Below are 52,466 nucleotides of genomic sequence, written 5' to 3' on the forward strand. Positions count from 1 at the left end.
GATGGAAATGCAAGCCTTGTAAAAAATAATAACGCCTGAACCTCTGGGCTAAAATCTGCAGACACCAGAAAAGTACCAAATCAGATCAGTAGATCAGATCTTAACTGAGAAACAGAAATGCAGCCAAAAAAAAAAAAATCTAAGCCCAGGCTCTGTTTTGAGATGCACAGGAGGGGTGCTTGCACGCTGATACTCATCTCTCAAGACTAAAGGCTGAGAAAGAAGGACCTTCATGCACTGTACAGGAGAAAAATCCAAGTTAGCCAAATCTATTTTTGTTAATTATAATATTGATGAGTCTTCAACAGCCACAAGACACGGTATATGGCACACAAGCAGGAATTGGCCTCTATTACTGTTGTATCTATGGCATAGGACTCCTACCATGGCCATCAAAGGGCAAGACGTGTTCTTCCCAGGAGGAAGCCCACACAGGGTACTCACCAGTGAGCTTTTACTGCCAGCATTCATAATCAGCACCAACAACTGCAGACTCCTTGTCTGCTGCCATTAGTCACTAAGGATTGAGAGCAAATATGTAAGGAGAATACAATTAAATAGCTGCAAGTGGAAAGTGGGATAAAATGCAACAGGACTTTGCCAAAGGTATATTTTGTGAAGCAAACCCAGAACCCTCTGTGAGCAGAGAAAGGTTCCTGAATAAGGAGAAGGCAGGAGATTCAGCATGACAAGACCTCAGTCAGCATTTGGTACAGGATTTCACAGAAAGCTGTTACAGGGCTTGGTGAGACACTGCAGCATGGGTAAGAAGTTGGTTAAAAAGAGATGCCACAGAGGAAATGCTCCCTCATGGAAGGAAGCTCCAGAAGGATCAGGCATCATACCTATCTAAAATGTAACAGGTCCATCCATGCCCTAAATTATGGACTGTACGGGTGACATTTCTTGATGGTGTGGCTGGGAGGAACGGCCAGAAGGATCAGGATAGCCTGAAAAAGGGTTTGCCTGAACTTGAGGACTGGAATAATGACACAAGTTCAAGCACCAAGCAAAAAGAATATGTATTTTTAGAATAAACAATAAGCATATCCAGTTTTGAGGTGCATAGATGTGATTTACAGGGTAGGACCAAGTGGTGCATACTTGTGGGTCACCAAATGAGCCTAACATAGTGAGAAGACTGGAGGAAGTGACCTTAAGGTGAGACAGGGGAGATTCAGATTAGATAACAGAAAAAGATTTTTCACTGTTAGGGTGGTCAGGCACTGCATGGCTGCCCGGGGAGGCAGTGGAGTCACCATCCCTCGAGAAGCGCCTGGTTGTGCCGCTGGGTGATGTGGTTCAGGGTTACATTGGCAGTACCATGTGGACGGCCGGACTGGGTGATCTCAAATCGCGGCAATTCCATGACAGCCTTGGTGAGACAGTGAGACCCAAGGTGGCGGCTTTCACCTCTGACTTATCATTACTATTTCTTCTGCTCACTTCTTAGGTATATAAAGGACTTGGTGTTCCCTACAATCGAAAACTGACCTAAGGACGACTCAAGAGGGGCTTTTGGTCTCCAGACCCGCAGCTGGGAACGTCACTCAGCTTCTCCGCAAGTCCTTTTTCCCCTGCCGCTTCTCCGAACAAGCCTGCGGGCGGGCAGGCGAGGCAGGACAGGAGAGGCCGGGCCGGGCCGGGCCGTGTCGGCGGGGCCCTGACGGACGCGCAGCCCACACCGAGCCCTGCGCGCCCCGGGCGGCCGCCCCGCGCCGCGCGGGGGAGGCGGGCCCGCCCGCCGCGCCGCCCCATTGGCTCCGCGCGGGACTCTCCGCGCTCCCCGGCCTCCCATTGGCCGAGACGCCCCCTGCCCCGCGCCGATTGGCGGAGCGGGCCGGGATCCCCTCCGGTGGGGGGGCGGCGCTCGGGCGGGGGCGGCCGCTCGGTCACCTGCGGCCGGGGCGGCCCCGCTCCGCTCCGCCGGCCCCGCCGGGGCGGCCGCGGCGTCACCGGGAACGGCCGGGAAAAGCCGGAGAAACAAAGAACATGGCGAGGGGAGGAGGAGCTTACGCCGCCTCAACCGCTGGGAAGGGCGCTCCGGGGGCGTACAATGCCCGCCGCGGGGCGGGTTCGCTTCCCTCCGCCCCCTTTCCCCGCCCTTGTGGCCGGGCTGGCGGGGGGCTGGGGCGGAACGGCACGGGACGGGCTGGGCTGAACTGGACTGGACTGGACTGGACTGGAGGTGGCCGTCGGGAGTGGGTCCGCTGTCTGCCGCAAGTTTCGCCCAGAGTGGGAAAGTTGGGCGGGATCCGTCCAGGTAAGGAGCGGGCGGGGGTCCTGGGACACCTGCGGGCCGGGCCGCGCTCCCGCTCCGCCCGCATCTCCCGGGGCTGCGGCCGGGGCCGCAGGTGCGGCAGGACGGGGCGGCCGTGCCCGGCGGGCCCCGCGGAGCCGGTGGGGGTCAGGCAGCCCCCGCGTCTGGAAACTTTTTAGGAACTTGGAAGGTTGTCCGCCCTGGTTGTCTCCCTGTCTGGGAAGAGCCGTCGCTGTGCGCTAACAAGCGGCACCTGGCCCAAAACCTGGCGGGACTGTCAGGGCCAGAGCGGGAACCTCCGAAAAAACTCTTGCTAAAATTGCGTGGAGTTACAATCTTACCTGTGGAGAGGTACCGGGACCGCTGCCCTTGTGAAAAGAAAACTCTCCAGCCCATTTTCTTCTGGCGTCTGCACAGAGTACGGCTCTCTGCTGGTTTTTCTCAACTCTCAAATTATTCTTTAGCTCTGGTCTTGAATAAATATTGCTCATGTCAGAATGATTACGGTACTGTTGAGAGGCCTTGGTCGGGATTTTGATCATTTTAGTTTGTACTGAGATGGAGACATGGAGACTTTGTTGTTTTTTCTTTTTTCTTTTTCTTTTCTTTTTTTTTAAACTTTTAAACTAACTAATGATTTGAGCATCCGGTTTGAGGGGTAGCTTAAATGAATCATACTAAGCGTTCAGCTTTTCGGCGTTTGTTTTAAGATGTCTTGAGCTAGTTAGCTGAAGTTTGAATTTTCAGAAATGTTTAGACATGAAGAGATAAATCACTGGGCTGCCTAAAGTCATGATTAATGCGTTCATAATTAATTCAGTTACGGTCTCGTCCCCCCATCCTCCCCCAGATTCACATCGAGGCAGCTCAATTGCATATCAAAAGCCTCTTCTCATTTTCATTTAGTAAGTTACTAGACTTTCAAACTGTTCTTGCTCCTTTTCGTCTCACTTTGCTCACACCCTCAACAATTGAAATGAAATTTTGGGACAAGTGTCTCTGTATACTTGCTTAGACACAAGTAATAAAGACAGCTTAGCGATAGAAAAGCCAGGGCCGTAAATAGCCATTATTTTCTATCAAAGGTTAATTAGTTATCATTTTTATATCTGTACATGTAAGTATAAGATGGATAAAATTTTAAGATGAAAGTGCACAGCAGCTCTGGAAGGTACTGTTACACATTGTCCCAGCTTAAGAAGAATATCTCTTTAAAATGTGTTGACATTTAATTGACCTTTGAAAGTTCATTCTGTTAATCATACTCAAAGCACTAAAGCTATGGTTGACTGATCTGGTGCTCGTACATTCAGCCGTGATCAGCATATAAATTCTGCAGCATAATTGCTACTTATTGAGCAAGAGTTTCTTTTCTTCTCTGAAAATGAGAAAGTTTTGCTTCGCCTCCGGCTGGGTGCTACGGGTAGAGTTGTGAATCCAAATGCTTTCCTGCCATCAGTTGTTGTGGCGGGTGTGGCCTCCAGCCAGGCAAGAAATTCCTTTGCTGAAACTGTGGTTTTTTCCTTCCTGAGGCCGCACATAGGGCAAGGTAACCTTGAAGGTTACTTCTGTATCTACTTTGAGTCAAAACATAGTAGGTCACTTTGCTTTTTGTGTTTTAAGCTCTTCTATATGCCAGCTGTTTGAGTGGAGAAGGCTGAGTTTAAAAAGGTTGATTGCAGAAGATAACTCCTCTCTCCCGCTCAAGAACTTGGCTCTTAAAGTCAAACCTAATATACCCGTGTTAATATGCATGCTACCTTTTTATGGCTGTTGTCCATAGCTTTGTTGTAACTCAAACTCATACAGATACGGGGAATGGAAGCATTACTTATGAGCTCACTGTCAAAAGATCTGGATAAATATTAATTTTTACTGGGTTCACTTTCTGGATAGATTTCCCAATGAGGCTAATACAGTTGGTAATAGTTTTTGTGTGTTGAGACCTCTTGTGTCATATCATGAATTTGTAAGTCTGACTGTTGCCTCGTGAGAAATGAGGGAAATACTAAATGTTAAATGCAGTGTCAGTGATTCCTAATACATCATTAGCTCTTTGCTGTTACCATTGAAAACTAATTAATAGCTCTTAGTCATAAATCTACTTACAAAGTTAGAGACCTGGCATTGCTGTTGTAGTTTTCTAAGCTGTTTTGTCAATGCTGCTTTTGTACTAGAATCCCCTTCCCCGAACTGTGAAGACAGATGTGATGTTCAAGGTGCATTTGCAGTCACATAACTGCCCTGACATTGTGTTGTTAGGAGCTGTTAAAGCCCACAGAGGGAGGGGTTGTCATCTGAGCAAGTATTTTTGTCAGGGCTGTGTCCACCAGTGCACAAGTGCTTTGAATACTAAAAAGTGATCCTGTGGTTGAGTTTTGTTTATTTTAGTAGACTAGATACAAGTACCACACGTGATTCATTTCACTGATTCTTTAGAAAGCTGAGTGAAGATAAATGTGTCAAGAGCATGTCTGTACTTTCTGTACAGTTGACAAAAGGAGGAGGAAAAATATCCAGGGTAGCTTAGGGGCTGGAGTGTGCAGATGCCTGACCTGCAGTTGCCCTGATGCCCATAGCCCAGAGTTGGCACCCACTTCGTCTGTGGTACTTGCAGGAAAAGGCCCTGCAAGGTGTCCTCTGTCACCTCAGAGGACGATGATCGGAGCCTCAGGGACCACGGGAGGTGTAGAGAGAGATCTGCTCTGCAGCTTAGCTTTTATAGAGGCTTAAGTCTTGGGTCTAGCTAGGTGGAGGTGTCAATCCATTTGTTATTTGCAGTTGCAAACACTGCCCTGGAATGAGATGCCTGAGCAAGGTCCCCTTTTGTAAAGGGGTCGTCTCACTGATTTGCGGGAGTGTTTTGAATGTGGTGGCTCTCCTGGGTGGCAGAAGCTCCTGGACTGAGCTTCTCCTGTTGAAAGCAGTTGTCAAAGCATGGATGGCATCACCACATGGGCACAGGCATTCAGATTGGGGAGTGAGCTGAGACAGGCCTAGAGGGGGATTTAAACCTGAACTCTTCTTGTCCTAATGTTTGTATTGTATAAAAAGATTACTGGTGCAGCTGGTGTATTCCCAAACTCCTTATATTATTGTTGGGCTAAAGGACGGATCTGGAAGTTGCACATTCTTGCACTTCAGCAGTAGAGAAGCAACAGGGTGAGCAGGGGATTTGAGAGCCACGTGGTGGTTTGGACGTGCAGTATTAGTTCAATTACTGTTGGTACAAGTACCCACTGGCAGGAAGCTGTGTGGTCGGAGGGCAGTAGCAGCCAAGAACGGATGTTTAAAGTTTTAATGATATCTAAAAATTCATCGGGCACCCTTGAGGGTTAAGAGGGATGTTGTTATGAAGGTGATGGTTGATCTTTCTATCTGCATTCCTAGATTACTCTGAGGAGGATAATGTGAAATCATTCTCTGAAGATTATGGCATTGCGTGAAAGGAATGTAGCACTGGGCCATAAATTAACAGGAATAGAAAAAGCTCATTCTCAACTCCAGTTTATTAACTCAGCCATTTGCATATGTAATCCTTTGTACCAAAAACTTGTACTGTATAAATATATCTTTTACAATAACAGCCTACCACAGCAAATAGATTTTTGTGCAGGAAAGTTTCCCCTTCTCTTTTTTATTCAGGTGTGTAGAAAATAAGTTTTACATTATTCTGTAAGACTGCTTCTGTCTATGACACTTCATGTTGAAAAAAAAACACATGATATGTTCTTGATCAGTATTAGATCCACAGATGCCTTTCCTCTGTAACCATTTGAAATTTTAGAGCCATGTGTTAGAGTGCATACATAGACAGGTTCAGTTGCATTTTAACATACTCACTGGTCAAGGTGAGCACAAGCCATCCTAATGTGACATGTCTGACATAATCCCAAGGGGATTAGTTGTTAAGACATTTGAAAAATAGTCAGGTCTTGCTTCAGTGTTTTTCCTTAGTGACATATGTTCTAAATTAAAGCTTTTGCAGCAAGTTCATTATAAACTTTCTCTGAGTCTAAGCAACTGAGAGATGTTCTTGGAGCTGTCAAAATATGTATAGCTCGAATTTTTCGCTGACTACTAAATCTATTTTTTTTTTTTTTGGTTGGTTTTTTTTGTTTTTTTTTTTGTTTTTTTTTTTGTTTTGTTTTGTTTTTTTTTAATAGAAAAAGGTTTCATATATGTCCTGTTTCTTTTTCTGTAATCTCTGGGCAGTTATTTCTGCTATCAGGAGTAAAATGCAGCTATATGAACTGTTTGTATCTGTGGAAAGCTGTGTGGGGACAGCATTTAGAGTAACTGTGACTTATACTGAAAACTTTGGGGTGAAGGTGAGGAAGAAGGATAATTCTAAGTTCCCAATGCCTGAAGTTAATCAGTAGGGGTTTTTTCGTACTTTGTGCCCTCTTCCCACCTGTCATTTCTCACAGCTATTTTAGCTGTTTCAGAAGGGCTCACTGCCTTCTCTTCTTGCAGAACTTTGTAGTGTATGCATTTTTTGGTATGTCAGTGTTGATGGCTGTGTAGTAGTTTCTTGAGCACTTTGGAGCTTCCCCAGTGTTTTAGCTAGGGTGTTTATGCTGGTAAGCCCTCTCTTCTCGTGCTTCACTGGTCAGTCTAATGCTTTCTCCTTGCTTGGTAGGACTGAATTGTGCCTCTCTTTTAACTTGGTGGGTGTTTTTTTTTTGTCATGTGCTTATTAGTCTCTTGTAACTTCTGCTTCTGAAAAGCTGGGAGGAAAGACCTTTTCACTGTGATGAGGATACAGGTTAACATTAACAAGATTCAGGTTCATGGCCCTGTCAGTATGATGTCAGCATTTTATCTGATAGGTCAGAATGTTTAATTTCAAACTGTGGGAACAAGCAAGTGTTTAACTACTTATGTTCAGCCCCATTCTGTTCCCTCATTTCATAAGCCTGGTCACACCCAAGAAAAGGGAAGCTAATGGAAATAAATGAAGAATGGGACTTGAGGAGGTGCATTGCCCCAGTCGGTGTGTGTGCAAAGCTTAGTGCATTTGCTGCCCATGAACTCTAGTTTTGTTCTTTAAATGTTGCTGTCATGTTTTTCTTGGTGTTCTTAATACAGTTGCTTTCTGCACCCTTTTAATGGATGTTTTGCTTCTTGTACTACCCAGTAGTTCTCTTTCATCTAGACCTAATTTCTGGTAATGTTCAAGTACCTTTGGGCTGAGAGTAATCAATGCATTGCACAACCTTACACTTTGATTCATATGGCACATCCAGAATGGGTTCAAGTACAGGTCTCAGGAGTGCAAATTGATAAATGATATGCTTTCAGTATATACATTTCAGTTAATAAGTGCCATGTCCTGCACTTCTTTTGCTTTTGTTGTCTGCTCATAACTTAGGTTTCAGAACGGTCACGTGTGTATTCTCCCTCTACTTTAGGTTGGTTTACTTTGGTTCTCCTTATTTTGTTTTTTCTATGCTTGTCTCAGTTTCTGTTTCTTTTTGGTTTTGCTTAATATTGTAGTTCTGTTTTGTTTATCTGTTTGCTCATCTATCTTCACGGAAGTGCTCTATGTCCTTCTTCCTCTAGAATGATTGTGTGAATAAGTTCTTCATCGTAAAGGCTCTGGGGATTTTGCTTTTCTGAAATCATGTTAAGTCTGAGATTGAGTATGTGGTTGGTTTTGGTTGTGTAATCTGTACATTTCTTAATATAATAAACGAGAAGTCATTATGCCATTTCTGGTGAGAAATTTAAATTCTTCAGAGTTGTTTCTGAATACTTACACTGCCTTAGCAGTTAACCTTTATCTACACAAATTGAGAGACAGCTGCATTCAGCAGTAATGTGTCACTTTAAACACATTCTAAGTTTTAAATGACAGTACCAGAAAAGGACACAGTTGTAATAATGGTTGTTAGAAGCTATCTGACTTCTTGCAGACAGTCCTAATAATGAGAACTATGCGATCTGAACTGCTGAACTTCTGGAATTACAATAACTCCTGTTCGTGTATGTGGTACAGATTCCTGGAAATCTGAGGAGCAGACTTTGGTGGACGAAGAATGTAATTCTCCCCGGAGGTGTGGATATCTCTTATGAAGGGGACTGAAGTAGGATCAGCTGATATCCAAAAAGTAAGTTCTTGGGCTTTTTTCCTCAGGTATAATGCAAGTGAGGTACACTGTAGCATTCATTCACTTGATTGGATTAGAAGCTGATTAAAGTCTTTAATGATTAGACATTGAGGAGAGAATTTTGGGAAGAGGCTCAAGAAAGCTAGGTGCTACATTGTTGTTCACGATTTTACCAAGAGTTTTGACATCTCCTTCCCAAATGTTTGGATGTTTTGTGTCTCATTTGGTGTGTAAGTTCAACTGCTTGTCTGCAACTGCCTTCTTAGTGCAGGGGGAGCCTGCTGCTTCAGGCATTTTAGAGCTCAAATGCAGTTGGGAGAATTGGATTCATCTGCAACAGTTGGAGATACTCATGCTGTATCATAACAGCTGTGAACTTGAGTTCATATAAGTAATGTGTGCTTAATCTTCCTGTGCTGTCAGTGACAGGAAGAGGAGGAATTATATTTTCCCATGTTTAATGATGATCTTAAAGTTTTTGCCAAGCAAATTTGAAAATGTAAACTATAAATCAGCTTAGGAAATAATTGCCACGAGTTAAGTTTTTGCAAATTCTATGTAGCTTTTAATTTGCATTTTCATTTGTTGATATTCCGGTGTTAATCTGATAGGATTACAAACTAATTTACCTGTTTGAGTTACCCTATCACCTTGTCTATATGGAAGGTAACAGAAAAGGTAGAGGCCCTGTTTTTGAATTCTAGGAGCACTTGGCAAGTTTTGGTTTAGCTGCTTTGTTTGTTTGTTTGTTTTTATAGTTCTTTCTTTGCACCAATAATCCATTCATCTGACTTAGAAATTTCTGGGGAATGAGAGAAAAGCAGTGGAAAGCTTTTTTATTCACAGAAACAGGCCTTAAGTGCTACCAGTTTGCCCCTTTCTCCTTCTGGGACATGAGCTATAAATTCATGAAGACATTGAAATGTTTGAATTTTGTTCCTTTTGTCTTACCTGTATTCTACCTGTTCAGGTTTGTTTCACCTTATCAAAATCAGCATGTATCAAGTCCTGTTGATGATTACTATTTGAGTCTTGGGCACTTTCTAGCTAAACATCTCTGTAAGAATACTTTACAAATTAAACATCAGAGTGGTAAAGACAATTCATTGCCTTCTTCTGCATTACAGTCCATACTGTGTGATAAAGTGCCTCACAGTTTTAGATTGACCATCTTTTGACTTTGATACAGATATAATCTGTTTGTGTTTTTAAAATAGAAAGGTCTCCATATATGGAGTGGAATTGCATATGATTGCTCATATAATGTCCTTCATCTAATTAATTCAATTCTATAGCTTTCCTACATGTTCCCCTTTAAGGTGTGTATATTAGGCCAGTGTATTTACAAATTAAGTGGTAATTTTAGTGTCATGAGTGGGTGTAATTTGGCTGAAATACTTCCATTCTGCAATCAATATTGTGCATTTGAGGGTTTTTTTTTTTTTTTTGGTTTGGTTTGGTTTTTTGGGGTTTTTTTTGTTACTATCTATGCATATTGTTTTACAAGGTGATTTAAGTGTATTTCTTAGCTGGCTTGTGATAAATGAGACTTGCCAAGAGAGAGGAACTCTTTTCCTTTTTTCCCAAAGTATTGTTTTAGTAAATATATTTTCTTACGTCCTGTTCTTCAGTAGATCTCACACAGGAAAGGCCAGTGCCTCCTCATATTGCCAGTTTTATGTAAAGTTGGGGACCTTACTGAGAGTTTCATAGCTTGTTATGATTGCTCTCCTAAGGAGATGATGAGTGGATCCTGTGGCTCTGGTGTGGTATATAGATGCCAAGTGCTAGGAATTCCTGGAATGTAGAGTTGTGCAGCACTGATAAAGTTTGCTTTGTTTCCTTAGTGACTTGGCCCATTGAGAAAATGTGATTCCCTAGGAAGCTTTAGTAGCTCGAAGTTTATACTGAATAAAGGGAAAGGCCCTAGCATAATTCTGCTTGTTTTCACCTGCTGCCTGAAAGATTAATTTTTTTAACCTTAGTATAGAAAATATAACCCTGAGTTTTGAAAGTGATTTATAGAGATCCTTCACACTTATCAGTTTGAGTAAATACACCACAGGCTTCTGCGTTCCAGCTACAGTCTTTTCATAACCTATTCAGTTTACAGTGTGGTAATTTCATTTGGGGGTAAGAAAGTTTCAAGGAAAAACACCTTCTAATTAGAGTGATATAATCACTCTGCTTGCCTGCTGTGGTTTCATATGACTTCAGAAAAATAGTTGAGTGATTACTCTTTAATTTTCCCCATCATTAACTTAATAAGGAAATAGGAGATAGAACAAAAAAACAAACAGCAGAACTGTACAACTGAGATGCTGTAATGCCAAATCTTTTTGGCTTTTTCATTTGGTGAAAAATGCCATTCTGCCAATTCCATGTGAAGTGTAGCAGCAACTGGTTAGCTCAGATAATTTGTAGAAATCTTAAACTTTATTGAAGTCTTTGCAGAGCTTGCTATACCACTTCTTCCTTCTTCCCCACAGTCCCCTGTGGGCTGGGTGGTGCATTTTTTTTCCATAGTTTTATTTAGAAGTAAATATTGTATAAGCTAACTTCTAATATCATATCATTTCCTTGCACCCACTTTTCTGAGGGGAAGGAAGCCATCTGAGACACTTAAGTGAAATACCCTTAGGAAGGATTTGATTCTATTTTGGTACCAGTTACTATCTTTAGTTGCTGTGCTGATAAGTGAACTTTGTTGTAGAGTAGTGTGGTTTTTATATGAATGTGACAGGATTGGTCAAGTCTCTTGGAGAACAAAAACAAATCCAACAGTGGAAGCAAGTTGCTCTTTTTGTACATCTTTATTTAATTTTTACTGGGTGTAAAACAGGCAACATAATACTAGAAGTGTAATGCTTGAGTAGAAAATAATGCCTGGCTGTTTGTAAATGTTCCTCTGGAAGTTATACTTTATTTCATTAGTAAATGCTATAAAAACAGTCCGGTGTACATCTGTGGGCAGCATCACAGCAACAGAAGTAGATCTTAACTAACCTGCTTGGAGGCTTCTGCATGTTAATAATATAAAATAAACAGCCAAGGAATGTGTATTGCTGTTGACAGTGAGCGACTGTAAACATCCTCGACTGGAAGCTGTGAAGCAGCAGATGGGGCTTTCAGTCGGATGTTTGCAGCTGCCAACTGCCACAGACGTCAAGAATGTTTGACACCTAAAACATAGCTGTCTGTTTAAAACTTTTATTTCATTTATCACAGGCATATGAATTAGGCCAAACTTCTCTAGATACTGCTTAATCTTTCTTGGGATGTCTGTGTCTTAATATCTATAAATCATCCAATCTCTGTTAGGAAGAATCAAAAATGGAATCAGGTTTTATTTTTAACTGCAAACTCGGTTTTAAGTTTTCAGAGTTTCTTGTTTGTACAGATTGCTTGGCTTTGATTTTAGACTCCTCTAGAAAGTTTTCACAAGATTATTTCACATCTTTATCTTCTCTCCAATGGTTCACTTAGAATTTGAAATGCTAAGCCGTGTAGGAAATAATCACTTAAAGGACTTCTGGAAACTAGAAATTCACCAGTAAGCAAAAATGGGGGGGGGGGGGGGGTGGAGGAGGGGAAGTATGAAAAATTTATTTTTCCTGGAAGAGGCTCAACCCTGACAAATGATGGGGAGTTCAGGGAGATTTCATCTGTCCAGGTTTACCTCTGATGTATCATAGCATCTCAGCTGTTTGAGGTTCAGTGATCTTCCCCTTCACTCTCCCTTGCAAGGAAAAAAAAAAAAAAAGGAGGAAATGCTAAAAGTTGATTCATACTTTTCATACTTTTCTCTAAGTCAATTGAGGCAATTTCAAGATTCCAGTCTTGCCAGTTAATTATATGTGTGGGTGTACACTGTTGCTAAAATAACGACCATAAGAGATAGAGAACAATTTATGTGACTGGGACACTACTTAAGGGTGATGACAGGAAAAGAGCAGTGAGGTTGTAGCACATAACTGACTAAAGTTGATAATAAAAGCACTAGTGAATTCCTTCTTGAGAGAACACACAGAACATATGCATCTGCTTGGTACATGTGCTTAAATATCTATGCTTTTGGTAAAGTGAGTTGTGTTGTTAATTTTTCTTTTTCTTGTTGTCAGTATCCTTTTTTCTCAAATGTGTTTGTGTGCACATTTCTATAAAAGCATGAGAGGACATAATCTAAACATTACTCTGTCCCTTTACATTTCACATAAGATACAGGTACCCTAAGACTTTCTAGACTTTGTGACTTTTTTGTAAAGGAGTTACTGTCCTGGTCAGAGTTCTTACAAAGCATTGTTGTCATGTAGGTACGTAAAACAGTATCTGCAATATCCCCATATTTTATGTTTGAGAAACTTCACTGATCTGTGTTTTGCAAATAGCATTCAGTGAAGCTTTGTATACTTGGCAGGTTCAAATTATATTGTATTTCAGTAATGCTTGAAAATCCTTTTAGGATTAGCACTGTACATCATCTTGCACACTTCTTGTTCATAGTAAGGTATGAGGTCTCCCAAAAAGGATTTACAGTCTGATTCAAGACCAGTGGTATCAAAGTGGAATTTAGATGATGTGAGCAGGGGTTACATGGAGAGACTGAGAGGAGGAGGGCAGAGGGATGGGCATTTTTAGTGGCTTTGAGTTGCCTGCTAATTAAAATGTAGGAAGACAGAAGACATGTCTTCTTAGCCAGTTATTTATTTGGCTGTAAATATCTTGAAAGATGATGGTTTAGTTGGATAGTATATGGATTTGAAATTAGGACAGACACTGATGAAGCTGTGATTTTAGGTTGATGATCTTTTTTCTCTGCAGATGGAGCAGGTGAAATGGGCTGAGATTTCCAAAAGCCTTTTCTTGCAGATCTAAGTGACTCTGAAAAGCTTGTAGTAAACTCAGAAAAAGAAAATTCAACAAATACAGCATTTGATTTAAAATAATTGCAAATTTAATTCAGGGCCAAGGTAGTTGCTCAGCGTATGGCTTACATGGGTTGTAGAAGTAGCTGAATTTTTGGTGTTTATGGTGGTAGAAAAATGGGAATTATGAGGCAACAGTCAGATTACATTTGTGAATGATAGAGGTGGGTGTTACTGCTGCCAAAGTAGAACAGTAATGAACAGAGTTGTGGTTTAACAAATAACAAGTGCTGAGAGGAGTTTTTCTGGGCCTAAAACTGGCTTTATTGAAAACCATGAGAACTTTTTAAGTGAACTTGTAATGAAATTTATGAGACTTGGATGCACTTGAGAAATGCCATCTAGGCAGAGGATTCTTGACATAATCGCCTCGTCTGGAAAGCTTCACAGTAGTTTTGAAGAGGATTGAGCAATAGGAAAAGACTTGCATAGACAGAGTATTTAATATCAAAAGCATTAAGTACCTCCTGTGAAGATTTACATATTGATAATATTTGTGCTTTGGCAGGAAATTCTTTCAATACCCATTCTATTACTCTTCTTCCTGAATTACGTACTGTCTCAAAGTTCAGCATGTTTCCTCTTGGAAAATGTAGTAATATGTTGGGACTGTTTTCTTCAGCCTCTCTAATCACACTACATGCACATGAGTTTTCTTTGTAAAAAGCAGCTTCAGACACGTAACCTGCTCTTGTGCCAACTACCTCTTAAAAACTGCTAGGGCTAAACTTCAGAAGAATTTATGGTGGTTTGACCCTGTCTGGATGCCAGGCACCCATGAAAGCCACTCTATCACTGCCTTCCACCACTGGACAGGGAAAGAAAACAAAAAACAAAAAGGATCATGAGCTGAAATAAGGATAGAAGGAGATCACTTGCCAAATATTGTCACGGGCAAAACAGAGTTGACTTGGGGATATTAACTGAATTTATTACTATTTAAAATTAGAGCAGAATAATGAGAAGTAAAACAAAGCTTAAAGGCACCTTTTCCCCACTCCTCCGTCCTTCCCAGGGTCTACCTCCTCCCCCACAGTGGCAAAGGGAGATGGAGAATGGTGGCTGTGATCAGTTCATCCCAGGTTGTTCCTGATGGTGCTCAGGGAGTCTTTCCCCTGCTCAAGCGTGGGATCCCTCCCATGGGAGACAGTGCTCCAGGAACTTCTCCAGTGTTAATCCTTCCCATGGACTGAAGTTCTTCGTGAACTGCTCCAGCATGGGTCACTCTTCCACAGGGTGCAGTCCTTCAGGCACAGCCTGATCCAGAGTGGATCCCCCACAGAGTCACAAGTCCTACCAGGAAACCTGTTCCAGCGTGGGCTCCTCTCTCTATGGGTCTGTGGGTCCTTACCAGGAGCCTGCTCCAGCACAGACTTCCAGCAGGGTCACACCATCTTTTGGGCTTCCACCTACTCAGGTGTGGGTCTCCTCCATGGACTGCAGGTGAATCTCTGCATCCCCACAGAGTGCAGGGAATCTCTGTTCCAGTGCCTCGAGCACCTCTTCCCTCTCCTTCTCCACTGACCTTGGTGTTTGCATAGTGTTCCTCTCATTCCTCTCTTCTTTGAGCCAATTATTTTTGCACAATAACTTATTTTCCTTCTTAAATATGTTATCATGGGGCACTACTACCTTCTCAGACTGGCTCGGTCTTGGCCAGCAGCGGGTCTGGCTGTCACTGGCTTTGCCAGACATGGGGAAAGCATCTGGCAGGTTCTCACAGAAGCCACCCTTTTACTCTCCACTGCTACCGAAACCTGGCCATGCAAACCCAATTCAAGAGTGTTAGAGCAGTGGCCCTTATTTTCTGTCTGAAATAGCAGCTGGCTGCTAGCTTTGTCTTACCTTAAATATTGGTCTATGTTGTCTTACCTGGTACTTGTTGAGTTCACTGTCTCCCTGAGGAGGCAGGGTCTTTTTTTCAGGCCCTGGCTTTCAGATTTGGATAGGTCAAGTCAAGCCCTCTTCACACATCTACGGAATTAACAAGGTATTCTTCAAAAGCTTCTTCACTCCCCAGCCCTGTTTGAAAATAAAAGAACAGGTCTTGTCTGAGGGGTCTTGGTTTTGACTCTGCAGATGTTGTGGCTGCCAACCAGGAAGGAGGGAATCAAAAGAGGAAAGTCGACCAGTGCTATTTACATCTGCATGCTGTTTATGGAAATCATCTTTAAAATGACAGGGCAGCTGTTGGAAACAGCCCAATCCATCTGCCTACATATGCACTTGTTATGAAGAAAATACAGGTGATGATGTGAATGGAAAGCTTTCAGTACTGAGCTGCTGTTCTTACTCAAGCTGCACTCAAAACTGTATATTGTTCAGTTATGTGCTTTAACTCTTTGCTTGAAAAGTGAGTGTTTAATTGCCCTGTTTCTTGAGAAGTTCTTTTTAGTAATTATATGTGAAATAGGCATTTAACAATGTGCTTGTGTTGTTTAGAAACAGAATAAAAGAAGATGAACTAATCCTGTATCACTGAAAATATCTGAATTAGAAAGGATGATCCTTTTGAGTTGAAGTGAATTGAGTTGAATTTGGCATATAACTTTTTTCCCTTTAAGCAGTAATTTACAGACCAAGATCCATGAACACCATTTTTTTTCTATGGTCATATACAGGCTCTTTTGGTTTTTTCCTAAAGCTTCAAATAGTTATTATGAAACAAATAAATGAACAAAGGATATGGGAAGGAAGCCACGTGCCATGCAGTGACATGGTGTTTTTCCAGATAATAGCTTGAGGCATCTTTTTAGCTGTGGATGTCAACATAGCTGCTTTTATTTAACAATACATCTCTTAATTTAATTTGGATAGCCAGCATTTCCCTCCAATTCAGGCTTCCTGTTATTGGCACTTGGATTTTTCTTGTGAATAAATTGGAAATACTTTTTGTAACTTTGTCTTGTGTTGCTGAAGTATTTTTTTCTTCCCCCTTCCTTGTACATCCTTTGATTAAATACATACTTCCTTTCATAGTGCAGAGCGTAGAAATTTAATTCAAGAACTTCTGCCTGTAGCAATGCCAGACTAGCAGTGGAAGAGAGGGATATTGCTTAGAGCAGTTTTTTTGCAATCTCCTTTGGGCATCCGGGTGTATTTCAGTCAGTAGTAGGTCTTTGAGCATTGACCTGGGGGAGCTCTGAGCCATTCTGTCTTCTTCATTGCACTCCTTTTGTAACCCTTCTTGTATAAGGACAGAGGACTTGCTTTTAGCTCTCTGGGATGCTGTGCAGAGATCTCTTGTCTCTTTGCTTTCACCATATCACTCGTCTCAGCCTTTCCTTGACTCACCTTTATTCATTAGATGCAACTTAAACTGCTTGCTTTTGTCTTCATCACATACTTATATATGTGATACTTATATATGTATGCTTGAAATTAACTGTATTAAGAAGTTCCACTATACGAGGCTGATATACTCTGCCTTGTATTTTTATTTGTGTGTGTGTGTGTGTGTACATGTGTGTATACACACACCTGTATCACAGAAGGAGGAGAAGAAAGAGGCAAAGGAAGCTGTGCAAATAGCTTGGGTTTTTTCCTACCTATTGCCTAGATGTGCATGCTGTGCAGAATAAACCAGCCTTGTGTTCTAGAATTTCTAATACAATTAGTTGCTAACATTCTGCCTGTAGATGATGACATTATTCAATGGAATATGTGCTTATCTGAAGCTCTTTATCAGAAATTAGGGGTTTAAAAAAATAAAGCAGCTGAATGCTTAGGTACAAATGCTGCTGTTCCTTTAGAGCAAGCATCTTATTACTGTGCCAGCAATTTAATTTATGGAGGCTAGAATGATCTTTGAAGTTCCTCTATTTTGATTGTTAAAAGCTATGTAACCTTAAAGCCTTTCTAGATATCTGATGTGATTCTGGGATTCATAGCAGTGATTAATTCTCTAACTATAAATGTTCCTCATCAGCATCCTGAAATGTTTTCAAAACATACAGAGGGGTTTTTCACATCTTAACCTAAACAGTGATGAAATGGCAGAAAGCCTATGTGAGACAAATTTACTTGCTATCTCCTTGAAATAATACCTGCTATGAGGGGTTTTGGTCTTTTGCTTGAGTAGTGATGTCCTTTAAGACACTCCAGTCAGTAATTGGAGCTTCTATGTAATGCCAGGAAAGCAGTGAAAGCAAGGAAACTGGCTTAGGTCCTAGATTTACAGGGCAAGGGCGAGACCCAACAAGGTACAGAGGGAAGAGCATATAAAGCAGCATGGCTCTGCAGAGTTGGTGTAATGTCCTCTCTGCTAAACCTTCTCCAGCTCTTCTTAGAGAAACTTGAATGTACAGAAGTGTCTTCAGAAATACTTGAAAGACATAGGTCAGATTTACTTGAAATGGCTGTATGTATTTTGCAGAGCTTGTTAGATGAGACCCAGGGCTATGACCCTGCAGATGTACAGTTCTTGGCAAAGGTGACAGCCATTGACAGGTCAATGATACAGGTATCTGTGAATCAGTGAAGTACCTCAACAATGCTTATTTTATGAATACATAAGCTTCTTCACAAATAAACTAATAGGCATTATTAACATTCTGAAAATAAATATGGTCATGTCTTTAAGTGGAAGTCTACTGGAAATGTAATTTCTCTGTTCCACAGTGGGTTAGTGTGGTTATCATTATCTTTGAATACCTTGTGGGATTCTAATTGTTCATAAAAATTGGTAGGAAATACCTATGATAAGCATTTATATTGTTGAACTTATTACAGCTGTGCTGCAGTTAAATGTATCTGAGCTGCACTGTTCTAGGCTTACATTAATGAATGAGGAGAGGCCCTTTTACATGACAATTTTATATGTTTTATTTTAGATATGCATTTAGGAATGGGATGACTTGTCCCCAGTTGCTCTGCTTGTTTCTCTCCTTTAGCTTCAAAGTCAGTCTGGGAGAACTACCTCAGGTGTACGTATCTGTGCTCATAGAAGCCTGTTTGTAGTCAGATGAATTCAATATTTTTTCCTCAAAGGAAGAAATTCAAAAGGTAGAAAGCTTTTGAACAACACAAGGGGAAAGATGAAATATGAACTGAAAAAGTGTAGCACATTTGAATGGCTTACAAAAATCTTACTAGTTGTGGAAAAATCCATAATCAAGGGAGATAGCAAAGATAAAATGTCTGAGAATAGAGGTGGAAGTGGTGCTTTAAAATATTCTTTCCCTTCCTCCTGCCACAAGAAATCCCTAAGTAGATGTCTGTCAGCCTTTATTCCATGAATATAAATTAGCAGATAATGAAGCAATGTATAAAATTAGTAAGAAAATGTCATGGATTGGAGGCAGGACAGCTGGACAGTCAGAAAAAGAAAGACTTTTATTAGACACAAAAGGATTTTAATGTTGGTGCTCATGATCAGGTAGAAGTCAATTTCATAGTAGTGCTTAAAGACAATACTCTATAGGCTTCTCAGGCTTGTGATTAAAAAGCTGGGGCATAGTCAGATACAAATGTTGATGGCATTCTCTCAACTTTAGCAATCCAGGACGATGTTTAACAACCGCTATTAAAATAGGACATAGCTTAGAAGATGCCAATAACTTGTAGCAAGAAATTGGACAGCAGTAATACAAAAAACTTGGTGGATTGATAATCTAAAATTAGTGTACTCCAGATTACAGATGGAAACTAAATTGTACCAGGCCTTAACTGGGTGAGTAGAGTTTATGACTGCCTGTAGAGTGTCAGCTTGACATGGTTTTGGACAGAAATACTGAAATAGAACTTGGACCAAAATAGGTAAGTTGAGTAGATCCTACCAGGAAATGGAACTCACTTGTTACATTGTCTATTTATTTTATTTAATGTTAAATCAGGCACATTGATAGCCTCATACAAACACTAGCCTTTATGAGCTATTACATGATATTGGATTTGGCAGCCCAAACATCCTGATAGAAAAAATTGAAATAGTAAAAAGTCTAGATACGATGTATCTGGTGAACAGATTTAAAACTATCCATGAAGAATAGTCACTGAATGGTGTGTTTCCCTGGGGTGGAGAGTGGTAGGCTTTGATTATTTATTTTCTCTTGGTTTGTTTTTTTTTCTCTACAGAAATGCTCAGGTATTCCTGAGGATTTGCAAGCAAATTAAATATTGGAAAGGTACAATGAAGATGGGAACAGGTCATATGGTAGGTTGCTTGTATCTCTTAGGGAGCAAGGTAGTACTGTTCATCTTGAATGCAACCAAAATACATACATTTACAGGTTTAGAAACCAGAAGTGTAGGGTATGTTTACATATCCTCCAGGCTGAATTATAACAGTGAGAGATTAGAAAAATGACACTATGTAAGCCTAAGTGGTATTTTGTACTTTTTTTCAAGGCAGTATGTGCTTTGAGGATAGGTGACCCATGGCTATGACCTAGTACATAGCTTCTGTGTTGGAAAAGGGAAGGCAAGATTGCTGTCTATTGCAAGGCAGTGGGCAGTGTCAGGAGATGGGGGAAGAGAGGGAGGCATGAAGAATGAATGTCTGGCTTAGCAAATAAAAAAAAAAAAAGAGGAAAAAACAAGCTAGTAAAGCTGAAAATGTGGAATGGACAAGCATGGGAGAAACAGTACCAAAAGCTTGCAAACAAGTGCTGCAGATAACATTTTTTAAATACTTAAATATTTTCAGTCAGCTTTCTGTGTTGAGCAGTAGAGCATGACTCTGTTAGGCAAAATATGTCACCAGTGTACCTCTGATGCATCTGATCAAAAGCATTCCTGCATGCCTCACTGATAGGATGGAAGTAGAGCACTGACCGGCTCTGTGGGGTGTGAGTGTGGGGACAACAGCATGAGAGGGATCAGCCTTTAACTTAGGGTGTCCTAAAAAGATGTACCTTTGTGTGAGAGAGAGAGACTGGATGCTTGATGTCTTCTGAAAATCAAGCCTTTAGAGGATTCATCTCCATGCAGTCAGCAAAAAATGCTAATGGTTTGGGGTTTTTTCCATAAAACATGGTTGTGCTGTTTTGCTGTCAGCATCATCTTACAGCTTGTGTTGGATTGTATTTTTGAGAGGGATAGAACTTGGCTATATAAAAACAGCATGTTAAAAGTGTCATTTTAGAGTTCAGAGAGTTGGCTGATCTCAGACCTGAAGTAGCTGCACTATGGGTTACTTCTAACACTGAGCATGCTCTATTACTATGAGCTGAGGCTAACAGATCAAATTCCTAAGTTAGTCAGTCTCTGATTCATCTTTTAAATGTTGTTCCAGGTCTTCAAAGTAAGCCAAATTCTCTACAGCAAGAAATAGTTCCACTTCTCTGAGAATACTGAACAAGTAAATAAGTCCAGTAAAATCTAAATGCTGTTTGGCAAGACAGGATAATGCTGGAAACACTTGCCAAAATTGACTTGGCAAAAGCTCTTCTGTTTTCAGTAGATTTGGAATAGAATCTGACAAGATCTCAGCTCTCTCTCCATGGGAACTATGTGACTCTCCTAAATATTCTTACTATTGGGTGGATTGTGTGTAAGGAGTATAGCTAAAGAAGCACTTGGATGCCTTTCTTGCACAGTATCCCTTATCTCTAAGATGTGAGAAATGGAATATAGCTACATTAGCAGAATCATTCTGACGCTTGTTAAATAAATGGGAAAGTGTGCCTGTAAATATGAAGGGGCAATGCTTTCTCCAGTGTTTAAAACTTAGTAGTTATTCTGTCCCAGTCTGGCCTTAGTGAAGGTCTGATTTCTGTCAGCAGAACACAGTCAGGAAGGCTTCTGGGTTAACAGCCAGCAGATTAATATCTTCCCATGGAAACAAATCCCAGAAGATGGAAGAACAAAAAAAAATAATGGAAAGAAGTCTAGGCCAGTAACCTCCAGTGTATTATTTTTTTCTTCTTCAAATTTCTAGCGGTGCTTGTGGTAGCATACATACAGATTAGATGCTTCTGTTTCAGTTTAGGCTGTTTGCTGACAGTGGGGAGTAAATGGTTTGGGGCATTAGTTAAATTTTCCAGGCATATGTGACAATATGGAAAATAATATTTTTACACTTTGGGCAAACAGTAAGCAGGTAAAGAAAGAGAAATAGATTAAGGCAAACAGAAACACTGGGGGCAGGGGATGATAAATAAATGGCAGTCTAAAGAGAGCAAGAAAACTGCCATAGAATTTGAAAATAGTCACAGACCTTGTTTCCTTTTATATTTATTGTTGAGTTTTGAATTCCTGACCTGACTGAGCTGAATGTTCAGGCTGTGGCAAGATGCTGATGGTGTCACTAATAATGCCCAAGATGGATGTACCAAGCAATTTAAATGCTAAAAATTAGACAGGATCTCCCTCTGGAGGTCTTTAAAGGCATCTCTGTCCATGAAGGGAATTTTGTACTTTTTTTAGAAACACTACATCATTTATTTCCTAAACCTTGGAATTACCCTGGATCAGGCAGTTGCTTCTACCTCACCTTGGATGTTTAATGGAAGCACAGTGTATGACAGAACCAGACTGGTCACTGACTGAATGGGAGAACTAACCTGTCCTGTATGAGTGGGTTTTTTAACACCATACTGAAAAAAGTTGGTTAAGACAGTTCATGCAGACAGATTAAACAGAAGGTTTTGGCAAAAAGGTTCTGGTCTAATCTGGCAAGTGATTAAGGGATCTAGGGAAGAAATTACATTTGGCAGCTTATTTAAAGCATAGGACCCTAAAGAAGTAACTGCAAAGGCCAAATCTCTTGCATAACCCCCAAACCATGGTAAAGAGCTGCTGGAGTATTCAACAAGTGATAGGTATATTCTTATAAATTGTCAAAAGAATAAAGGATGCATTCTGTTCATGATTGATGAAGGACATTTAAGTTTTATACTTTTGCATCAAGTTTCTATGCTGTGTTCGTAGATGGTGAAAATGTCCTTGGTAGAGTCATTGGGGCCTGGATAGTAGCCCTCTGGTCATGTGCCTGAACTAGTTGCCAGCTAGGATCTCTAAAGCATTGGTAAAAATTGCATAATGCTGATGGATACAAGGTTTACAGGAGAGGCAACTGGAAGTGAGGTGAAACTGCTAGGACATTTAAACTGACAGCAATTACTTATGTCTAGGTGCTTGAATTAGACCCCAAATGTCTGCTGCAGAGTAAGCTGAATCTCTCTGTAGGCTTTTTGACTGTAGAGGACTGCATGGTTTAGGTGTCTTACTGCAAGTTTAATCCTACCTTAAGTGTCTTTGTCTTACTCTTCTTGAACCTGTAAATAGACAGGCATACCTGTTGGGATAAAACCTGTGTGTAAGAAGTTCTCAGAAGAATCAGGATTTTGCCTGAGAATGTCAAAATAGTGTATTTTTTAATAGTTCCATGTTACATTGTGGTGAAGTGTTGACAATGTTCAGAGATAATCTGGCATTTCATTCCTAGAGTAAGTCTCTTTGCCCTTGAATAAGTCTTTCAGGATTTAGTGTGGGTTCTGTTCTCTTTGAAAGTACGTTGTCCCTCCTGTCTGTTGCCTAATCCACGTGGATGTTTTTCTATAGCTCTGTGCAGAACATGTGGGGGCTTTGTAAAATTGCTAACACTGTGTTTGTTCTCTGACAGCCTTAAGACAGGAAGCTAAAGGGTTTCAATTTCAAGATGGATCAAGTGGAGCATATTGGAAACCTGTAAACAAGAAGTCTGATCTCCCCTCTTTTTCCCCTTAAGTCTGCACCATAGCAACTATCTATACAGAAGGATTTTGTGTCTTGTATGAGGAAATCTGTAAAGAAGCCTTGTTGTTCTTTTGTTCATTTCTATCACAAAGATATTATATACAAATATATCTGGTGCTGTCCTGGAAGGTTGGGTGTTTCATTCCTGGGAGAAACTGATTGCAGATAGCAGCTTTGTTAAAAGATTTTTTTTTTTCTGTTACATTTCCTTCCATGTCAGTGTGCTGAGCTGAAAATCCGATTGTAAAGGAGATGCAAACCCATAATGAAAAAGTGTGCACGTTTCCTAATCTGAGCATTCTCCTCCTCATGAGGAAGATCTACAGGTTTTTCACATTAGTAAAATGGGATTAAGGTGGTAGCTTTAGGAAAAGGAGAATGTGAGTGTTTCAGTACAGAGTTTGAATAATTAAAAATTTTTGCCTCAGGCATTTTGCAGTTGCTGCTTATGAGAGCAGTGCTTTTTTGAAATGTTTCAAATCTTCTGTCAATATCACTGCTGTAAGACTGGTTCAGCCCTTACACTGCCAAGTGGACATGCATTGAGGGGAAGAAGGTGTGAGTGCTTCTCTTAAGACACAGGCAAAAAGCTGCAAGCATGTAATAAAGGTATAAAAATCATCTTCCTTGCACTAGTGCTGGCTGGACCCAGGTCTAAGCCTGTCTACCACTTTTCTGTGGTTATATGTGTCAGTTTTCTCCACTGCCGACTGAATGTTTGATGTTGGTGAGCGTGGTTGCACAGCAGGGCTGAAGCTTGGGCACTCTCCTTGAGATGCACAGAGTTTGCCTTGTGTTCACAAGTGCTTATTGTCTACAGCTTCTCTTGACTATGTAAGTGTACTGATTTACTCCTAGCTAAAACAGATTTAAAATATTTCTAGAAAGGGAATCGGTGCTTTAAGTCCTTCAGACTTCTGGCACTTACTCTCTGGCGTCGTGGGACACGGGTGATTAGACTTGGTCATATCATTGTCGGTGCTTCTCTTGCAGAGAAGTTTTCTGAACTAATGGCAGGCTACACTTGCTGGGTGTATTGACTTAAAGGTACTTTTCTATGCATTCTCCTCCATGAAAGCTATAGAACCAGAAAATGCTCCTAATTGTATCTGTAGAATGTCTGCTGTCTGTTTTGGATTCTGGGGAGGTATCTTTCTTCCTAGAGATTCAGCAGTTCCTAGTAGAACGTGTACAGATAAAGCACTTTTGCCTTAGAAGTGAGTAGTTTTTAACTTTTTGAAGATGTTTCTGTGGTTGCAGCAAACCTGTTACGTTGTGTGAAGTATATGAGTAGAAACAGGATGTGCTAAATTTGCATCATGAACTAAAATCAGAGTTGTGACATCCATCGTATATTGAGAAATAGTTTGCACTGAATTTCTTGAACTCTCTTATGGAATATCTTGCAGAATATCAGTTTTCTACTGAAAAGAACATCTGAAGATCTATATCCTCTGGTTTTCAATATAAGCATTAAATCATCATTTTGATTTGATTGCATTTTGGCTTATGTTGCTAATAGTCTTTAATTTGCTGGAATGGATTTGTGGAACCAGTTTTCTCCTCTTAGCAGAGAAATATCAGCTGGTGGGACAAACATTTCTTTGAGCTGACCAAAAATGTAACTAATGTATCTTGAATGCAGATATGCTTTGAGGCTAGTATATATTACAGGCTAGTATATATTACAGGTTTTAACTGTGGTTTATATCTGCACTTATTTTAAGCCTCCAGACACTTTAAACAAGGAGCAAAGTATTTGCATTTTAGAAAATGAGGTGTGTGCTTTCAGATCTTCTCACAGAAATGACTGTTAAAATAAATTCTAATGCAGAAGATTTGTGTCAATTTTTTACCTTTCCAAAGAATTCAAAGACATGATGTAAAATTGAACACTATTTAATCTTCACTTCCACATTTACCACTTCAGAATGAAGGAGTTTTTTGTTTAAAAAATTAAAATCTGAACCCAACTTAACTTTCAATTTCCTCTTTGGTTCCTGTTTTAGCATGTCTTGGCACTTACTCTTGTGTTGGCGGGAGGTGTCACTTTGCTGAGCTCTAGGGAACAAAGTTTCCTTGCACTGGCATGAGCAGCATCAGGACAGATTTTTTTGTTATTGAGAGGGTGCATATATTACTATGCTTCTAAAATTTGGGTTTTGGCCTCTACTGAAGTATCTAATGGTGATGACAGGATCATTTCTAATACTGTCCCGTGGTAACCTCAGTGCAGTTTGTGCAGCCTTCTGGGGCTGTGAACAGGCAAAGGTCAGTTGCTGCAGCCTCAAAGAGAAAGTAGAGTATGTCTAGTTAGAAACATAAGTCAGGCTAGGAGGGAAAGCAGTCATCATGGTTTTTTAATCACCATCACGAGGTGTTCTCACTATCTTACATAGCCTCCTAACAAACCTAAGGCCTGTGTACCACTTGCCATCGGCCCTCTCTGGGTTTGTGTTTGGCACAGAAGGTAAAATCAGGGTGTTGCTGAACTCTGCCAAAGACATCAGTTCCCTCAGTAGGACTCGTAGAATTGCAGCGCTGGTAAAAAATATTTCCAGAAAGGAAGTGCCAGTGCTGCTTACATCCCTTTCTTCTCCCTTTAATACTTGGCAGGGTTTCTCTTGGCTTGGTCAGGAAGTAGTATGGGGTCTGTCTGAAACAACTATCTGCCTGCCCTCATCTTTTGCCAGAAAGGGCACAGGCAGAACTGTATGCAGTTACTTTATTTAAATAAATTGTATTTTGCCTTATTATTTTCCTGTGCAACAGTTTAGATTTCCTGGCGGTTTAAAACTTGTGAAAGAAAATGAAGCCTCTGTCCACTGTTTGGTTGAGCCTAGAAAAGGTTTCTTGCAAATTAGGTTTTCTGAGAAGTAACCTGCTCATTTTTGTACAGAGAGAAGATCTGGACGTGAGTAGCACCATTCCATGTTAGCACGATTCACAGCCCTGAAGAGGGGAACAGGATGAGATTTTGCAGCTTCAATGTGGGAGGCATTGGGCACAAAAACTTTTTAAGATATTATTTCTGCTGCCAAGCCATTTGCTTTAAACATTCTTGTGCTGGAGCCTGTCTCTGCCCTTATCTTATGCAGCTGACCCTCGAGTTTCTTCCTTCCTGCTTCTTGGATGGAGCCTGGATTTTCACATTTTCTCTAACTGATACTTCTTTGCCTCTTGCTTCATGTCAGCTGTGTCTCTCATAATCATCAGGCAGATTGTAGGACTGGAAGTGAGGTAGAAACAAGAAAAAAATGTGGTGCCTTTTTCTCTTGTGCCTGTTTGCCTTATACACTGACCATATGATGTTACAAGTTTGATTTGTTGGCAAAATACATGCTGAGAGCAGCTTTTTGCTCTTTTCCTGTGTTAGTAACTGTGAGATTGAAACCACTTCAATTACCAGATGGACTGGGTTTTCCAAAGGTTATAATTCTCATGAACTCTGTGAAAATTAAAGTTTATATTTATATATCCTACCCTTAGATTATAGTTTTCTGTATTTATTTGTTTAAGTACAGGGTACAGCATGTACTATTTGATGTACTATTTTTGATGATCGCTGTATTGTTCCACTTCCTTAAAATAAATAAAATAAAAATAGACTAATACTTAGCAGCATGCTAAGTGGTGAAAGGTTGATGCTAATTAAATAAGGTTGTCAGAGTCCATGTAGAAAGAATTACAGATGGTCCAGAACTTTTGTAAATAGTTTAGGTACTCTGCCTTTCTATTTTCACAAAGTTTGAGTAGTCTAAAGTTTTTGAGTGCATTAGAAAAAATAAATACCACAAGAAAAAAAGTGTTCCTTTATTTTATACTGATATGACTTAGTCCCCTCATGTGCACATGTGGAAGTTAGGCAGCAAGAGGACAAGTGGGGATGGAAATATAGATCTGCTGCTAAATTAGTACCTCTCAGTTCCTTTGTTCAGCATAAGATTTCCTTTAACCACAGTAAAATAGATGTGTTTTTTCAGGAAGCCTCGATATGAAATAGCTAAAAAAAGGTATCAGCATTTGACTAATGCTTAATTTACTCGTTTTTCATGGAAATAAAGTATTGCTGCATCGGAATTTGTCCTATCGGTGACGTTGCTGTTTCTGTAAACACTGTCTGTGGGCTGGCTCCAGGACTCTATTTGTTCAGAGCTTGAGTTGGGAGACTCCCTTCCAACAGAGGAAATGGGACGATGTGTTAAGCTTTCGCTGGAGATTGTTCACTTCCACAGAAGCTATATCCTCTGCAGGAAAACAGAGCTTGGATCCCTGCCACAGCGTGTCCGTGATGTTAACGAGTAGGAGAAGCTGTGCCTGCTTCAGCAGCAGTCTGCTAATTCAGAGAAGGGGTTAGAGAACAGAGTGGAGTTTGATGAAATTTAAATGTGACACTTAATCCTGTTAGCAGACAGAGGGAAAAGTTTTTTGTTCCTTGGAGGGGAAGGAGAGGAGCTATTGAATTTACCTGAAATCTATGCATCAGGAAGAACCATATCAAATGGAATCTGGGTCCGTGCCTTGTTTCAAATACATCATCTTTGCCAAACAGAAACCTCAGCTGAGTTTCTGTACAGCTGAAGCCCTGCTTGTTTTCAACCTGCAGCAACTGTTGTTTAATACAGATGAGCAACTTGATCTTCTTTGGGTTGCTCACATACCATAGTGATGAGCCTTGCTGAAATATTACAAAAGAAGTTTTAAGTTTACTGCCTGTTTAGGAGAAAAGAAAGTATGCTCAGGTGAGACTTTTTCTACTTCTACTTCGTCTTCAGGGTCAAGTGGTGATTTTATTGCTTAAAAAAAAAGATTTGTTCAATTTCAGCATCGCTGCTTCAAGTAATGCCTATTCTTTTCTCTCAAATTTTACTTTGACATTGCTAATTAGTCAGCCTTAGCCTAGAATGGGTTAAATGACTGCATAAGTTGTCAGTCAGGTGTTCAGTGTGACTGCAGTGTGTGGCGGTGCTGAGCACTGTGATTTCTGTGTAGTCCTTGGCACAGTTCTGGATCACAGTGTGTACATGAACCTACCCCTGCATGGGTGGATCACGGGGTGAGGCAGCGCTGGTGGGACTGGTACATGTAGACAGTGTGAAGAGGAGGACTCTGAGGGAGGCTGTGAGGATGGAAATGTCATTTCTGTTAAGACACAATGAAGAAGAAAGCATGAATGAGCTATAATAGAAGCTGTAAGGTGGAGTGCCAAGTCTGTTCTCATGTGATACTGGAGCCAGAGAAGAAGGCTTACTAAGGGCAAGGAAGGTTGCAGATCTTGATAGGCCTAGACCATGACAATAGCTGCTGTTTGATTCATCTGAGAAGGGACAGGTGGCCCTAAGAGGATATAAAGATTCTTAGAGTATTCTTTCTGGGAGTAATTTTCTAAATCTATTCTGGTCACAGCAAGATTTTTGCCTTTCTTCACTGCAGAGTGTCACGTTAAAGTGAACCTGTAAGACAAGGAGTTGCCTGGATGGGCTGGAAATGTAAGTTGAAAGGACTTCAGTTTAGATTTCATGCATAAATAATCTGCAAGCCTGGGTGTTTGGCTAGGTCAGTGGCATTGCAAATACTAATTATGTATTAGAGTTAGCAGGAATATTTTTCTTGAAGTCTTGGAGAGATGAAGAAAGATTTCATGTGTGCCATTGACACGGTCCAATGGTAGTTTTCTGGACCATGTTCACAAGGGGGATGGGGTTATTTTTAATTGTGAAGTAAACCACCCACACTGAATATGCAGAAGAGCTTTTAAGAATCTCCAGTCTAAAATGGAATATCTTCTGGTAAGGAATGAAGGAGTGGGGTAGCAGAATAGAAGACCTGGTTCTAGACTGTCACAGAAAAGATTGGCAGCTCAAAATATACAGGGATGGAATAGTGCGAATATCTTTGGACTTCGGCAAGAGCACTGTTTGCTAAGTTAACCTGAAGAAGATCTGGGATGGAAATAGGAAAGTGAAACTTAAGGCAACTACTGTGCTTAGAGAAAAAATGGAGATCTGGGTATTTAAAGAAGAATTGAGTCATCTAAGAGGGGCAAAATAATTAAAGGATGAAAATTCCCTAATAAGGTATACTTTGCCATTAAACTTATTTGTAAGTCCTTGAAAAGGGGATGTCTTTAAAAACAAATGAACCAACATTAGTATTTTAACATGGGTATAGTAGCAAGCAATAGGAAATGCTTCCCACATTGCTTAATTCTTACTTCTGAATGTATTAGAACTCTTAAGCCAGCATTGGCAAGAAGAATTAAATGTACAAATATTTCAAACATAGTGCCAAATATTATTCCTACTTGTCCATGCAGAAATGGCAGCATTTCAGGCTGGCAATTTGCCCCTTTTAAAAGCATTGTTAACTAGAACTTTTTTCATTGAGGAAAAAAATGTATCCACCATTCTCCATCTGCACAGGCATGCCCATACTGCCATGTAACTATTGAAATGCCAGCCTCTTTCAAAGCCTCACAGCTTGAATGCCATTTGCCATAGTGCATTCAGCAGCAGAGCTAACTGCTTGGTGGGTGTAGAGGAAATGCTAGAAGACAGCTGCACATCATTTAGGTAATGCAGAGAAGAATCCAAAAACCCCTTTGATACTCAAAGGTGAACTTGAAAGATTTTAGGAAATTAAGTTGTGCTAAATAGACTGTAAGCTTCTTTCCACTCAAGTTTTGCTGCTGCTGTGAACTTTCAGTAACTTTATAGTGCATCTTTGCAGTTTTGCTTCTGCAGAATCTGAAATTCTTTGTGTTCTTAAAACTTGGATTTTGAAAGAGTTATGTTTCTTGGGTGAAAGGAGCCAGCTATTCTATTATTCTGGCATAGTGTGCAAGCTGGCTGTTGAGTCACATACTCTCGATGCTGGTAATTTTCTTGAGATTTCCTGAATAGACAGTAACTGGAATAGTACTTATCATCTGGACATAGCAAACTCGGTCTGAGCAAGTGGCATGTGTAAAACTGAGACACTTGGGTTTAGTTTTTTGCATGTTTTGAATGTGCAAAAAGTGGGGGGAAAATACTTGCAGAACAGCTGTTGTAGAAACAAGTGTTTACGTGTAGGGAATTTGAGGGAGGGAAGTTAGCAGAGAGAAATGATGAGCCTCAAGGGTCCTTGTTACAATTAGAGCCAAGACTCAGGAATTAAAAATTCCAATTTAGAGAGTGCACATAAATTACCTCTTGTTTTAACCTGACAAAGACGTGCAGTTGTATGGAACAAAATGGGAATTGTGCAAGGTTTCCTAATGAAACTCAAATGCAAGGTGAAACATGCTTATAGTTTTTCTATTTAATTAAGCACTTAGTCAGGTCTGCAACAACCCTTGCCTTTCCTCTTGAGTCAGTGATTAGGCTTCTCCAGGAGGAACTTCTGAGACTACAAAGCTCACCTGAATTGAAGGGAGGTTCCAAGGCTTAGTTTAGGTATGAAATTAAGAGGTGCTCCACTTTAAGTGGTTTGAGGGTTTCCTGTGAAGAGATTTACTTCACATTCTTTTTTTTTTTTTTTTTTTTGCATTTGCTGCCACTCAACTTACAGACTTACAGGCAGTTTGTACTCCCTCTCTGCTTCAAAATTACATGACTTTCAGAATCCTGCCTCTCTGCTTTTTATTTATCTTTTTCATATTAATAGCCCAAGTTATCGAGCTATGTTAAGAAAACATAAATGCTCCATCAATATTTCTATTGCTCTCTCAATTTTGTTCAACCTGAGATATGAAACTGTACAAAGGAAATCCAAGAGTGTGGTATGGTTAAAACTGAAGCTAAAACCTCAGAGCTGTGCTGAAAAGGCCCTATAAGGCAAGAAAGATATTTCAGTAAGTTCTTTTCCAAACCATTGGCCTAAAAAGTTAATTTTTTGTTTACGGTTTTTAACTCACCAAGTTTCTTTTAGTTACATAATTTTTAAAGTTTTTTGCATTGGACTTAAGAAGATACATGCACTGAGTTGATTGCATTTAGTAAGAAAATAAGAGATTTTGTAAGACGGTGCAATAAGCCAGTATTAAAATTATAAACGTTTGTTATATTACTCTTTTGCAAGCAAGTTTTCCTGATGTAGATTTCCACAGGTCAATGTATGCTGCTTTGCTTACCTGAATATTTCTTACAAAATGGAAATCACGGTATCACTAACATTTAGTAGGTCTGTGCCAAGCAAAAATTTTAAGTTAGGTTTCTTAGTCACTTAACAATTCTCTTGATTTCTACAGTTTCTGGTGTTCTCTTAATACATATTTTTGCTTCAAAGTAAGACTTGTTGATTGTGGTAGGACGAGAAGCTCAATCTATAAACTCGCAAAGCTGAAAATTCTTGCTGAGACTAAATAATATAGATTATGCTTGGTGTGGGAGGGTGGTTTCTTTCCTTTGTTGATTGTTTTTTAACCTGTGCACTAATGGTCTGAAGTAAGGCCTGCTCTTTAAGTAGCCTGTGAAACCTCTCTAGTTAATAGCTTTTGTAGAGAAGTTTGTAACTCAGTTTGGACATGGAGCAGAAAAAATGTTTATATGCCATGTCTTGCTGAAACTAATTTCTACCATCAAGAAATCATAGATTTATATATTTATTTGCATGAAGAAGTTTGATAAAATCTGCTGTTAGAAGCAAAGCAAAATCACCTCAGCCAGAGAATGCTCCAGAAACTCTTTCCTTTGCAACTCTTGTAAAAAATCAGAGATGGGGAGAATGTGGGGAGAGCCTGTGCTGTAGCACAAGGACAGACATGGTAATGCTTGTTTTGCAGAAAAGCTTTATTTAGCTTAGCAACCTCATTGCTAAATATTCCCTGTCACTTTGCAGCATAATAGGAGACTAAAGCTATTTAGGAACAGAGGGAATTTGAATGTGTGAGGCCAAGACTTATTGCTAGAGAATCTGATGAGCATGAGAGAGGAGGGCATTGAATCTTAATAATAGATTATTTAGTATCCAGCTGGTTCTTGTTGTCCTGAGGCAATAGAAGTTTAGGCCTATTCTTATAACCTTCTTGGGTTTTGTTCATGTTGATAACGTGCAAATGAGATCTCTTGTGTGTGATTTTTTTTCCAGTCAGGATTTGTGGAAGGGCTGGATTTGTGTACCTGGACAGTTGGGGGAATGTTAAATAAATATCCTTATCAGCCTGGAGCAGGGGGTTGTACTAGCAATTCTCTAGGCTGTACTGACATCTGGTGGCAGTTTATATATTTATAAAGTATTTTAAATTTCATTCAAAGGCGGGCCAGTTAATTCCCTGTCTAGAATATGCCTGCTTATGTATTTTGGGCTGTTCCACCTTATTTTGTAGCTTGTGTGTGGTGGCTGTTTTTTTCCCACTGTCTTGCTTCTGACTCTCAGAGGCAAAAAGTTTAAAATTGTTGTAATTAATCTTTCTTTCACCTAGTTTAAAAATGTATTGACTTCGTTTTCAGATTGTTTTTGTGAATCTTATAGCAGTTATATGGAAAACGAAACTTTTTTTTTTTCCTTTCCCTTCAAATAGTTGCAGGGCTCATGAAAAAAAATGAATGGGATAGTTTACTTTCTTTGGAGCTGAAAGGAGAGCAAAAGGAGAGCCCTGAGATCTACCTCTATTTTTAGGTCTTCCCCATCAGACAGAGTCTCCAGGGCTCCTCTTTACATACCCATATATATATAAATACATGTTTCTGAAGTGGAACACAGAATGCTTAAGATGGGGGAAAACCAGAATTCACTGTCATGGACTTGAAGTAATCTTAGAAACATGCCAAGCTTTTTTTTTTTTTTTTTTTTTTTTTTTTTTTTTTTGACAAAGTTGATAGCAAATAGTTGTTACCAGGATTAAAAGGTATTCACTGAAACTGTGTGGCCTTCCAGGAACAGGCAGGTGAGAAAGAAATCTTGGCAATTTTGAGAGAAATTGTTCTTCATGTAGGAGAACAGCAATAGTTAAAGGTTTGTAGTTTTTGTGGTTACCACACAGAGATGGAGACATAGGAAAGGAATTCCAGCAGACTCTAGCTAAGCTCTAAGGATGCCTGACACTGTGACTGCTCCTTCCCAAGTCCAAATCTAGATTCTTTCTTCAAACTGACACAGCTATTACACTGTATACTAGCTGCTTCTTGATGGGTGGCTGATCAGTGAAGGAGGTAAGTTGGGAATATCTCCAAATATAAAGACCACACAGTCTCCAGAATTCCACCGTGCAAAGAAGGAAGAGTTTTAAATAGCTTGCAGTCTTCCCAGAGCCTGCTCCTTTTTAAGTTGTCTGTATTCAGTAGGGGAATTCAGCACAAGTGTTTTGCTCCTCAAGTGGGTCACTGCAGGTGGGTCAGGTAAGCCTCTATATAGGTAGGTTAGCCTTCCCTGTGTGCATTATGGATTTTGAGGAAGGTTTTGGGACAGTTTTGAATTTTTGTAAAAGGCAATGTAAGAGGCCTTCCTATATAAAGAGTGTGTCATTAGTTTTGCTAATGGCATAATATTTATAATGTTCAGTGATATTTGCCCCCATTTTAATGGTGTGCTTCATGCAGAGAAGAATGATTAGCTTTTTTAGAGGGCCACGAGTACACAGAAGGTGGCATAAAGTCAGCTCATCTTACAAGCCTGTAAGGGAGTTAAACCTTACACTATATATAATTTTCTCCCTGTTTGCAGACAGAAATAATTTTTCTTTATTTTATGGTCCTCTGCTGTTGGGTGATATAATTGAGTGGTTCTGGCTATAACAAATATTCTCTAAAGTGAGCAGTGAGTAATTTGTCTGTGTTGGCACCCAACTTACAGTCATTACCAGAAATTAAACATCTAACTTGCTACAAAGGGAAGAGAATACGTTTTCTTTTCACTCATTCCCTTTTGTGCTTAGTTGTAAAATGAAAGCAAATTAATGACTACAGGTTCTTTAAAGTGTGGCATTTACTGGGCAACTCACAGTCTTTTCTTTCCAGGTGATGGCAGGGCAGTGCTTTAGTTTTGGGTTGTTAGTCTGTTGTTGCACTGCATTCTTTTAGCATCTGCTTCTAAAGTAACTGTCTGTACTACATTTTACAGTCATGTCCCTCAGGTGTAGGAGAGTGAAGCCAAGGGAGGGAGAGCGGGTTTTAGGATCAGGTAAATAACTCTTTCACTAACACCTTGCCTCTTAGAGATCTGGGGGAGAAAGCTTTTTTGCAGTACTTAATCCTTCCTTTTGTGATAGCTTTGCTGAGACCATGATCACTTGTGTGGCTATTGGTGCAGGTGGTGCCTTCCCTTGGATCCTTCAGAGGAAGGATTTTAGCCTAGCTTTGTCCAAGGATTGCTGGCAAATCAGCAGCTGTATTTCTTAGACACCTACAGAAGGACATGCTTTGCAATGGAAGCTGGGGCAGGCAGGTTGCTGTATCTGGGTACCCAGACACAGATGAGGAACTGTGCCTGGCAAGTGGTAGGCATCTCTCTTGGCAGGAGGGTATGATATATGTAGCTTCTTATCCTCCCCAAGTACATCACCTTAGATGCATCTTTGACTACATAAATATTAGTAAAAAGGGAGCCATCTGACACAATTGGGAAATCAAAGGCAGTCAATAGAAAAGCAGTAGGAATACAGTGGACCTATGCTTAAAGTCATCATTTAATTGCTGTCATATTCTTCTGTCATTTGTTTTAACTGTAGGCCCTTTATAATAGGAATTGCTGTGTTGAGTATAAGTGAAGTTCTTGCCAGAAGATTTCCTTAAATTGTTTGAAGTTATCTGGTGCACCTTTCAGAGAAACATCTGAAATACATATGCAAAACTGACTTTTAAAGTCCTAAGTCACTTGTCTCATTCATTTAAATGCTAAAGCTGAAGAATATATAATAAGTCTCAAAAGTGTTTGGGATTCCATGAGACCATAATATGTTACTTAGTTTTTATTCTGATTTTTCTTGTTCTGAAACTCCAGATTCTTTTTGCTTCATGTGTTTTGAGTATTTCACTATCACTGCATCATTTGCCTTGACAAGTTTTCTTCTCTGTAAGCTGACAGTATGTTGCCTGTTACAGCACTGGCTCTCACAATTTTCTTAGATATGAGGCCTACAGCTCCAGTAGTTCATAGGCTTATTTTGAAAGCAGAAATTTTTTTCAGCTATAGACAGTTTGGGTGTTTTTTTCCTTCTGCTTACTTTTTAACAAATAAAATATCAAATTTTTTTTCTGAATTTACACAGTTGTGTGGGTTTTTTTGTACTGGAGACATAGTAGATTATTAGGAAAGGGGTCATTTTTTTCTTCCATAAAAATCATCATAGCCCTTACAGGATCAAAATAGGATCTGTTAGCAAAAGAAATATCAGATACCTGTCAACTAAAGATTGAGTGTACTGTGGTAAATTCCATCAGAGACTACCACAATATTATTTTTCAGATTTCTTTTGTAAAGAGCTGAAGTGCCTTCTGCAAATCATACTTAATCTGCAAAACCTTGAATGAGAAATGCAAGGTGTCTTGCGGCAGTTCATGTGGGATTTCAAAACTGGCTCTGCCTCCAGGAAGACCTGGGACTAGATTACCTACTGAGATGTTTACACCTGGGTTATTCTGTGATTTACTCATTTTCCTTGTTCTGAGAGAGCAGCTCCATGATTTTATTTCTGCACTTTATTCTTTTGTTTCTACTGCCGGGTTCATTGTTGAGCCAATGCCAAGCTGTTTCTTGCAGGGCTACCTGGCAATCTGATTGGTGTGGCTGCTTGATTGAAGACAGGGATTTTCCTCTTCTATTGTATGCCCTAGAGAGACCCCCCTGACATGTAAAATTGGTGAAGTTAGGAAAAATGCATCTTAGTGCAGAACTAGCATAGGTTGTTTAACTGCTGACCAGAGAGATGATTTATTGAGGACACACAGCTCAAGAAAGAAAACTTTTAATTCTTAGAATTTGTGCTGCCTTTGCCCTTGCAGTCTGTATTCTTTTATAGCAGACTAGAAGGTAAAGATGATCTGTGCCTTCAGATCTATTTCAACTTTTGAGCCTCCTGCACATCTCTAGGCCTCCTTATGAATGGTCAAGCAGTGGACAATTACACAGTCCCCTTCTTTCCCCTCCTGCTGCTGCTGTGTTTCCTGACCAAATCGATTCCCTCCAGGCACTGGCTTTTAGATATGTACCCTGATCTTTAGAAGTACTGGAATGATAGGTAGATAATGGTTGAGGAGAAAACAATATAGATACTTTGGTCCAAATGAAACATACTTCATGCCCACAGAGCAGCTGTTTCCTCAGAAAGCTGGCCAATATACTGTGCTAGAAATGGTGTTCATATGATGATGAGTACTGTACTAGTATTGGGGCAACCCTTCGATGGGTTGTGCACTCAGCTAAAGCTCCTCTACCTTTTCAATAGCAGATTAACTTTTTTAAAAGTACATTGTTGTGCTTCTGTAACACAATTCAAGTCCCTGGTCACTTGAATATGGGTTATTTTTTTTTTTTACACATGCATTGTTTTCTAAAGCAGAAGCTATTAATAATCTTGTCGCAAAATTTTTCCTACGTTGTACTTAAACCTGTTTAAGTGGAATCTTTTTCTTGTCTGAGGATTTTGACTTTTGTTCTACATGAGAAAAGTTTTTCATTTTTCTGTTTGGATTATCTTTTTTTTTTTTTTTAATTTGTTTGGGTGATTTTCCTCTTAGAGGTGATGCCTTCAAGGAAACTGAATACTTCAAATGTTTCTGAGTGGAAAGTACAGTTTCAAATGTACCTAGACTGCTGTTAACAGCCACATGTTGTTATTTAACCAAACTCTTCAATTTACCAAGCTACTCTTCTAAAGGTATATTTCAAAGTATTCTTTTCCTCACAGCATTCAAAAATGTCCCTGAACCGTCATTCCTCTGTTAATTAAAAATAAGATAGATAGTGTAGGTATTCTGTGAGCCAGCACTCTACATATCACTTTTAAGTTGTGTTAAAAGCTTCCAATCCTTAGGAAATTACATGACAGCTCTTACTTGTAGAATGCAAAGACCATTTTTCTGCTATGTGCACCCATTAAAATGGTGAATTCTCTTTGTTTTCTGCAGGCACAACTTCAGGACATGCAAGAACACTTTGGAGTGAACTGGCAGTAAGCCTTGCAGTACCATGGTGGCAATAATACTGGCTGTCCTCTGGAGATGCTGAAGCTCAGCCTTATTTTGAACTTCTTTCTTTGACCCTCCAACTTGTTCACAAAGGACTTAACACTGATTTGGATTCATATGGTCATGGGTATGGATTTTTTCCTCCCATTACTTGACATCTGCATGTTTCCAGCACTCAGTGATGAAGTCAGTACTAGGTCTGCTGACATTTGGTGTGTTCTTGGGAGCTCTGAGTGACAGGTATTGTAAACATCCTACACTCTCAGCTGTGGAAACTAAGAAAGCTGGGAGAAGGCTGTTTACTCTCTCTGCCTTGGAAATCGTCTGGAGGGCAAGGATGGAATATTATGTTGATTGTATTTCTGACAGCCTGTATTTCATATTTACATTATGGTGTCAGTAAACAAATTATGTCATTGCATCACATCATCAATGTCTTGTGTTCAGACCAAGGTCAGAAGGGCCTTATGATATGCTTCAGCTGTACTGGTGGCTTGAGGGAAACTTAAATAGTAGCAATACTGCAATACTTCCATCCTTAAGCAGTGATTTAAAAAGACTTGTCACACTGTTTGCTTATAGGTAGTGATACATAAAAGTTGCAGTGTGGACATCCTCAAATTGACACATCGGTATTGTATTTAATCAAAATCACCCTTAAATAGTGTTTTCTAAGATCCTACTCAATTCTCGTTTTCTACCTAAAAGAGCTAGAAACAGAGGTTAGAAGACAAAAAGAGTGTAGAGGAATTAAAATTTCAGATTCTTTTCAAAGAAAATCAGAGGTGTCAACATCAACTCCAACTGTAAATTAAATTAGGATACAAAGGTGTTAAACCTTATGTTTTCCACTTGGTGTTCCCTACCACTTGCTCCCCAGACTGTATTATACTTTGTGCTTTGTCCTGGCAATCTTTCTCTTCCTCCTTGTGTTTCTTTCATTCTATATGCTAAGCCAACTAGAACTCAGTTTAAATGTAGAATAAGCTGAAAAAATAATTTTCTTTTAAATCTAATATCCTGCTGACATGATCTTAAATACTCTTAAAGTGAGTCTTGCAGCTTTTCTTAAGCAGGAGCTCTGGCAGAAAGAATGTTGTTTCCCTCTTTTCTCTTTTTCCTTGTTTATGGGGAAGGGACTCCTTTTGTGTGCTCAAAGATCACTGTCTAGTTTCTTTTGCAATAGCATTCTTATGTTTTCAGATCCTGCTGCTTCAGCTTTTTAGAAAAGACATTTAAATATAAAATCTTTGAAATAAGGGCTTTTAGAAGAGTTTTATTTTCAGGGTTTGGAAAGGGATGGGAGTGGAAAGACAACAGGTAAAAGAATGTGTAAGGTTTTGAAGTAGTACTTACACAAAATGGACAAAAAAAGAATTCAAACTTTTATGCAGAACTTTAGAAAGTCAGTTATTTGAAGTAATAATTGTTTTTCAGACTCTGGCTTGCTTTCCTATTGGAAGAGGCAGTAAGAGGGAAAGCCAGGGTCACAGTGTTGTGGTGAAGGACTAAGTTGATGAGTAAAAAGAAGACTTTATGATTTGTGTAATAATTTCCAAGAAAAGCAGAGTTAACCCCTGAAAATGATTGTTTTAAGGAGATGTTAGCTGTTCAGACTAGTCAGACGATAGGGGGTAGCATTTCCTAAAATACACACAGTTTCCCGTGGAATCCCAGAGAGATTTCTGGGGATGATGGAGCACAGTTACTTCCTCCACTGCATGACAATACTGATTGTAGACTATGCTGTCTGGGAAAGACAACCTCCTGAAGGAGATAACTTCCTGAATTTCTGAGATGTGGGTTTGTATATTATTTTTATTTAGACATACTTTGGGTTTGGAGCCATTATTTTGTGAAAATACTTCTCTATATTTAATACTATTTACTTGTGCATTGAATAGTGAAATTCCACCTTCAGTTTCATCAGTATAAGACTCCAATACTCCCAGCTTTGTCGTACATTTTTTTCTGGCTTTGTACTGACATGATTTGTTTAAACTGCAAACTAATTCAGTGACTTGACCCTACTGAAAACTAAATAAGCAAAACATCTTTTATGTAGATCAGCTGCTTACTCCCCCACTGTCCTGTGGCCTGAAATGCTACTGAAAGTCCTAGTTCCTTCAAATATGGTCACTTTCCTGAAGAAGAAAAACAGCATTTATTTTGAATAGATTATGTAGTCCTAAAACAATAGAATAGTGAAATTACAGGATTTTGAATATTTTATTTTATATTAAATTATTCTGTTGATGCTGTCTGAACACAATTGTAAGCATGGTGCTAAAATAAATTCAGATTAAATTGTTTTAATGAAAATGTTTCATTCTTTGAACATCATTTATGCTTCTCCTTAAAAGATTGGTTGGTAAAGTCTAACTAAATTATGTTGCTAAAAGGGAGCAACTGGTAATTTTGCTATCTCCAGACCTTTAATTGTTAAGGTATCTTCTGATGTACCTGTACCATACTGAGCACTGTATAAATTGCATCATTTCTTGATCACAGAGGCTTTTTCCCTCCAAGGTATTGCTTGCCAAGCCAAAGGCAAACATTATGTCCTTTTCTCTTGTTAATCCCATACTTCAAAGAGTTGAAGATTCTTTCCAGTCTGTCAATTAAATACAGAGTTTTTCCATTGTGGGAAAAAATGTAACAGGGCTGTTTCAAAAGCCTGTTGCCAGTAATGAGTTTTGGATTGGGTCCATGGAGAGGTAATCTGGATAGCTACCACCACAAGTCATCTCTGGGAAGCTGCTGATTGTAGGCATGGCCTTTTTTTTTTTGAAGGGTGGTTCTGCCAAGATTGAAAAATGGCTTGTTCCAAGTGATTCTTGGCACCACCCCAGACAATATTAATCCTGCCTGTTATGGTCAACATGCTACATTGATTGTGTTTCTATTATTTGTATGTTTGTTTGTTTGTTTTGTTATGCAGAAAAGGACAGTTCTTGTTATCATGTTTCTTTATTTCTAAGCTTTGTTTGGTTTTGGTTTGTTTGGATTTTTAAGCTATATTTTTCATTATGTAGTCCTTCAAGGTAACCATCAAACATCCATTACGTTTGGTAATATAGGGAGTGACCGTGGGAAGGAAGAAAAAATGTATGGGAGTACTCAGAGCTGTTGCTTGTACTGAGATTGCAACCTGAACTTGAGATTTACAAGTGAAATATTAGAAAAATATTGTATTAAAAGTTTCAAAGAGCTGCGGGTGAGGGAAATGAGAGGTGAAAGGGGACAAGAGGTAATTGACTTGTCATCCAAAGGATGAAAAGTAATGTTGATTTTAAGTGTAAACACTTCCTTGATTATGCAGTGAAAGAAAGCTGTAATTTCCCTTAATGCTTATACAGAAGTCAAGTTCTGTTTTATGCAGTAAATCTCACTGTCACTGATTCTAATTCAGTACAGGAGAATTTAAAAGTCTATGACAAGCTATTCTACTTTGAAGACCTATACCAAAATTGAAAAAGAAAAAAGTGTTTGCTTTGAATGAAGAAGAAGAAAACCACATTATGTGGACTTCAATCATAATTGCCCTGAAACGAGAGATGGAGTTCTAGATCTGAGTTTTCTCTGTGCTGTGATTGAGACAAAAACATGTAAAAGCGACTGTCCTTCTGCAAAATGCAAACAGGTGTGGAACATCTGCAGTACAAATATTCATTCATATGCAAACAAATGTTTTTACAGCTTAAAAACACATTAGCGGAAAATCTGACCAAACCCTTTGTTAGATTCAGGTTTTATTCAAAATCAGGTTCAGTTTAAAAAAAAAAAACTTTCTATGTAAACTGAGTCTCATAAAAATCATGTTTAATTAAATAGAATGCAAAAGCTGAAGTTTCTGTTACTCTTGTGAAGATTATGGTTCTTGTCAGCTCTGGGTTCCATCCAAGACCTACTTAGCTATAGTTCAGCTGTTGTTTCCTTGTTTTTGACCTTTGGTTTTTAAGGATGTTAGCATGAATTAAATGAAAATACGCTTTTCTAGCAAACACTTTATAGAATAAACAAACTTCAGCTGAGCAGTGCAGTCTATAACTACAAAACTGAGGTCTTGATTATTTTAAATAGTGTAATATGATAGCTAAATTATACCTTATGTAACTCTTCAAAAAGGAGAAAAGAGTGAGGCTGTGTTGCATAAGTCATATGTTTGCAATGCTGACTCTACTTCACAAGAAGATCCAGTTTTATTCCTGCTTAAGTTAATAGGGGGTTTTTGTTTGCTGCCTTGGTGCTATTATTAAACTGTTAAAATAATACTGCAGAGAGCTGGGCTCTAACCCTGGTTTTAGACAGACTCCCTGTTTTCTCCATGAAAAAGATGACCCTTCCTCTGTGAAGGCAGAACCCAACGTTGTCCATCAATTGCAATAAAGCATGTTTTCTAAAATGATGCCATCTCAAGCTGGTTTGTCTCATTGTGTTCCAGCTTTTCCTGTGATTTAGATTGCATTAGTTGCTTGTTTTGCTGGGGGAGCAGAAAGGATGTTACAGACCTAATGCAGGGTTATTGTAAAAGCTGCTGAGAGCTCCTCCTTGTGCTTCTGTTGTGATGCTGTGTCCTCCCGGGGATGAGAAGAGGGCATACAGAACTTCTGGTGGTTTAGAGTGTGTGCTTGTAGGGCAAGTTTGTACAGGTGTACCTGGCCAGCTGAGGGAGTGAGATCTGCCCAGTTCTGGCACCAAGGAAATTGGCTCCAAGCCATCCTCACCCCTTTTTGAGACCCTGGGTATATTTTTAGCTATGGGAGTGTCCAGTGACCTTGTTTCATTCCTCAGTTTATGAGAAATACATTGGGTATTGTCACCAATCAAGGATTTCTGGGGTTTCCATAATTTGAAGGCTGCATTTCTCCAGTTGTTTCTGTATAGCCTAGAGCATCTGCTGGCTCAGGTGTTTTGAAAAAGTGCTGCTAAAATAACTCGGCTCTGATGGGCAAAAGAATAGGTTGATGTTGACAAATGAAATAATTTCAGGATCTGTGAAATTTATGTTCTGTAGCTTGGCTAGAAATAGATGGCTCTGTATAGCTATGAGCTTTGTAAATAGTTGAACTTTGTGCAACTTGCCTGACTTGCAAAGTTGTTGAAGGACATTGGGATGCCACCAGATTTTGTGCTTAGTTCACAAAGTACAGATGAAATATGCAGTGGTAATTTTTTTTCTTGTATGTGACCATACTCACAGCATAGATATTAATGGAGCTGCTAATTAAGATCTTGCTGCTTGACTGTGCTGAGTTTAATGTGAAGTATTTAAAAGATGTGTAGATGTGGCACTTGGAGACATGGTTTAGTAGTGGAATTGGCAGTGTTAGGTTTATGGTTGGACTTGATGACATTAAAGGACTTTCTAACCTAAATAATTCAATGATCCTAGGACTCTAATTGATTAAAAGCTACAATATGCTTTGTGCCTGCATGAAAGAGCAAATCAAATCTAAATTGAGATAGATCATGTTTTACTGCCTTGGGGTAATTGTGTGTAGCATAAAGCTTTTAAATTAGAAGTGACAAACCTAGTAGTCTCCTTTGCCTCTCAGAGCAGGTGTGTGTCACAGTGTATAGATCTGCAAAAGCAGGAGTGACCAAACTTGTCTATTCTATACTGAAGTCCTGACATTCATGAAACGTCCCACAGCTACTCGTGTCCATGGCTAGAAGCCTGTCATGTTGATTCCTGGGACCCTGGCCCTTTGGATCCCAGGAAGGGACTCTTCAGAGGGTATTTATTACCTACTTGCCCTGTTGAAAGTGAGACTATCACCTGCCTTTTGTGATTAGCCTTGCTGTAGTTTGCATGCTCTAAAAAGTCTTAGCAGGTAACCAGAAGGGAGTATGGTGACTCTGTGCCTGGAGAGACAAGCTGCACTGCTAAGACAGATGTATTTTCTGATACTTCCAGTGGCCAACCTTACTCTTGCCTTTTCACCTATGCTTAAAGGTTTTTCCTCTCCTGCAGAGGTGGGGGAGTGTCTTCGGCCAAATGCTCTTCAGTGAGACTTTGCTGTCCTTTAGTTTGGAGATTTGGTTAGAGTTATGTGAACTTGCCATGTCTTAGACATGGCTTAGACTAGGAGAGGAACAGGACTGAAACTCAGAAAACAAAAGTAGTTGGATTGAAAATAAGTGGTAAGATTTTTCTATGAATTGCTGAGCTTTTCAGAGGGGGGAGAAAAAAAAGATCAGAAATTAAAGAGTATTAAAGACAAATTGATGTCTGAACTGTCAGTTCAGGAAACTCCAGAGATAAACTGAATGGAAAGTTTTCCTCTAAGGTCCCCATGAAATTTCTAAAGATAAATCTAAATGGATTTACATCCTTCTCTACAGGAACAGAATAATTATTTGCAGCCAGAAAGGAAACTCCAGGTTCTTGGCAGAAAGAGGTCTGGCACAGAGACTTGAACTGAGTTAAAGTCTTTCAGGGGCAAGTGTAAGGTTTTTATACATACAATAGAACAAATTTGTGCAAATGCAGAGGTGGGAAATGAAAAATGTTGCTTCGTACTTGAAAATACATATACATGGATTTGGTTTGAGTATTTCTGCATACTCAAATTTCTGCCAAATGCATTGTTTACAGTAAGCAAGGTAATTACCTTTAAAGGAATATAATATATTCCCATTTCCGATTGCAGTATGCAGCTTAAAAACCAAGACTTATTTTGAGTATTGTAACAAAATGCCATTTCTATTTCGCACTTCAATCTGAAATGACAGGAAAGGTAGATGATGCTATCATCATCTCCCAGTTTGAGCAATTTGAAAAATAGATGTGGATTTTAGGTGCACAAAAGTGCACAATGATTTCTTGATTGCTGTGGGAAGTAGTTCTGGGTTTTGGTTTGTTGGGTGGGTTTTTTATGTTTTGGTTTTGTCTTTGGGTGTTCGGATGTTTTATGGTTTTTTCCCTTTTTAGTAGATCATAGTGTTCTTTTGATCTGTTTGATATTGCTGGAATAATTTAAAACAGCATTAGGCTGGTTTTACTCCCTCCTCTCTATCTCTCTCTCTCTCTCTAGTCTGTATTTGTGCCTAGGGAAGCAGGAGGAGTAAGGATTTTGATTCTGTCCGTTCTGTCCAAAGATTTCTGTGCTTTGCAGAGATTTTTGGTGAGGCCTTTGCAGGCTTCTGTGGGTGGGTACTAAACCAGCAATTAGTTCTGCAGTATGTGAGAGAGTGAGTCACACACTGTGTGCTCTGAGGCTTGTACAGAGCAAGACCCAGCCAGGCAGCAGCAGTAGACTGAGCTCTGCTTCCTCAAAGCCTTCCCCTCTGATACCCTTGCTAAACTTAAAAGAATTGTCCAAATTGATTTCTCTTCAGATTAACCAGAAATATGGAAAAATGCATATGGCTGTCACCAGTAGGTGATAGGGATAGTTCACATGGCTTAGCAATCTAGGGCTTTTTAGTTGTGTGCCCTTCTAAAGAGGATTTGAACTGAGACCTTTGTGGCCAAGCTCTGGGGACTTGCCTGTACCTGGGCTTATTCTCCAGGATGTCTCTGAGTAGAACAAGGGCTTTGAAATACAGTTTTATATTTGTATCACCCACTGTATTTGAAATGCACTCTTCTTTAATACTAACAGGCTTTAGGCAGAGACAAGTTTTTGACAGTTTGTTGAAAACAATCTTTTTGTGGAAATATTTTCTACTTTGAAAGAATTTTTGAGAAATGTGTTTGGGTCCAGACTGGTCTGTGTGTGAACAGAGAGGGCAGACCTGCAGCACAGGCACTGGGATTCAAGTGGGATGTGGGAGACTGAAATCCACATGTCTCATACTTGATTCAAAAAATGAAAGCAAGTCTTGAAGTCAAATACAGTTCTTGTACTTGAAATCAAATGAAGTCCTTGACATTCAGCCTGCCTCAGAGTATATTTTTCAAATTAAGTCATCCTAATTTCTCATTTCTTTAATTATAGAAGCATCCAGTTACATTTGGGATACAAATTTTATGTGGGAAAGGAAGGCTGAGTGAGGAGAGGGTCAGTCAAGGGTTGGTCATGCACAAAGTAGAGAGGAATTTTTCAGAAGGGCAAAAAGTACAATTTGATCCTTGCTGATGCTGACAGAGCTGTGGAGATCAGTATTCAGCAGATGGGGCTATACTCTTCTGATACTGTGCCTTTAAACTTCATCCTCCTCCAGAGTAGGTAGCTCTGTAAGGTTCATCCAGTGCTGTGGTAAAGGACAGGAGCTGTCCACATCCCCGCTGGTCCCCAGGGTGGCTGATGCGAAGGGACCAGAGGCAGTGCTGTGAGAACAGCAGAAAATAAGTTTAATAACATGGATCCATGTTTGGGGATTTTTTTGTCACTGGAGGCTGCAGGACTGACAGAGGCAGCACCCGCCCCTGCTATCTCTGGAATGTTAAACAATAATAATAATAATAATAAAAAACCAGTCTTTGGTGCTGCTGCTGCTCTGGTAGGATGCAAATTTGCTACTCTCCCTCAGCACTGTTCTCCATTCAGTTGAAAATCATCTTTTTCCTTGGAATTGAAAGAAATGCTTTCCTCAGTCATCCATGGGACCTATTGTCTCAAGGCACAGTCAGGGACAGCCAGCCAGCCTCCTCTGCCATTGCCCAGCTACCACACAACCTTCATCAGCCAAGGGACTCATCCTTTGGCTCAAACATATGAGGTAACTGCCTTACACTACCTTGAGAAGAAACAGGCAATAATTGGAAATAATGATCTAGTAATAAAGTCAAATTTTAAATGAGCGGGACATGATCTTAATAACTCCTGTTTTCTGTTTCAGGACAAGAAAAGTTATTTGCTTCAAGGTGAATACTGTACTCTGCTTTGTCTCCTTGCTCATTTAGGATTTAGGCAATAGATAGTTAAGGCAGTCTGATTTTTTTTTTTTTTTTCCAGCTAGCTAGTCTGTGAATTATAGCAGATTTGGCCTATTTTTGGAGAGTTTTGAGGCAGAGATGCTTACAACAGCTTGCAGAAAGGACAAGACTTGCTTTTGTAAAATTCTCCTTGATGTGCCAGCATCTGTGTAACTCAGTGTTGCTGTTATTTGGTCTGTAGGTTTCAGGAACTTCTTTTTTGCCAGTTGTCTCCCTATTTCTGGAGGTAGGATGGGGCAAGACCTTCCAGTCTGGTGAAAGCACAAAACTTGATTGTTTTCAGATGAAGCTCCAGCTGCAAGCTGCACAGCCAAGAGAGGCTAGCAATGGTCACACCATACATCTTGCTAGCTTTTTTCAATTTATTTTTGTCAAGTACCACCTTCTCTGTCCCACTACACTCTGGAAGAATTCTTTGAGGAAAGACAACAAAGGACAAGATGATAGCTTTATACCATCTGAGATGGCTTTCAAAGAATGATATGGGACTCCAAATAATTCCTTTGGTGCAGGAAAGAGAAATGTTTTATTTGAGGAAAAGTAGAGAACAATTCTTAAGCCTGGAGCTTTCAGTGACAGTTTCTTTCCTATTTTCACCTTGCTGGAATTCAAGATATATATAGAAATTTTGATAGAAAAATTTAATTGGGCAATAAAGACAGAGTACTGGGGGTCTGAGGATGGCTTCACTTTTTATATTTCTTATCATAAAAGGTCGGGATTGTTAATAGATGTTAGAAGAAGGTGTGAGGTGCTGACTTGTCTGTCAGTGCAGTCAGTACTTCATCCATCTGCTTAGGCTTTCTGTCTGCAACAACTGAGTTGGGCAGTGTGGTTGTGTGGATTTCTGCCTGCAACACAGAGGGTTTCACTGGACTGTGCTATTTAAAGTCTAATCATCTTTATTATTTGAATGGGGGCAGAGGGGGGAATGCAGAAATTACAACTCAAGTACTGATTGATTTTTTTTTTTTAAATTGTAACTCATCATTGTGGTGTGGTTTTTGTTTGTTTAGTTGGGGTTTTGGGGGCGAGTGGTGGGTTTTTGGGTTTTTTAAATTTAATTTCTTTAACAGGAAGCTTCATGCTTTTGCTCAGGATCAAACTTTTCTGGTGAGTGCTGCACTTTAGGCCTTGACAGCTGAGTATGGACTTGCTGAGGGAGTGACCAGCTCTGCTTGAGCTGTGAGCTTGAAACACAAGTAAGTAAGAGGATGGTTAGAAATCAGAAGATTGACCTTGTGCTATATGCTAAGGCAACTCTAGGACCAATAAAATGAGCATTCACAAGTCAAGAAAATCTGGAATTGCAAAATGCTTGCTTTATCAACCCAGACACAGTTTGGCAGTAATTGCTGTAGGATGTCTAAATTAAGCAATGAGGCTTCTGTGGTGGCAACTGCTATGAAAGACTTTGCAATGTAGATCAGCTCCTCCAAGACCCAAATGCACTTTTACATTCAGATTGAATTGAGATCTCAATGAGATCCTCACAACCAAGCCACTAAGGCCCTAAAGCAGCAAAATACTTTTAAGCATATCTTTAAGCAGTTGGTTTTTGATGAGGGGAGACATAAGCTCTTAATTATTTGTACTGAACCAGGGAGATGGGAGGCTGCTTGAGCATCTTTTAAAACACTTAAATGCTAGCTGTGCCCTGAAATGCAGAGCCTGGGATGCTGCTGCCTTGCCCTCTCTCAAGCTGCACTTGTCCTCTGTGAATATGCTCACTAACCTTCAAGTAACTGGCCTTGAATCTGATTATTTGTGGGAATTTTGCCTATCCCAAGTGCATATCAGTTTAGAGGAATAGGCATAATGCTGTATTCTGCTTTAACTGGAGCACTTTTGATCACTGTCCATTTATTCAAATACTGCTGAGCATGGGGTCATTAAATAATCTGAAAGACAAGTGGAGGATGAAGCCAGGAGGAGAACTGCCTTTGTCTTTTATATGTTTACATCTATATCATAACCAGCTATTGGTAGATACTTCATCCCTATCAGTACAGCTAGCATTTTGGAGTTCACCACAGGAGGCAGAAAAAGGGAGAAAAGAACTCCCCATCCCCTCCCCAAAGCAGCAGGCAATCGCAGCTGTTCTCAAGGAGAAGGTTTGTGTCAGCAGATCTTATACAGCTATGCTCAAAAAGTTTGTGTCAGCAACCATAAAAGCTGGCCCATCAGCATTTCTGTTTTATTCCATACACAAAATGCATATTACTGAACAATTATGCCAAAGGCAGGGAGTATTTCTTGATAGCACAACTTGGAAGTAGCATCTCCCTTTGGGAGCAATCATGTCACGTGCCACAGAGTCTCTGTGGGTTTAGATGTAAATCCTTGCTGTGAGTCCTTGCTGTAAGATTGTGTTGAGAGCCAAGTCATTTGGTGTTACATCTTAGCCAAGGTAGTCTTGGCCTGATCCAAAGTTCAGGGAAAGTAGTGAGTTGCTTGTAATTCTAAAAAGCGTGTTCAAGCATGCTCCCCAAAAGCATATTCATTGTAAAGGAAGCTAATTTGGCCTCCAGAGTCTTCAGAGAATACATAAAACACACAGTGATTTTGGTATGCAGGTCAATCTAGGTGGTGTAGAGTAGAAAAGAGAACTAGAGTGAACTTTGAATAAAAATTTATTTACGGCTTTAATATATGTTTATTGCTCTAGCTCAACCACCATTTAACTGGTTTTGGTTGTTTCCATTAGGAAAGATGTTTTAATTCCTATTTTGTCAAAAGCCACAGTTCAGAACATTTATTTATTTCACTGTTCAGAACTTTGGTGGAGGAACAGAATTGGGTTTTAATTTCACTTTTTATTGAATGAGCCCTGCTTTTCTCTTCTGTGAATAGGCAACAACTTGCTGCACAGTCCTCATCTCTGCTTATGATAAATGCAAGTTCTATAAGAAACAAACCAAAGAAACCCAAGCAAAACATCATACTTAAAGTAGTTAAGGAAATAGGAGAAGAGAAGCATAAAAATCCACAGACACTCACTGAGGATTTGATATCTATCCATATACAGGAGCTTGACTAATTAATTGCATGAGTGTCCAAGTCTGATTTCTGATAATACATACCACTTTGGACATGGGGACTCTGGTGATCCAAATCAGCGTGGAAATCGCTGTGATGCTGAGATCTGCCTTGCATACTTGTTGGTTGTTACCTCCACTCTGCTGCTGGAGCTAACTGCTGCTAACCCCTCAGCCAGCACAACACATTTTATGAGACACACATTTCTTTTCAGTAGCCTTTGAAAGTATTTATGATAGATCTGGATACCTGTGCAAGGCAATGAAAGCAATGCAAGCATTAGGTATGCTCGGAAGTTTGTAACCAGGCCACTGGTCCCAGGTGATAATATCCAGCCAGGAGGGGATGTGTGTCACTATAAGAACTTTAAAAATAAGAAGCAAAATTATAAACCCCAAAATTAAACAAAACAAACAAAGCCCACCAAAAAAATCCCCACAGTCAACAGGAACAGCAATGTCTGTTGCAAAGTTATCTGACCACGGCTGAAGCTAGACTTAAAAGGAGACCCTGTCTATGTAAGAAAGACCTAGCATAAATTTTAACAAAACAATAATGAAGGATGCAAGATAGAAGAAACATTTTCATGGAGTTGCAGTTTCTCTTTTCTCTTTTATTTTCCTTTTCCTTTCTCTTTTCCTTTCTCTTTTCCTTTCTCTTTTCCTTTCTCTTTTCCTTTCTCTTTTCCTTTCTCTTTTCCTTTCTCTTTTCCTTTCTCTTTTCCTTTCTCTTTTCCTTTCTCTTTTCCTTTCTCTTTTCCTTTCTTTTCTCTTTTCATTTCCTTTCTCTTTTCATTTCCTTCCTCTTTTCTCCTGAAAAGTCTCTCTGAAATCATGTGACCCTCAGAAAAGAGAGAAAAAATCAAGTCATGGAGTATGCAGTATTTTCTGTTTTCTCCATGGACCTTCTAGTAATATGGTATTCAGTCAAAACAAATAAATTAATACAACAGATTTTACTCTATTGTGTTTATAAGAGATTGACCCAATTAATTTGTAGCCATATATGCAGGCACAATCTCAGAAAATGAAAACAAATGCCCTGAGGAGTAACTGTGGGTGTTTCTATATAAGCTAAAGAATAATTCCAGTATTGTGCCATCCTGAGTATCTCCCCACCACTTAGGGACTGAGTTGATAATGATGTCCAGTGATAATTTGTTTTCTGAAAACCCCCTCTACAATGGTACCTTAGTGGCTGTGATGTGCAGGATGCCACCTGCCTTCTGTCATGTAGGTTCAGAGCTGGCACTGACCTAGAACGTTTTAGGTACCACACAGTGTTTCCATTCCATTCCTCGTCTGACTGCACACTTTCCTGCAGCTTATCTAGAAGCTAGGATGTCCTCTCTCCATTGCTTAATGGCACCCCTGAAATGGGTGAGATTAGAGGAGAAAAGCTCTTGAGAATTTTTGATCTTGTTATCGACAATTCAAATAACTGTAGTGACTCATGAAAAGATAAGAGACACCAACTGTTTCTTTAACTGCCTAGGAGGGAGGAAAGGAAGGGGATCAAGCTGATTCACTTGAAAATCAGTGTTTCCTTTCTGTCCAGCCAACCTTATTGTCTTCAAAAGTACTTTTTCCTAATACAGAGCTTAAATTCTTTTTTTTTTTTTTTTTTTGTTTCAGCTTCAGCACTTGACAGTAGTGCAACTAATCCCAGTGAAAATATTTCTCTTCCTTTCAGTCTCTTTTTTCTCTGTGAATATTTATATAGTTATTTAGTTCTTTCCTTTAATTATTTTCCCTTTAGGCCAAATAAATTTAGTTCTTGTTATCTTACTTTCAAATTGTATTTTTAAATAACAAAGCAGTGTTAAATATAGTTGAAATCAGACAACATAATGCATCTGAGATTTCACAATAATTTCAAAATTAGGCTTTAGAAGACAATAGTGTCCATTTTACTAAGACCAATACAATGTTATTAATTAGTCCCTTGTCAGAAATTTTTGAACACTTGAAATAATAACTGTCTTTTAAAAGCAATTTACTGTGCATTACTGGCATATAAAAGCCTATTGTCAGACTTTACATGAATTCTCTATCCTATTTTAATACTAATTACAATGACTTCTTGAGTGTTTCATTTTTTAAACACTGAATTAATTTTTCTTTTGCTTGTTAAAACACTGTGAAATAGATTGGAAATTTTTGTGACATTTGACATTGGATTTCATAATGCCTGATGGAAGGTATTGCATGTTTCCTCACATCCTGCTCTGGCAATATTAATGCTATTCATTCTTTAGCAAGAATGGGGCTGGGAAGAAGTCCAGGCTTATCCATCTATTCCTGAGGGAACTGAAGGATCCAGGGGATTATGGGATTCAAAGATTCTTAACCTCTAAAACATTTGTTTGAATTGCTAGTAACTGAAAAGTTTAACATTCTAAGTATATTTGCAAAGCCTCTTACATACAATTTGTTTACCAAATGGATGCAGGACTTGAAGGAATACTAAGGAAGTTTGCTGACAATACAGAATTGGGAGGAACTGTTGACTTGGAGGCAGAGACGCCCTGCAGGGACACCTTGACGAAAATGGGCAACCACTGTGTGAAGTTGCAACATTTGCTCTTGGGCTGGGCAACCCTGGATGTGCCTTTGTGCTGAGGAACAAGATGCTGGAAACCAGTGAAAGGGACCTGGGAGTCCTGGTCAATGGCAAACTGAACATGAGTCAGCAGTGCCCTGGAGCCAGGAGAGCCAACCCTGTCCTGGGGGCATCAGGCCCAGCATCACCAGCTGGGCAAGGGAGGGCATTGTCCTGCTCTGCTCTGCACTGGGACAGCCTCACCTCGAGTGCTGGGGGCAGCTTTGGGCACCACAATGTAAGAGAGACATTGAACTGTTAGAGAGTGAGCAAAGGAGGGCAACAGGGATGGTGAAGGGCCTTGAGGGGAAGCTGTGTGAGGAGCAGCTGAGGGCACTGGGTCTGTTCAGCCTGGAGGAGACTGAGGGGAGACCTCACTGCAGTTACAGCTTCCTCGTGAGGGGACAAGAAAGGGCAGGCACTGATCTCTGTGGTGACAGTGACAGGACACAAGGGAATGGCCGAAGTTGTGTCAGGGGAAGTTTAGGCTGGATATTGGAAAAAAATTCTTCTCCCGGAGGGTGGTTGGGCCCTGGAACAGCTACCCAGGGAAGTGATCACAGCACCAGCCTGACAGGGTTCAAGAAGTGTTTGAACAATGCTCTCAGGCACAGGGTGTGACTCTTGGGGATGGATCTGTGCAGCGTGATCCTTGTGACTTGATGATCCTTGTGGGACTCTTCCAACTCAGGATATTCTATCACTCTGAAATGGTATCCTGCAGTTTTTCAGTGGACAGTCTCTCCTGAAAAAGTTATATGGAAATTAACAAAACTATAGCAACTGGAATTTGAAAAAAAATATCTCTTAGCTCAATAATACATTGCTGCCCATTTGATTTGTTCACTATAACTTTTA

General features: G+C 39.8%; 1 long non-coding RNA gene across 1 annotated transcript; it reads left to right on the forward strand.

Annotated features, from left to right (window-relative positions):
- The first annotated feature begins 1,891 nt into the window (after positions 1-1,891).
- Positions 1,892-39,403, forward strand: LOC128805717 (uncharacterized). Its single transcript, XR_008436535.1, has 3 exons — positions 1,892-2,263; positions 8,262-8,373; positions 37,022-39,403. It is a non-coding gene; the product is annotated as an uncharacterized LOC128805717 (long non-coding RNA).
- The last annotated feature ends 13,063 nt before the right edge of the window (positions 39,404-52,466 follow it).

The sequence above is a fragment of the Vidua macroura genome, chromosome 3 (genome assembly GCF_024509145.1).
Source record: "Vidua macroura isolate BioBank_ID:100142 chromosome 3, ASM2450914v1, whole genome shotgun sequence".
NCBI classification, from domain to species: Eukaryota; Metazoa; Chordata; class Aves; order Passeriformes; family Viduidae; genus Vidua; species Vidua macroura.